General features: G+C 41.6%; 8 non-coding genes across 8 annotated transcripts; all 8 read right to left on the bottom strand.

Moving 5' to 3' along the window:
- Positions 1 to 58529: 58529 nt before the first annotated feature.
- On the bottom strand, positions 58530 to 58602 carry TRNAT-CGU (transfer RNA threonine (anticodon CGU)). The gene has a single exon. It is a non-coding gene; the product is annotated as a tRNA-Thr (tRNA).
- Positions 58603 to 60226: 1624 nt separating this feature from the next.
- On the bottom strand, positions 60227 to 60299 carry TRNAT-CGU (transfer RNA threonine (anticodon CGU)). Its single transcript has one exon. It is a non-coding gene; the product is annotated as a tRNA-Thr (tRNA).
- A 1624-nt stretch (positions 60300 to 61923) lies between these two features.
- Positions 61924 to 61996, bottom strand: TRNAT-CGU (transfer RNA threonine (anticodon CGU)). Its single transcript has one exon. It is a non-coding gene; the product is annotated as a tRNA-Thr (tRNA).
- Positions 61997 to 63620: 1624 nt separating this feature from the next.
- TRNAT-CGU (transfer RNA threonine (anticodon CGU)) lies at positions 63621 to 63693 on the bottom strand. Its single transcript has one exon. It is a non-coding gene; the product is annotated as a tRNA-Thr (tRNA).
- A 1624-nt stretch (positions 63694 to 65317) lies between these two features.
- On the bottom strand, positions 65318 to 65390 carry TRNAT-CGU (transfer RNA threonine (anticodon CGU)). The gene has a single exon. It is a non-coding gene; the product is annotated as a tRNA-Thr (tRNA).
- Positions 65391 to 67014: 1624 nt separating this feature from the next.
- TRNAT-CGU (transfer RNA threonine (anticodon CGU)) lies at positions 67015 to 67087 on the bottom strand. The gene has a single exon. It is a non-coding gene; the product is annotated as a tRNA-Thr (tRNA).
- Positions 67088 to 68711: 1624 nt separating this feature from the next.
- TRNAT-CGU (transfer RNA threonine (anticodon CGU)) lies at positions 68712 to 68784 on the bottom strand. The gene has a single exon. It is a non-coding gene; the product is annotated as a tRNA-Thr (tRNA).
- Positions 68785 to 70408: 1624 nt separating this feature from the next.
- On the bottom strand, positions 70409 to 70481 carry TRNAT-CGU (transfer RNA threonine (anticodon CGU)). Its single transcript has one exon. It is a non-coding gene; the product is annotated as a tRNA-Thr (tRNA).
- Positions 70482 to 71934: the final 1453 nt, after the last annotated feature.

Here is a 71934-nt window from a genome sequence, read left to right as displayed (position 1 = left end):
TTCTGGTAGATTTTCACTTTGCAACAAAAATACTTAACATTGGCGATGCATTATGACTTTTGCAAAAGATTTCCTTTTGTTTCATAGCTTAAGCCTTTTTCAACTACACAGTTTTGCACAAAAGTGTCAAGGGACTCAACAAGCCATGTGTCCTGTCAGTCATTAGGGCTCCCATGTTCTTTCTAATCGGAAACAGTTTAGAACTGAATTGGAAAGTTCAGAGTTAGTGACAAAATCTCTTGAGAAAAGGAGGATGGCACTTGTGAGCAAAAAACTCATGATCTTCAAATTATTCAACTGACGTGCCAAAAACCTTGACCATGTAGCGTGTTTTAGCTCTTGTAATGTTTATGTTTTGTATTCAAAGCAAAACACTCTTTTTTTTTTTTTTTTTTTTTTACACCTGTCTTGCTGTTTACTGTACTGCTTACACCATGTGGAGAAAGACTTAGTTAGTATTCCTGGTTGACTGGTTCAATTCCTGCTATGGGAGAGACTTTTTTTTGGGACTAGTGTCCACATTCCAAAGCCGACACGTGCCTTGCAGACAGAATCAGTTTAGGTTGGAACTGCTCTTTGCTGCCAAAAATGCAGACCACCAGATTTTTTGGATATTTATTTGCACAAAAGCTTATTTGATGTCATATCTCAAACCATTCATATCTCTCACTTTTAATTCCTGGGTGTTAAGGGACTCAACAAGCCTTTATCCCTGTCTGTCATTGGAGCTCCCCTTCCATCAATTGGTGATGTTTTGTTACTGAATGGAAAAGAGCTGTGACTCTCTAGCCAAGATAGTGGCAAAATCAGTTACGGAAACAAGGTACCAGTGCCCCATGTGAGAATCGAACTCACGACCTTCAGATTACGAGACTGACGCGCTACCTGCTGCGCTAACGAGGCAAGATGCATGCAATAATCTGCGGAAGTTGCTTGTGCAAAGCAGTACACCTCTTTTTTTTCATATTGTAAGTGAGCTGGCAGTACATCTTCTCCCGTATGGTCTAGCGCTTAGGATTCCTGGTTTTCACCCAGGTGGCCTGGGTTCGACTCCCGGTATGGAAACGCATCCTTTTCTACACCGTTGCCAACATTCAAAGACTGACGTGTGTTTTTAAAACAAACGTATTTCAGGTAGGATTTGTTTTTTTCAGGCAAAAATGCTGAACGCCCGCGTTTTGGCACTTCATTCTGACCCTTCACGCAAGATTCAATTTGGATTCGTAGCTCAACTCATTCTCAACCACCCCTTTTTACACCAAAGTGTCAAGAGACTCAACAACTCATGGGTCCTGTAAGTTATTTGGATTCCCATTTCCTTTCTAATGGAAAACGTTGTAGAATTGAATGGAAAAGTTCTAAGTTGGTGACAAAATCTCTCGAGAAAAGGAGGGAACAGTGCCCCGTGTGAGGCTCAAACTCACAACCTTCAGATTACGAGACTGACGCACTACCTACTGCGCTAACGAAGCAAGTTGCACCTGCAGATCTGCAGAAGTTTATTGTGCATAGCAGAAAACTTATTTTTTTCATAATGTCACTGAGACATTAGCGCATCTTTTCCCATATGGTTTAGCGGTTAGGATTCCTGGTTCTCACCCAGGTGGCCCGGGTTCGACTCCCGGTATGGGAATGCACCTTTATCTTAGCTACTGCCACCATTCAAAGACTGACGCGTGTTTTTCAATCAAAAATGTTTCTGGTAGATTTTCACTTTGCAACAAAAATACTTAACATTGGCGATGCATTATGACTTTTGCAAAAGATTTCCTTTTGTTTCATAGCTTAAGCCTTTTTCAACTACACAGTTTTGCACAAAAGTGTCAAGGGACTCAACAAGCCATGTGTCCTGTCAGTCATTAGGGCTCCCATGTTCTTTCTAATCGGAAACAGTTTAGAACTGAATTGGAAAGTTCAGAGTTAGTGACAAAATCTCTTGAGAAAAGGAGGATGGCACTTGTGAGCAAAAAACTCATGATCTTCAAATTATTCAACTGACGTGCCAAAAACCTTGACCATGTAGCGTGTTTTAGCTCTTGTAATGTTTATGTTTTGTATTCAAAGCAAAACACTCTTTTTTTTTTTTTTTTTTTTTACACCTGTCTTGCTGTTTACTGTACTGCTTACACCATGTGGAGAAAGACTTAGTTAGTATTCCTGGTTGACTGGTTCAATTCCTGCTATGGGAGAGACTTTTTTTTGGGACTAGTGTCCACATTCCAAAGCCGACACGTGCCTTGCAGACAGAATCAGTTTAGGTTGGAACTGCTCTTTGCTGCCAAAAATGCAGACCACCAGATTTTTTGGATATTTATTTGCACAAAAGCTTATTTGATGTCATATCTCAAACCATTCATATCTCTCACTTTTAATTCCTGGGTGTTAAGGGACTCAACAAGCCTTTATCCCTGTCTGTCATTGGAGCTCCCCTTCCATCAATTGGTGATGTTTTGTTACTGAATGGAAAAGAGCTGTGACTCTCTAGCCAAGATAGTGGCAAAATCAGTTACGGAAACAAGGTACCAGTGCCCCATGTGAGAATCGAACTCACGACCTTCAGATTACGAGACTGACGCGCTACCTGCTGCGCTAACGAGGCAAGATGCATGCAATAATCTGCGGAAGTTGCTTGTGCAAAGCAGTACACCTCTTTTTTTTCATATTGTAAGTGAGCTGGCAGTACATCTTCTCCCGTATGGTCTAGCGCTTAGGATTCCTGGTTTTCACCCAGGTGGCCTGGGTTCGACTCCCGGTATGGAAACGCATCCTTTTCTACACCGTTGCCAACATTCAAAGACTGACGTGTGTTTTTAAAACAAACGTATTTCAGGTAGGATTTGTTTTTTTCAGGCAAAAATGCTGAACGCCCGCGTTTTGGCACTTCATTCTGACCCTTCACGCAAGATTCAATTTGGATTCGTAGCTCAACTCATTCTCAACCACCCCTTTTTACACCAAAGTGTCAAGAGACTCAACAACTCATGGGTCCTGTAAGTTATTTGGATTCCCATTTCCTTTCTAATGGAAAACGTTGTAGAATTGAATGGAAAAGTTCTAAGTTGGTGACAAAATCTCTCGAGAAAAGGAGGGAACAGTGCCCCGTGTGAGGCTCAAACTCACAACCTTCAGATTACGAGACTGACGCACTACCTACTGCGCTAACGAAGCAAGTTGCACCTGCAGATCTGCAGAAGTTTATTGTGCATAGCAGAAAACTTATTTTTTTCATAATGTCACTGAGACATTAGCGCATCTTTTCCCATATGGTTTAGCGGTTAGGATTCCTGGTTCTCACCCAGGTGGCCCGGGTTCGACTCCCGGTATGGGAATGCACCTTTATCTTAGCTACTGCCACCATTCAAAGACTGACGCGTGTTTTTCAATCAAAAATGTTTCTGGTAGATTTTCACTTTGCAACAAAAATACTTAACATTGGCGATGCATTATGACTTTTGCAAAAGATTTCCTTTTGTTTCATAGCTTAAGCCTTTTTCAACTACACAGTTTTGCACAAAAGTGTCAAGGGACTCAACAAGCCATGTGTCCTGTCAGTCATTAGGGCTCCCATGTTCTTTCTAATCGGAAACAGTTTAGAACTGAATTGGAAAGTTCAGAGTTAGTGACAAAATCTCTTGAGAAAAGGAGGATGGCACTTGTGAGCAAAAAACTCATGATCTTCAAATTATTCAACTGACGTGCCAAAAACCTTGACCATGTAGCGTGTTTTAGCTCTTGTAATGTTTATGTTTTGTATTCAAAGCAAAACACTCTTTTTTTTTTTTTTTTTTTTTTTTACACCTGTCTTGCTGTTTACTGTACTGCTTACACCATGTGGAGAAAGACTTAGTTAGTATTCCTGGTTGACTGGTTCAATTCCTGCTATGGGAGAGACTTTTTTTTGGGACTAGTGTCCACATTCCAAAGCCGACACGTGCCTTGCAGACAGAATCAGTTTAGGTTGGAACTGCTCTTTGCTGCCAAAAATGCAGACCACCAGATTTTTTGGATATTTATTTGCACAAAAGCTTATTTGATGTCATATCTCAAACCATTCATATCTCTCACTTTTAATTCCTGGGTGTTAAGGGACTCAACAAGCCTTTATCCCTGTCTGTCATTGGAGCTCCCCTTCCATCAATTGGTGATGTTTTGTTACTGAATGGAAAAGAGCTGTGACTCTCTAGCCAAGATAGTGGCAAAATCAGTTACGGAAACAAGGTACCAGTGCCCCATGTGAGAATCGAACTCACGACCTTCAGATTACGAGACTGACGCGCTACCTGCTGCGCTAACGAGGCAAGATGCATGCAATAATCTGCGGAAGTTGCTTGTGCAAAGCAGTACACCTCTTTTTTTTCATATTGTAAGTGAGCTGGCAGTACATCTTCTCCCGTATGGTCTAGCGCTTAGGATTCCTGGTTTTCACCCAGGTGGCCTGGGTTCGACTCCCGGTATGGAAACGCATCCTTTTCTACACCGTTGCCAACATTCAAAGACTGACGTGTGTTTTTAAAACAAACGTATTTCAGGTAGGATTTGTTTTTTTCAGGCAAAAATGCTGAACGCCCGCGTTTTGGCACTTCATTCTGACCCTTCACGCAAGATTCAATTTGGATTCGTAGCTCAACTCATTCTCAACCACCCCTTTTTACACCAAAGTGTCAAGAGACTCAACAACTCATGGGTCCTGTAAGTTATTTGGATTCCCATTTCCTTTCTAATGGAAAACGTTGTAGAATTGAATGGAAAAGTTCTAAGTTGGTGACAAAATCTCTCGAGAAAAGGAGGGAACAGTGCCCCGTGTGAGGCTCAAACTCACAACCTTCAGATTACGAGACTGACGCACTACCTACTGCGCTAACGAAGCAAGTTGCACCTGCAGATCTGCAGAAGTTTATTGTGCATAGCAGAAAACTTATTTTTTTCATAATGTCACTGAGACATTAGCGCATCTTTTCCCATATGGTTTAGCGGTTAGGATTCCTGGTTCTCACCCAGGTGGCCCGGGTTCGACTCCCGGTATGGGAGTGCACCTTTATCTTAGCTACTGCCACCATTCAAAGACTGACGCGTGTTTTTCAATCAAAAATGTTTCTGGTAGATTTTCACTTTGCAACAAAAATACTTAACATTGGCGATGCATTATGACTTTTGCAAAAGATTTCCTTTTGTTTCATAGCTTAAGCCTTTTTCAACTACACAGTTTTGCACAAAAGTGTCAAGGGACTCAACAAGCCATGTGTCCTGTCAGTCATTAGGGCTCCCATGTTCTTTCTAATCGGAAACAGTTTAGAACTGAATTGGAAAGTTCAGAGTTAGTGACAAAATCTCTTGAGAAAAGGAGGATGGCACTTGTGAGCAAAAAACTCATGATCTTCAAATTATTCAACTGACGTGCCAAAAACCTTGACCATGTAGCGTGTTTTAGCTCTTGTAATGTTTATGTTTTGTATTCAAAGCAAAACACTCTTTTTTTTTTTTTTTTTTTTTTACACCTGTCTTGCTGTTTACTGTACTGCTTACACCATGTGGAGAAAGACTTAGTTAGTATTCCTGGTTGACTGGTTCAATTCCTGCTATGGGAGAGACTTTTTTTTGGGACTAGTGTCCACATTCCAAAGCCGACACGTGCCTTGCAGACAGAATCAGTTTAGGTTGGAACTGCTCTTTGCTGCCAAAAATGCAGACCACCAGATTTTTTGGATATTTATTTGCACAAAAGCTTATTTGATGTCATATCTCAAACCATTCATATCTCTCACTTTTAATTCCTGGGTGTTAAGGGACTCAACAAGCCTTTATCCCTGTCTGTCATTGGAGCTCCCCTTCCATCAATTGGTGATGTTTTGTTACTGAATGGAAAAGAGCTGTGACTCTCTAGCCAAGATAGTGGCAAAATCAGTTACGGAAACAAGGTACCAGTGCCCCATGTGAGAATCGAACTCACGACCTTCAGATTACGAGACTGACGCGCTACCTGCTGCGCTAACGAGGCAAGATGCATGCAATAATCTGCGGAAGTTGCTTGTGCAAAGCAGTACACCTCTTTTTTTTCATATTGTAAGTGAGCTGGCAGTACATCTTCTCCCGTATGGTCTAGCGCTTAGGATTCCTGGTTTTCACCCAGGTGGCCTGGGTTCGACTCCCGGTATGGAAACGCATCCTTTTCTACACCGTTGCCAACATTCAAAGACTGACGTGTGTTTTTAAAACAAACGTATTTCAGGTAGGATTTGTTTTTTTCAGGCAAAAATGCTGAACGCCCGCGTTTTGGCACTTCATTCTGACCCTTCACGCAAGATTCAATTTGGATTCGTAGCTCAACTCATTCTCAACCACCCCTTTTTACACCAAAGTGTCAAGAGACTCAACAACTCATGGGTCCTGTAAGTTATTTGGATTCCCATTTCCTTTCTAATGGAAAACATTGTAGAATTGAATGGAAAAGTTCTAAGTTGGTGACAAAATCTCTCGAGAAAAGGAGGGAACAGTGCCCCGTGTGAGGCTCAAACTCACAACCTTCAGATTACGAGACTGACGCACTACCTACTGCGCTAACGAAGCAAGTTGCACCTGCAGATCTGCAGAAGTTTATTGTGCATAGCAGAAAACTTATTTTTTTCATAATGTCACTGAGACGTTAGCGCATCTTTTCCCATATGGTTTAGCGGTTAGGATTCCTGGTTCTCACCCAGGTGGCCCGGGTTCGACTCCCGGTATGGGAATGCACCTTTATCTTAGCTACTGCCACCATTCAAAGACTGACGCGTGTTTTTCAATCAAAAATGTTTCTGGTAGATTTTCACTTTGCAACAAAAATACTTAACATTGGCGATGCATTATGACTTTTGCAAAAGATTTCCTTTTGTTTCATAGCTTAAGCCTTTTTCAACTACACAGTTTTGCACAAAAGTGTCAAGGGACTCAACAAGCCATGTGTCCTGTCAGTCATTAGGGCTCCCATGTTCTTTCTAATCGGAAACAGTTTAGAACTGAATTGGAAAGTTCAGAGTTAGTGACAAAATCTCTTGAGAAAAGGAGGATGGCACTTGTGAGCAAAAAACTCATGATCTTCAAATTATTCAACTGACGTGCCAAAAACCTTGACCATGTAGCGTGTTTTAGCTCTTGTAATGTTTATGTTTTGTATTCAAAGCAAAACACTCTTTTTTTTTTTTTTTTTTTTTTACACCTGTCTTGCTGTTTACTGTACTGCTTACACCATGTGGAGAAAGACTTAGTTAGTATTCCTGGTTGACTGGTTCAATTCCTGCTATGGGAGAGACTTTTCTTTGGGACTAGTGTCCACATTCCAAAGCCGACACGTGCCTTGCAGACAGAATCAGTTTAGGTTGGAACTGCTCTTTGCTGCCAAAAATGCAGACCACCAGATTTTTTGGATATTTATTTGCACAAAAGCTTATTTGATGTCATATCTCAAACCATTCATATCTCTCACTTTTAATTCCTGGGTGTTAAGGGACTCAACAAGCCTTTATCCCTGTCTGTCATTGGAGCTCCCCTTCCATCAATTGGTGATGTTTTGTTACTGAATGGAAAAGAGCTGTGACTCTCTAGCCAAGATAGTGGCAAAATCAGTTACGGAAACAAGGTACCAGTGCCCCATGTGAGAATCGAACTCACGACCTTCAGATTACGAGACTGACGCGCTACCTGCTGCGCTAACGAGGCAAGATGCATGCAATAATCTGCGGAAGTTGCTTGTGCAAAGCAGTACACCTCTTTTTTTTCATATTGTAAGTGAGCTGGCAGTACATCTTCTCCCGTATGGTCTAGCGCTTAGGATTCCTGGTTTTCACCCAGGTGGCCTGGGTTCGACTCCCGGTATGGAAACGCATCCTTTTCTACACCGTTGCCAACATTCAAAGACTGACGTGTGTTTTTAAAACAAACGTATTTCAGGTAGGATTTGTTTTTTTCAGGCAAAAATGCTGAACGCCCGCGTTTTGGCACTTCATTCTGACCCTTCACGCAAGATTCAATTTGGATTCGTAGCTCAACTCATTCTCAACCACCCCTTTTTACACCAAAGTGTCAAGAGACTCAACAACTCATGGGTCCTGTAAGTTATTTGGATTCCCATTTCCTTTCTAATGGAAAACATTGTAGAATTGAATGGAAAAGTTCTAAGTTGGTGACAAAATCTCTCGAGAAAAGGAGGGAACAGTGCCCCGTGTGAGGCTCAAACTCACAACCTTCAGATTACGAGACTGACGCACTACCTACTGCGCTAACGAAGCAAGTTGCACCTGCAGATCTGCAGAAGTTTATTGTGCATAGCAGAAAACTTATTTTTTTCATAATGTCACTGAGACGTTAGCGCATCTTTTCCCATATGGTTTAGCGGTTAGGATTCCTGGTTCTCACCCAGGTGGCCCGGGTTCGACTCCCGGTATGGGAATGCACCTTTATCTTAGCTACTGCCACCATTCAAAGACTGACGCGTGTTTTTCAATCAAAAATGTTTCTGGTAGATTTTCACTTTGCAACAAAAATACTTAACATTGGCGATGCATTATGACTTTTGCAAAAGATTTCCTTTTGTTTCATAGCTTAAGCCTTTTTCAACTACACAGTTTTGCACAAAAGTGTCAAGGGACTCAACAAGCCATGTGTCCTGTCAGTCATTAGGGCTCCCATGTTCTTTCTAATCGGAAACAGTTTAGAACTGAATTGGAAAGTTCAGAGTTAGTGACAAAATCTCTTGAGAAAAGGAGGATGGCACTTGTGAGCAAAAAACTCATGATCTTCAAATTATTCAACTGACGTGCCAAAAACCTTGACCATGTAGCGTGTTTTAGCTCTTGTAATGTTTATGTTTTGTATTCAAAGCAAAACACTCTTTTTTTTTTTTTTTTTTTTTTACACCTGTCTTGCTGTTTACTGTACTGCTTACACCATGTGGAGAAAGACTTAGTTAGTATTCCTGGTTGACTGGTTCAATTCCTGCTATGGGAGAGACTTTTTTTTGGGACTAGTGTCCACATTCCAAAGCCGACACGTGCCTTGCAGACAGAATCAGTTTAGGTTGGAACTGCTCTTTGCTGCCAAAAATGCAGACCACCAGATTTTTTGGATATTTATTTGCACAAAAGCTTATTTGATGTCATATCTCAAACCATTCATATCTCTCACTTTTAATTCCTGGGTGTTAAGGGACTCAACAAGCCTTTATCCCTGTCTGTCATTGGAGCTCCCCTTCCATCAATTGGTGATGTTTTGTTACTGAATGGAAAAGAGCTGTGACTCTCTAGCCAAGATAGTGGCAAAATCAGTTACGGAAACAAGGTACCAGTGCCCCATGTGAGAATCGAACTCACGACCTTCAGATTACGAGACTGACGCGCTACCTGCTGCGCTAACGAGGCAAGATGCATGCAATAATCTGCGGAAGTTGCTTGTGCAAAGCAGTACACCTCTTTTTTTTCATATTGTAAGTGAGCTGGCAGTACATCTTCTCCCGTATGGTCTAGCGCTTAGGATTCCTGGTTTTCACCCAGGTGGCCTGGGTTCGACTCCCGGTATGGAAACGCATCCTTTTCTACACCGTTGCCAACATTCAAAGACTGACGTGTGTTTTTAAAACAAACGTATTTCAGGTAGGATTTGTTTTTTTCAGGCAAAAATGCTGAACGCCCGCGTTTTGGCACTTCATTCTGACCCTTCACGCAAGATTCAATTTGGATTCGTAGCTCAACTCATTCTCAACCACCCCTTTTTACACCAAAGTGTCAAGAGACTCAACAACTCATGGGTCCTGTAAGTTATTTGGATTCCCATTTCCTTTCTAATGGAAAACATTGTAGAATTGAATGGAAAAGTTCTAAGTTGGTGACAAAATCTCTCGAGAAAAGGAGGGAACAGTGCCCCGTGTGAGGCTCAAACTCACAACCTTCAGATTACGAGACTGACGCACTACCTACTGCGCTAACGAAGCAAGTTGCACCTGCAGATCTGCAGAAGTTTATTGTGCATAGCAGAAAACTTATTTTTTTCATAATGTCACTGAGACGTTAGCGCATCTTTTCCCATATGGTTTAGCGGTTAGGATTCCTGGTTCTCACCCAGGTGGCCCGGGTTCGACTCCCGGTATGGGAATGCACCTTTATCTTAGCTACTGCCACCATTCAAAGACTGACGCGTGTTTTTCAATCAAAAATGTTTCTGGTAGATTTTCACTTTGCAACAAAAATACTTAACATTGGCGATGCATTATGACTTTTGCAAAAGATTTCCTTTTGTTTCATAGCTTAAGCCTTTTTCAACTACACAGTTTTGCACAAAAGTGTCAAGGGACTCAACAAGCCATGTGTCCTGTCAGTCATTAGGGCTCCCATGTTCTTTCTAATCGGAAACAGTTTAGAACTGAATTGGAAAGTTCAGAGTTAGTGACAAAATCTCTTGAGAAAAGGAGGATGGCACTTGTGAGCAAAAAACTCATGATCTTCAAATTATTCAACTGACGTGCCAAAAACCTTGACCATGTAGCGTGTTTTAGCTCTTGTAATGTTTATGTTTTGTATTCAAAGCAAAACACTCTTTTTTTTTTTTTTTTTTTTTTACACCTGTCTTGCTGTTTACTGTACTGCTTACACCATGTGGAGAAAGACTTAGTTAGTATTCCTGGTTGACTGGTTCAATTCCTGCTATGGGAGAGACTTTTCTTTGGGACTAGTGTCCACATTCCAAAGCCGACACGTGCCTTGCAGACAGAATCAGTTTAGGTTGGAACTGCTCTTTGCTGCCAAAAATGCAGACCACCAGATTTTTTGGATATTTATTTGCACAAAAGCTTATTTGATGTCATATCTCAAACCATTCATATCTCTCACTTTTAATTCCTGGGTGTTAAGGGACTCAACAAGCCTTTATCCCTGTCTGTCATTGGAGCTCCCCTTCCATCAATTGGTGATGTTTTGTTACTGAATGGAAAAGAGCTGTGACTCTCTAGCCAAGATAGTGGCAAAATCAGTTACGGAAACAAGGTACCAGTGCCCCATGTGAGAATCGAACTCACGACCTTCAGATTACGAGACTGACGCGCTACCTGCTGCGCTAACGAGGCAAGATGCATGCAATAATCTGCGGAAGTTGCTTGTGCAAAGCAGTACACCTCTTTTTTTTCATATTGTAAGTGAGCTGGCAGTACATCTTCTCCCGTATGGTCTAGCGCTTAGGATTCCTGGTTTTCACCCAGGTGGCCTGGGTTCGACTCCCGGTATGGAAACGCATCCTTTTCTACACCGTTGCCAACATTCAAAGACTGACGTGTGTTTTTAAAACAAACGTATTTCAGGTAGGATTTGTTTTTTTCAGGCAAAAATGCTGAACGCCCGCGTTTTGGCACTTCATTCTGACCCTTCACGCAAGATTCAATTTGGATTCGTAGCTCAACTCATTCTCAACCACCCCTTTTTACACCAAAGTGTCAAGAGACTCAACAACTCATGGGTCCTGTAAGTTATTTGGATTCCCATTTCCTTTCTAATGGAAAACGTTGTAGAATTGAATGGAAAAGTTCTAAGTTGGTGACAAAATCTCTCGAGAAAAGGAGGGAACAGTGCCCCGTGTGAGGCTCAAACTCACAACCTTCAGATTACGAGACTGACGCACTACCTACTGCGCTAACGAAGCAAGTTGCACCTGCAGATCTGCAGAAGTTTATTGTGCATAGCAGAAAACTTATTTTTTTCATAATGTCACTGAGACGTTAGCGCATCTTTTCCCATATGGTTTAGCGGTTAGGATTCCTGGTTCTCACCCAGGTGGCCCGGGTTCGACTCCCGGTATGGGAATGCACCTTTATCTTAGCTACTGCCACCATTCAAAGACTGACGCGTGTTTTTCAATCAAAAATGTTTCTGGTAGATTTTCACTTTGCAACAAAAATACTTAACATTGGCGATGCATTATGACTTTTGCAAAAGATTTCCTTTTGTTTCATAGCTTAAGCCTTTTTCAACTACACAGTTTTGCACAAAAGTGTCAAGGGACTCAACAAGCCATGTGTCCTGTCAGTCATTAGGGCTCCCATGTTCTTTCTAATCGGAAACAGTTTAGAACTGAATTGGAAAGTTCAGAGTTAGTGACAAAATCTCTTGAGAAAAGGAGGATGGCACTTGTGAGCAAAAAACTCATGATCTTCAAATTATTCAACTGACGTGCCAAAAACCTTGACCATGTAGCGTGTTTTAGCTCTTGTAATGTTTATGTTTTGTATTCAAAGCAAAACACTCTTTTTTTTTTTTTTTTTTTTTTTACACCTGTCTTGCTGTTTACTGTACTGCTTACACCATGTGGAGAAAGACTTAGTTAGTATTCCTGGTTGACTGGTTCAATTCCTGCTATGGGAGAGACTTTTTTTTGGGACTAGTGTCCACATTCCAAAGCCGACACGTGCCTTGCAGACAGAATCAGTTTAGGTTGGAACTGCTCTTTGCTGCCAAAAATGCAGACCACCAGATTTTTTGGATATTTATTTGCACAAAAGCTTATTTGATGTCATATCTCAAACCATTCATATCTCTCACTTTTAATTCCTGGGTGTTAAGGGACTCAACAAGCCTTTATCCCTGTCTGTCATTGGAGCTCCCCTTCCATCAATTGGTGATGTTTTGTTACTGAATGGAAAAGAGCTGTGACTCTCTAGCCAAGATAGTGGCAAAATCAGTTACGGAAACAAGGTACCAGTGCCCCATGTGAGAATCGAACTCACGACCTTCAGATTACGAGACTGACGCGCTACCTGCTGCGCTAACGAGGCAAGATGCATGCAATAATCTGCGGAAGTTGCTTGTGCAAAGCAGTACACCTCTTTTTTTTCATATTGTAAGTGAGCTGGCAGTACATCTTCTCCCGTATGGTCTAGCGCTTAGGATTCCTGGTTTTCACCCAGGTGGCCTGGGTTCGACTCCCGGTATGGAAACGCATCCTTTTCTACACCGTTGCCAACATTCAAAGACTGACGTGTGTTTTTAAAACAAACGTATTTCAGGTAGGATTTGCTTTTTTCAGGCAAAAATGCTGAACGCCCGCGTTTTGGCACTTCATTCTGACCCTTCACGCAAGATTCAATTTGGATTCGTAGCTCAACTCATTCTCAACCACCCCTTTTTACACCAAAGTGTCAAGAGACTCAACAACTCATGGGTCCTGTAAGTTATTTGGATTCCCATTTCCTTTCTAATGGAAAACATTGTAGAATTGAATGGAAAAGTTCTAAGTTGGTGACAAAATCTCTCGAGAAAAGGAGGGAACAGTGCCCCGTGTGAGGCTCAAACTCACAACCTTCAGATTACGAGACTGACGCACTACCTACTGCGCTAACGAAGCAAGTTGCACCTGCAGATCTGCAGAAGTTTATTGTGCATAGCAGAAAACTTATTTTTTTCATAATGTCACTGAGACGTTAGCGCATCTTTTCCCATATGGTTTAGCGGTTAGGATTCCTGGTTCTCACCCAGGTGGCCCGGGTTCGACTCCCGGTATGGGAATGCACCTTTATCTTAGCTACTGCCACCATTCAAAGACTGACGCGTGTTTTTCAATCAAAAATGTTTCTGGTAGATTTTCACTTTGCAACAAAAATACTTAACATTGGCGATGCATTATGACTTTTGCAAAAGATTTCCTTTTGTTTCATAGCTTAAGCCTTTTTCAACTACACAGTTTTGCACAAAAGTGTCAAGGGACTCAACAAGCCATGTGTCCTGTCAGTCATTAGGGCTCCCATGTTCTTTCTAATCGGAAACAGTTTAGAACTGAATTGGAAAGTTCAGAGTTAGTGACAAAATCTCTTGAGAAAAGGAGGATGGCACTTGTGAGCAAAAAACTCATGATCTTCAAATTATTCAACTGACGTGCCAAAAACCTTGACCATGTAGCGTGTTTTAGCTCTTGTAATGTTTATGTTTTGTATTCAAAGCAAAACACTCTTTTTTTTTTTTTTTTTTTTTTACACCTGTCTTGCTGTTTACTGTACTGCTTACACCATGTGGAGAAAGACTTAGTTAGTATTCCTGGTTGACTGGTTCAATTCCTGCTATGGGAGAGACTTTTTTTTGGGACTAGTGTCCACATTCCAAAGCCGACACGTGCCTTGCAGACAGAATCAGTTTAGGTTGGAACTGCTCTTTGCTGCCAAAAATGCAGACCACCAGATTTTTTGGATATTTATTTGCACAAAAGCTTATTTGATGTCATATCTCAAACCATTCATATCTCTCACTTTTAATTCCTGGGTGTTAAGGGACTCAACAAGCCTTTATCCCTGTCTGTCATTGGAGCTCCCCTTCCATCAATTGGTGATGTTTTGTTACTGAATGGAAAAGAGCTGTGACTCTCTAGCCAAGATAGTGGCAAAATCAGTTACGGAAACAAGGTACCAGTGCCCCATGTGAGAATCGAACTCACGACCTTCAGATTACGAGACTGACGCGCTACCTGCTGCGCTAACGAGGCAAGATGCATGCAATAATCTGCGGAAGTTGCTTGTGCAAAGCAGTACACCTCTTTTTTTTCATATTGTAAGTGAGCTGGCAGTACATCTTCTCCCGTATGGTCTAGCGCTTAGGATTCCTGGTTTTCACCCAGGTGGCCTGGGTTCGACTCCCGGTATGGAAACGCATCCTTTTCTACACCGTTGCCAACATTCAAAGACTGACGTGTGTTTTTAAAACAAACGTATTTCAGGTAGGATTTGCTTTTTTCAGGCAAAAATGCTGAACGCCCGCGTTTTGGCACTTCATTCTGACCCTTCACGCAAGATTCAATTTGGATTCGTAGCTCAACTCATTCTCAACCACCCCTTTTTACACCAAAGTGTCAAGAGACTCAACAACTCATGGGTCCTGTAAGTTATTTGGATTCCCATTTCCTTTCTAATGGAAAACATTGTAGAATTGAATGGAAAAGTTCTAAGTTGGTGACAAAATCTCTCGAGAAAAGGAGGGAACAGTGCCCCGTGTGAGGCTCAAACTCACAACCTTCAGATTACGAGACTGACGCACTACCTACTGCGCTAACGAAGCAAGTTGCACCTGCAGATCTGCAGAAGTTTATTGTGCATAGCAGAAAACTTATTTTTTTCATAATGTCACTGAGACGTTAGCGCATCTTTTCCCATATGGTTTAGCGGTTAGGATTCCTGGTTCTCACCCAGGTGGCCCGGGTTCGACTCCCGGTATGGGAATGCACCTTTATCTTAGCTACTGCCACCATTCAAAGACTGACGCGTGTTTTTCAATCAAAAATGTTTCTGGTAGATTTTCACTTTGCAACAAAAATACTTAACATTGGCGATGCATTATGACTTTTGCAAAAGATTTCCTTTTGTTTCATAGCTTAAGCCTTTTTCAACTACACAGTTTTGCACAAAAGTGTCAAGGGACTCAACAAGCCATGTGTCCTGTCAGTCATTAGGGCTCCCATGTTCTTTCTAATCGGAAACAGTTTAGAACTGAATTGGAAAGTTCAGAGTTAGTGACAAAATCTCTTGAGAAAAGGAGGATGGCACTTGTGAGCAAAAAACTCATGATCTTCAAATTATTCAACTGACGTGCCAAAAACCTTGACCATGTAGCGTGTTTTAGCTCTTGTAATGTTTATGTTTTGTATTCAAAGCAAAACACTCTTTTTTTTTTTTTTTTTTTTTTACACCTGTCTTGCTGTTTACTGTACTGCTTACACCATGTGGAGAAAGACTTAGTTAGTATTCCTGGTTGACTGGTTCAATTCCTGCTATGGGAGAGACTTTTTTTTGGGACTAGTGTCCACATTCCAAAGCCGACACGTGCCTTGCAGACAGAATCAGTTTAGGTTGGAACTGCTCTTTGCTGCCAAAAATGCAGACCACCAGATTTTTTGGATATTTATTTGCACAAAAGCTTATTTGATGTCATATCTCAAACCATTCATATCTCTCACTTTTAATTCCTGGGTGTTAAGGGACTCAACAAGCCTTTATCCCTGTCTGTCATTGGAGCTCCCCTTCCATCAATTGGTGATGTTTTGTTACTGAATGGAAAAGAGCTGTGACTCTCTAGCCAAGATAGTGGCAAAATCAGTTACGGAAACAAGGTACCAGTGCCCCATGTGAGAATCGAACTCACGACCTTCAGATTACGAGACTGACGCGCTACCTGCTGCGCTAACGAGGCAAGATGCATGCAATAATCTGCAGAAGTTGCTTGTGCAAAGCAGTACACCTCTTTTTTTTCATATTGTAAGTGAGCTGGCAGTACATCTTCTCCCGTATGGTCTAGCGCTTAGGATTCCTGGTTTTCACCCAGGTGGCCTGGGTTCGACTCCCGGTATGGAAACGCATCCTTTTCTACACCGTTGCCAACATTCAAAGACTGACGTGTGTTTTTAAAACAAACGTATTTCAGGTAGGATTTGTTTTTTTCAGGCAAAAATGCTGAACGCCCGCGTTTTGGCACTTCATTCTGACCCTTCACGCAAGATTCAATTTGGATTCGTAGCTCAACTCATTCTCAACCACCCCTTTTTACACCAAAGTGTCAAGAGACTCAACAACTCATGGGTCCTGTAAGTTATTTGGATTCCCATTTCCTTTCTAATGGAAAACGTTGTAGAATTGAATGGAAAAGTTCTAAGTTGGTGACAAAATCTCTCGAGAAAAGGAGGGAACAGTGCCCCGTGTGAGGCTCAAACTCACAACCTTCAGATTACGAGACTGACGCACTACCTACTGCGCTAACAAAGCAAGTTGCACCTGCAGATCTGCAGAAGTTTATTGTGCATAGCAGAAAACTTATTTTTTTCATAATGTCACTGAGACGTTAGCGCATCTTTTCCCATATGGTTTAGCGGTTAGGATTCCTGGTTCTCACCCAGGTGGCCCGGGTTCGACTCCCGGTATGGGAATGCACCTTTATCTTAGCTACTGCCACCATTCAAAGACTGACGCGTGTTTTTCAATCAAAAATGTTTCTGGTAGATTTTCACTTTGCAACAAAAATACTTAACATTGGCGATGCATTATGACTTTTGCAAAAGATTTCCTTTTGTTTCATAGCTTAAGCCTTTTTCAACTACACAGTTTTGCACAAAAGTGTCAAGGGACTCAACAAGCCATGTGTCCTGTCAGTCATTAGGGCTCCCATGTTCTTTCTAATCGGAAACAGTTTAGAACTGAATTGGAAAGTTCAGAGTTAGTGACAAAATCTCTTGAGAAAAGGAGGATGGCACTTGTGAGCAAAAAACTCATGATCTTCAAATTATTCAACTGACGTGCCAAAAACCTTGACCATGTAGCGTGTTTTAGCTCTTGTAATGTTTATGTTTTGTATTCAAAGCAAAACACTCTTTTTTTTTTTTTTTTTTTTTTACACCTGTCTTGCTGTTTACTGTACTGCTTACACCATGTGGAGAAAGACTTAGTTAGTATTCCTGGTTGACTGGTTCAATTCCTGCTATGGGAGAGACTTTTTTTTGGGACTAGTGTCCACATTCCAAAGCCGACACGTGCCTTGCAGACAGAATCAGTTTAGGTTGGAACTGCTCTTTGCTGCCAAAAATGCAGACCACCAGATTTTTTGGATATTTATTTGCACAAAAGCTTATTTGATGTCATATCTCAAACCATTCATATCTCTCACTTTTAATTCCTGGGTGTTAAGGGACTCAACAAGCCTTTATCCCTGTCTGTCATTGGAGCTCCCCTTCCATCAATTGGTGATGTTTTGTTACTGAATGGAAAAGAGCTGTGACTCTCTAGCCAAGATAGTGGCAAAATCAGTTACGGAAACAAGGTACCAGTGCCCCATGTGAGAATCGAACTCACGACCTTCAGATTACGAGACTGACGCGCTACCTGCTGCGCTAACGAGGCAAGATGCATGCAATAATCTGCGGAAGTTGCTTGTGCAAAGCAGTACACCTCTTTTTTTTCATATTGTAAGTGAGCTGGCAGTACATCTTCTCCCGTATGGTCTAGCGCTTAGGATTCCTGGTTTTCACCCAGGTGGCCTGGGTTCGACTCCCGGTATGGAAACGCATCCTTTTCTACACCGTTGCCAACATTCAAAGACTGACGTGTGTTTTTAAAACAAACGTATTTCAGGTAGGATTTGTTTTTTTCAGGCAAAAATGCTGAACGCCCGCGTTTTGGCACTTCATTCTGACCCTTCACGCAAGATTCAATTTGGATTCGTAGCTCAACTCATTCTCAACCACCCCTTTTTACACCAAAGTGTCAAGAGACTCAACAACTCATGGGTCCTGTAAGTTATTTGGATTCCCATTTCCTTTCTAATGGAAAACGTTGTAGAATTGAATGGAAAAGTTCTAAGTTGGTGACAAAATCTCTCGAGAAAAGGAGGGAACAGTGCCCCGTGTGAGGCTCAAACTCACAACCTTCAGATTACGAGACTGACGCACTACCTACTGCGCTAACGAAGCAAGTTGCACCTGCAGATCTGCAGAAGTTTATTGTGCATAGCAGAAAACTTATTTTTTTCATAATGTCACTGAGACGTTAGCGCATCTTTTCCCATATGGTTTAGCGGTTAGGATTCCTGGTTCTCACCCAGGTGGCCCGGGTTCGACTCCCGGTATGGGAATGCACCTTTATCTTAGCTACTGCCACCATTCAAAGACTGACGCGTGTTTTTCAATCAAAAATGTTTCTGGTAGATTTTCACTTTGCAACAAAAATACTTAACATTGGCGATGCATTATGACTTTTGCAAAAGATTTCCTTTTGTTTCATAGCTTAAGCCTTTTTCAACTACACAGTTTTGCACAAAAGTGTCAAGGGACTCAACAAGCCATGTGTCCTGTCAGTCATTAGGGCTCCCATGTTCTTTCTAATCGGAAACAGTTTAGAACTGAATTGGAAAGTTCAGAGTTAGTGACAAAATCTCTTGAGAAAAGGAGGATGGCACTTGTGAGCAAAAAACTCATGATCTTCAAATTATTCAACTGACGTGCCAAAAACCTTGACCATGTAGCGTGTTTTAGCTCTTGTAATGTTTATGTTTTGTATTCAAAGCAAAACACTCTTTTTTTTTTTTTTTTTTTTTTTACACCTGTCTTGCTGTTTACTGTACTGCTTACACCATGTGGAGAAAGACTTAGTTAGTATTCCTGGTTGACTGGTTCAATTCCTGCTATGGGAGAGACTTTTTTTTGGGACTAGTGTCCACATTCCAAAGCCGACACGTGCCTTGCAGACAGAATCAGTTTAGGTTGGAACTGCTCTTTGCTGCCAAAAATGCAGACCACCAGATTTTTTGGATATTTATTTGCACAAAAGCTTATTTGATGTCATATCTCAAACCATTCATATCTCTCACTTTTAATTCCTGGGTGTTAAGGGACTCAACAAGCCTTTATCCCTGTCTGTCATTGGAGCTCCCCTTCCATCAATTGGTGATGTTTTGTTACTGAATGGAAAAGAGCTGTGACTCTCTAGCCAAGATAGTGGCAAAATCAGTTACGGAAACAAGGTACCAGTGCCCCATGTGAGAATCGAACTCACGACCTTCAGATTACGAGACTGACGCGCTACCTGCTGCGCTAACGAGGCAAGATGCATGCAATAATCTGCGGAAGTTGCTTGTGCAAAGCAGTACACCTCTTTTTTTTCATATTGTAAGTGAGCTGGCAGTACATCTTCTCCCGTATGGTCTAGCGCTTAGGATTCCTGGTTTTCACCCAGGTGGCCTGGGTTCGACTCCCGGTATGGAAACGCATCCTTTTCTACACCGTTGCCAACATTCAAAGACTGACGTGTGTTTTTAAAACAAACGTATTTCAGGTAGGATTTGCTTTTTTCAGGCAAAAATGCTGAACGCCCGCGTTTTGGCACTTCATTCTGACCCTTCACGCAAGATTCAATTTGGATTCGTAGCTCAACTCATTCTCAACCACCCCTTTTTACACCAAAGTGTCAAGAGACTCAACAACTCATGGGTCCTGTAAGTTATTTGGATTCCCATTTCCTTTCTAATGGAAAACATTGTAGAATTGAATGGAAAAGTTCTAAGTTGGTGACAAAATCTCTCGAGAAAAGGAGGGAACAGTGCCCCGTGTGAGGCTCAAACTCACAACCTTCAGATTACGAGACTGACGCACTACCTACTGCGCTAACGAAGCAAGTTGCACCTGCAGATCTGCAGAAGTTTATTGTGCATAGCAGAAAACTTATTTTTTTCATAATGTCACTGAGACGTTAGCGCATCTTTTCCCATATGGTTTAGCGGTTAGGATTCCTGGTTCTCACCCAGGTGGCCCGGGTTCGACTCCCGGTATGGGAATGCACCTTTATCTTAGCTACTGCCACCATTCAAAGACTGACGCGTGTTTTTCAATCAAAAATGTTTCTGGTAGATTTTCACTTTGCAACAAAAATACTTAACATTGGCGATGCATTATGACTTTTGCAAAAGATTTCCTTTTGTTTCATAGCTTAAGCCTTTTTCAACTACACAGTTTTGCACAAAAGTGTCAAGGGACTCAACAAGCCATGTGTCCTGTCAGTCATTAGGGCTCCCATGTTCTTTCTAATCGGAAACAGTTTAGAACTGAATTGGAAAGTTCAGAGTTAGTGACAAAATCTCTTGAGAAAAGGAGGATGGCACTTGTGAGCAAAAAACTCATGATCTTCAAATTATTCAACTGACGTGCCAAAAACCTTGACCATGTAGCGTGTTTTAGCTCTTGTAATGTTTATGTTTTGTATTCAAAGCAAAACACTCTTTTTTTTTTTTTTTTTTTTTTACACCTGTCTTGCTGTTTACTGTACTGCTTACACCATGTGGAGAAAGACTTAGTTAGTATTCCTGGTTGACTGGTTCAATTCCTGCTATGGGAGAGACTTTTTTTTGGGACTAGTGTCCACATTCCAAAGCCGACACGTGCCTTGCAGACAGAATCAGTTTAGGTTGGAACTGCTCTTTGCTGCCAAAAATGCAGACCACCAGATTTTTTGGATATTTATTTGCACAAAAGCTTATTTGATGTCATATCTCAAACCATTCATATCTCTCACTTTTAATTCCTGGGTGTTAAGGGACTCAACAAGCCTTTATCCCTGTCTGTCATTGGAGCTCCCCTTCCATCAATTGGTGATGTTTTGTTACTGAATGGAAAAGAGCTGTGACTCTCTAGCCAAGATAGTGGCAAAATCAGTTACGGAAACAAGGTACCAGTGCCCCATGTGAGAATCGAACTCACGACCTTCAGATTACGAGACTGACGCGCTACCTGCTGCGCTAACGAGGCAAGATGCATGCAATAATCTGCAGAAGTTGCTTGTGCAAAGCAGTACACCTCTTTTTTTTCATATTGTAAGTGAGCTGGCAGTACATCTTCTCCCGTATGGTCTAGCGCTTAGGATTCCTGGTTTTCACCCAGGTGGCCTGGGTTCGACTCCCGGTATGGAAACGCATCCTTTTCTACACCGTTGCCAACATTCAAAGACTGACGTGTGTTTTTAAAACAAACGTATTTCAGGTAGGATTTGTTTTTTTCAGGCAAAAATGCTGAACGCCCGCGTTTTGGCACTTCATTCTGACCCTTCACGCAAGATTCAATTTGGATTCGTAGCTCAACTCATTCTCAACCACCCCTTTTTACACCAAAGTGTCAAGAGACTCAACAACTCATGGGTCCTGTAAGTTATTTGGATTCCCATTTCCTTTCTAATGGAAAACGTTGTAGAATTGAATGGAAAAGTTCTAAGTTGGTGACAAAATCTCTCGAGAAAAGGAGGGAACAGTGCCCCGTGTGAGGCTCAAACTCACAACCTTCAGATTACGAGACTGACGCACTACCTACTGCGCTAACAAAGCAAGTTGCACCTGCAGATCTGCAGAAGTTTATTGTGCATAGCAGAAAACTTATTTTTTTCATAATGTCACTGAGACGTTAGCGCATCTTTTCCCATATGGTTTAGCGGTTAGGATTCCTGGTTCTCACCCAGGTGGCCCGGGTTCGACTCCCGGTATGGGAATGCACCTTTATCTTAGCTACTGCCACCATTCAAAGACTGACGCGTGTTTTTCAATCAAAAATGTTTCTGGTAGATTTTCACTTTGCAACAAAAATACTTAACATTGGCGATGCATTATGACTTTTGCAAAAGATTTCCTTTTGTTTCATAGCTTAAGCCTTTTTCAACTACACAGTTTTGCACAAAAGTGTCAAGGGACTCAACAAGCCATGTGTCCTGTCAGTCATTAGGGCTCCCATGTTCTTTCTAATCGGAAACAGTTTAGAACTGAATTGGAAAGTTCAGAGTTAGTGACAAAATCTCTTGAGAAAAGGAGGATGGCACTTGTGAGCAAAAAACTCATGATCTTCAAATTATTCAACTGACGTGCCAAAAACCTTGACCATGTAGCGTGTTTTAGCTCTTGTAATGTTTATGTTTTGTATTCAAAGCAAAACACTCTTTTTTTTTTTTTTTTTTTTTTACACCTGTCTTGCTGTTTACTGTACTGCTTACACCATGTGGAGAAAGACTTAGTTAGTATTCCTGGTTGACTGGTTCAATTCCTGCTATGGGAGAGACTTTTTTTTGGGACTAGTGTCCACATTCCAAAGCCGACACGTGCCTTGCAGACAGAATCAGTTTAGGTTGGAACTGCTCTTTGCTGCCAAAAATGCAGACCACCAGATTTTTTGGATATTTATTTGCACAAAAGCTTATTTGATGTCATATCTCAAACCATTCATATCTCTCACTTTTAATTCCTGGGTGTTAAGGGACTCAACAAGCCTTTATCCCTGTCTGTCATTGGAGCTCCCCTTCCATCAATTGGTGATGTTTTGTTACTGAATGGAAAAGAGCTGTGACTCTCTAGCCAAGATAGTGGCAAAATCAGTTACGGAAACAAGGTACCAGTGCCCCATGTGAGAATCGAACTCACGACCTTCAGATTACGAGACTGACGCGCTACCTGCTGCGCTAACGAGGCAAGATGCATGCAATAATCTGCAGAAGTTGCTTGTGCAAAGCAGTACACCTCTTTTTTTTCATATTGTAAGTGAGCTGGCAGTACATCTTCTCCCGTATGGTCTAGCGCTTAGGATTCCTGGTTTTCACCCAGGTGGCCTGGGTTCGACTCCCGGTATGGAAACGCATCCTTTTCTACACCGTTGCCAACATTCAAAGACTGACGTGTGTTTTTAAAACAAACGTATTTCAGGTAGGATTTGTTTTTTTCAGGCAAAAATGCTGAACGCCCGCGTTTTGGCACTTCATTCTGACCCTTCACGCAAGATTCAATTTGGATTCGTAGCTCAACTCATTCTCAACCACCCCTTTTTACACCAAAGTGTCAAGAGACTCAACAACTCATGGGTCCTGTAAGTTATTTGGATTCCCATTTCCTTTCTAATGGAAAACGTTGTAGAATTGAATGGAAAAGTTCTAAGTTGGTGACAAAATCTCTCGAGAAAAGGAGGGAACAGTGCCCCGTGTGAGGCTCAAACTCACAACCTTCAGATTACGAGACTGACGCACTACCTACTGCGCTAACAAAGCAAGTTGCACCTGCAGATCTGCAGAAGTTTATTGTGCATAGCAGAAAACTTATTTTTTTCATAATGTCACTGAGACGTTAGCGCATCTTTTCCCATATGGTTTAGCGGTTAGGATTCCTGGTTCTCACCCAGGTGGCCCGGGTTCGACTCCCGGTATGGGAATGCACCTTTATCTTAGCTACTGCCACCATTCAAAGACTGACGCGTGTTTTTCAATCAAAAATGTTTCTGGTAGATTTTCACTTTGCAACAAAAATACTTAACATTGGCGATGCATTATGACTTTTGCAAAAGATTTCCTTTTGTTTCATAGCTTAAGCCTTTTTCAACTACACAGTTTTGCACAAAAGTGTCAAGGGACTCAACAAGCCATGTGTCCTGTCAGTCATTAGGGCTCCCATGTTCTTTCTAATCGGAAACAGTTTAGAACTGAATTGGAAAGTTCAGAGTTAGTGACAAAATCTCTTGAGAAAAGGAGGATGGCACTTGTGAGCAAAAAACTCATGATCTTCAAATTATTCAACTGACGTGCCAAAAACCTTGACCATGTAGCGTGTTTTAGCTCTTGTAATGTTTATGTTTTGTATTCAAAGCAAAACACTCTTTTTTTTTTTTTTTTTTTTTTACACCTGTCTTGCTGTTTACTGTACTGCTTACACCATGTGGAGAAAGACTTAGTTAGTATTCCTGGTTGACTGGTTCAATTCCTGCTATGGGAGAGACTTTTTTTTGGGACTAGTGTCCACATTCCAAAGCCGACACGTGCCTTGCAGACAGAATCAGTTTAGGTTGGAACTGCTCTTTGCTGCCAAAAATGCAGACCACCAGATTTTTTGGATATTTATTTGCACAAAAGCTTATTTGATGTCATATCTCAAACCATTCATATCTCTCACTTTTAATTCCTGGGTGTTAAGGGACTCAACAAGCCTTTATCCCTGTCTGTCATTGGAGCTCCCCTTCCATCAATTGGTGATGTTTTGTTACTGAATGGAAAAGAGCTGTGACTCTCTAGCCAAGATAGTGGCAAAATCAGTTACGGAAACAAGGTACCAGTGCCCCATGTGAGAATCGAACTCACGACCTTCAGATTACGAGACTGACGCGCTACCTGCTGCGCTAACGAGGCAAGATGCATGCAATAATCTGCGGAAGTTGCTTGTGCAAAGCAGTACACCTCTTTTTTTTCATATTGTAAGTGAGCTGGCAGTACATCTTCTCCCGTATGGTCTAGCGCTTAGGATTCCTGGTTTTCACCCAGGTGGCCTGGGTTCGACTCCCGGTATGGAAACGCATCCTTTTCTACACCGTTGCCAACATTCAAAGACTGACGTGTGTTTTTAAAACAAACGTATTTCAGGTAGGATTTGCTTTTTTCAGGCAAAAATGCTGAACGCCCGCGTTTTGGCACTTCATTCTGACCCTTCACGCAAGATTCAATTTGGATTCGTAGCTCAACTCATTCTCAACCACCCCTTTTTACACCAAAGTGTCAAGAGACTCAACAACTCATGGGTCCTGTAAGTTATTTGGATTCCCATTTCCTTTCTAATGGAAAACGTTGTAGAATTGAATGGAAAAGTTCTAAGTTGGTGACAAAATCTCTCGAGAAAAGGAGGGAACAGTGCCCCGTGTGAGGCTCAAACTCACAACCTTCAGATTACGAGACTGACGCACTACCTACTGCGCTAATGAAGCAAGTTGCACCTGCAGATCTGCAGAAGTTTATTGTGCATAGCAGAAAACTTATTTTTTTCATAATGTCACTGAGACGTTAGCGCATCTTTTCCCATATGGTTTAGCGGTTAGGATTCCTGGTTCTCACCCAGGTGGCCCGGGTTCGACTCCCGGTATGGGAATGCACCTTTATCTTAGCTACTGCCACCATTCAAAGACTGACGCGTGTTTTTCAATCAAAAATGTTTCTGGTAGATTTTCACTTTGCAACAAAAATACTTAACATTGGCGATGCATTATGACTTTTGCAAAAGATTTCCTTTTGTTTCATAGCTTAAGCCTTTTTCAACTACACAGTTTTGCACAAAAGTGTCAAGGGACTCAACAAGCCATGTGTCCTGTCAGTCATTAGGGCTCCCATGTTCTTTCTAATCGGAAACAGTTTAGAACTGAATTGGAAAGTTCAGAGTTAGTGACAAAATCTCTTGAGAAAAGGAGGATGGCACTTGTGAGCAAAAAACTCATGATCTTCAAATTATTCAACTGACGTGCCAAAAACCTTGACCATGTAGCGTGTTTTAGCTCTTGTAATGTTTATGTTTTGTATTCAAAGCAAAACACTCTTTTTTTTTTTTTTTTTTTTTTACACCTGTCTTGCTGTTTACTGTACTGCTTACACCATGTGGAGAAAGACTTAGTTAGTATTCCTGGTTGACTGGTTCAATTCCTGCTATGGGAGAGACTTTTTTTTGGGACTAGTGTCCACATTCCAAAGCCGACACGTGCCTTGCAGACAGAATCAGTTTAGGTTGGAACTGCTCTTTGCTGCCAAAAATGCAGACCACCAGATTTTTTGGATATTTATTTGCACAAAAGCTTATTTGATGTCATATCTCAAACCATTCATATCTCTCACTTTTAATTCCTGGGTGTTAAGGGACTCAACAAGCCTTTATCCCTGTCTGTCATTGGAGCTCCCCTTCCATCAATTGGTGATGTTTTGTTACTGAATGGAAAAGAGCTGTGACTCTCTAGCCAAGATAGTGGCAAAATCAGTTACGGAAACAAGGTACCAGTGCCCCATGTGAGAATCGAACTCACGACCTTCAGATTACGAGACTGACGCGCTACCTGCTGCGCTAACGAGGCAAGATGCATGCAATAATCTGCGGAAGTTGCTTGTGCAAAGCAGTACACCTCTTTTTTTTCATATTGTAAGTGAGCTGGCAGTACATCTTCTCCCGTATGGTCTAGCGCTTAGGATTCCTGGTTTTTACCCAGGTGGCCTGGGTTCGACTCCCGGTATGGAAACGCATCCTTTTCTACACCGTTGCCAACATTCAAAGACTGACGTGTGTTTTTAAAACAAACGTATTTCAGGTAGGATTTGTTTTTTTCAGGCAAAAATGCTGAACGCCCGCGTTTTGGCACTTCATTCTGACCCTTCACGCAAGATTCAATTTGGATTCGTAGCTCAACTCATTCTCAACCACCCCTTTTTACACCAAAGTGTCAAGAGACTCAACAACTCATGGGTCCTGTAAGTTATTTGGATTCCCATTTCCTTTCTAATGGAAAACGTTGTAGAATTGAATGGAAAAGTTCTAAGTTGGTGACAAAATCTCTCGAGAAAAGGAGGGAACAGTGCCCCGTGTGAGGCTCAAACTCACAACCTTCAGATTACGAGACTGACGCACTACCTACTGCGCTAACGAAGCAAGTTGCACCTGCAGATCTGCAGAAGTTTATTGTGCATAGCAGAAAACTTATTTTTTTCATAATGTCACTGAGACGTTAGCGCATCTTTTCCCATATGGTTTAGCGGTTAGGATTCCTGGTTCTCACCCAGGTGGCCCGGGTTCGACTCCCGGTATGGGAATGCACCTTTATCTTAGCTACTGCCACCATTCAAAGACTGACGCGTGTTTTTCAATCAAAAATGTTTCTGGTAGATTTTCACTTTGCAACAAAAATACTTAACATTGGCGATGCATTATGACTTTTGCAAAAGATTTCCTTTTGTTTCATAGCTTAAGCCTTTTTCAACTACACAGTTTTGCACAAAAGTGTCAAGGGACTCAACAAGCCATGTGTCCTGTCAGTCATTAGGGCTCCCATGTTCTTTCTAATCGGAAACAGTTTAGAACTGAATTGGAAAGTTCAGAGTTAGTGACAAAATCTCTTGAGAAAAGGAGGATGGCACTTGTGAGCAAAAAACTCATGATCTTCAAATTATTCAACTGACGTGCCAAAAACCTTGACCATGTAGCGTGTTTTAGCTCTTGTAATGTTTATGTTTTGTATTCAAAGCAAAACACTCTTTTTTTTTTTTTTTTTTTTTTACACCTGTCTTGCTGTTTACTGTACTGCTTACACCATGTGGAGAAAGACTTAGTTAGTATTCCTGGTTGACTGGTTCAATTCCTGCTATGGGAGAGACTTTTTTTTGGGACTAGTGTCCACATTCCAAAGCCGACACGTGCCTTGCAGACAGAATCAGTTTAGGTTGGAACTGCTCTTTGCTGCCAAAAATGCAGACCACCAGATTTTTTGGATATTTATTTGCACAAAAGCTTATTTGATGTCATATCTCAAACCATTCATATCTCTCACTTTTAATTCCTGGGTGTTAAGGGACTCAACAAGCCTTTATCCCTGTCTGTCATTGGAGCTCCCCTTCCATCAATTGGTGATGTTTTGTTACTGAATGGAAAAGAGCTGTGACTCTCTAGCCAAGATAGTGGCAAAATCAGTTACGGAAACAAGGTACCAGTGCCCCATGTGAGAATCGAACTCACGACCTTCAGATTACGAGACTGACGCGCTACCTGCTGCGCTAACGAGGCAAGATGCATGCAATAATCTGCGGAAGTTGCTTGTGCAAAGCAGTACACCTCTTTTTTTTCATATTGTAAGTGAGCTGGCAGTACATCTTCTCCCGTATGGTCTAGCGCTTAGGATTCCTGGTTTTTACCCAGGTGGCCTGGGTTCGACTCCCGGTATGGAAACGCATCCTTTTCTACACCGTTGCCAACATTCAAAGACTGACGTGTGTTTTTAAAACAAACGTATTTCAGGTAGGATTTGTTTTTTTCAGGCAAAAATGCTGAACGCCCGCGTTTTGGCACTTCATTCTGACCCTTCACGCAAGATTCAATTTGGATTCGTAGCTCAACTCATTCTCAACCACCCCTTTTTACACCAAAGTGTCAAGAGACTCAACAACTCATGGGTCCTGTAAGTTATTTGGATTCCCATTTCCTTTCTAATGGAAAACGTTGTAGAATTGAATGGAAAAGTTCTAAGTTGGTGACAAAATCTCTCGAGAAAAGGAGGGAACAGTGCCCCGTGTGAGGCTCAAACTCACAACCTTCAGATTACGAGACTGACGCACTACCTACTGCGCTAACGAAGCAAGTTGCACCTGCAGATCTGCAGAAGTTTATTGTGCATAGCAGAAAACTTATTTTTTTCATAATGTCACTGAGACGTTAGCGCATCTTTTCCCATATGGTTTAGCGGTTAGGATTCCTGGTTCTCACCCAGGTGGCCCGGGTTCGACTCCCGGTATGGGAATGCACCTTTATCTTAGCTACTGCCACCATTCAAAGACTGACGCGTGTTTTTCAATCAAAAATGTTTCTGGTAGATTTTCACTTTGCAACAAAAATACTTAACATTGGCGATGCATTATGACTTTTGCAAAAGATTTCCTTTTGTTTCATAGCTTAAGCCTTTTTCAACTACACAGTTTTGCACAAAAGTGTCAAGGGACTCAACAAGCCATGTGTCCTGTCAGTCATTAGGGCTCCCATGTTCTTTCTAATCGGAAACAGTTTAGAACTGAATTGGAAAGTTCAGAGTTAGTGACAAAATCTCTTGAGAAAAGGAGGATGGCACTTGTGAGCAAAAAACTCATGATCTTCAAATTATTCAACTGACGTGCCAAAAACCTTGACCATGTAGCGTGTTTTAGCTCTTGTAATGTTTATGTTTTGTATTCAAAGCAAAACACTCTTTTTTTTTTTTTTTTTTTTTACACCTGTCTTGCTGTTTACTGTACTGCTTACACCATGTGGAGAAAGACTTAGTTAGTATTCCTGGTTGACTGGTTCAATTCCTGCTATGGGAGAGACTTTTTTTTGGGACTAGTGTCCACATTCCAAAGCCGACACGTGCCTTGCAGACAGAATCAGTTTAGGTTGGAACTGCTCTTTGCTGCCAAAAATGCAGACCACCAGATGTTTTGGATATTTATTTGCACAAAAGCTTATTTGATGTCATATCTCAAACCATTCATATCTCTCACTTTTAATTCCTGGGTGTTAAGGGACTCAACAAGCCTTTATCCCTGTCTGTCATTGGAGCTCCCCTTCCATCAATTGGTGATGTTTTGTTACTGAATGGAAAAGAGCTGTGACTCTCTAGCCAAGATAGTGGCAAAATCAGTTACGGAAACAAGGTACCAGTGCCCCATGTGAGAATCGAACTCACGACCTTCAGATTACGAGACTGACGCGCTACCTGCTGCGCTAACGAGGCAAGATGCATGCAATAATCTGCGGAAGTTGCTTGTGCAAAGCAGTACACCTCTTTTTTTTCATATTGTAAGTGAGCTGGCAGTACATCTTCTCCCGTATGGTCTAGCGCTTAGGATTCCTGGTTTTCACCCAGGTGGCCTGGGTTCGACTCCCGGTATGGAAACGCATCCTTTTCTACACCGTTGCCAACATTCAAAGACTGACGTGTGTTTTTAAAACAAACGTATTTCAGGTAGGATTTGCTTTTTTCAGGCAAAAATGCTGAACGCCCGCGTTTTGGCACTTCATTCTGACCCTTCACGCAAGATTCAATTTGGATTCGTAGCTCAACTCATTCTCAACCACCCCTTTTTACACCAAAGTGTCAAGAGACTCAACAACTCATGGGTCCTGTAAGTTATTTGGATTCCCATTTCCTTTCTAATGGAAAACATTGTAGAATTGAATGGAAAAGTTCTAAGTTGGTGACAAAATCTCTCGAGAAAAGGAGGGAACAGTGCCCCGTGTGAGGCTCAAACTCACAACCTTCAGATTACGAGACTGACGCACTACCTACTGCGCTAACGAAGCAAGTTGCACCTGCAGATCTGCAGAAGTTTATTGTGCATAGCAGAAAACTTATTTTTTTCATAATGTCACTGAGACGTTAGCGCATCTTTTCCCATATGGTTTAGCGGTTAGGATTCCTGGTTCTCACCCAGGTGGCCCGGGTTCGACTCCCGGTATGGGAATGCACCTTTATCTTAGCTACTGCCACCATTCAAAGACTGACGCGTGTTTTTCAATCAAAAATGTTTCTGGTAGATTTTCACTTTGCAACAAAAATACTTAACATTGGCGATGCATTATGACTTTTGCAAAAGATTTCCTTTTGTTTCATAGCTTAAGCCTTTTTCAACTACACAGTTTTGCACAAAAGTGTCAAGGGACTCAACAAGCCATGTGTCCTGTCAGTCATTAGGGCTCCCATGTTCTTTCTAATCGGAAACAGTTTAGAACTGAATTGGAAAGTTCAGAGTTAGTGACAAAATCTCTTGAGAAAAGGAGGATGGCACTTGTGAGCAAAAAACTCATGATCTTCAAATTATTCAACTGACGTGCCAAAAACCTTGACCATGTAGCGTGTTTTAGCTCTTGTAATGTTTATGTTTTGTATTCAAAGCAAAACACTCTTTTTTTTTTTTTTTTTTTTTACACCTGTCTTGCTGTTTACTGTACTGCTTACACCATGTGGAGAAAGACTTAGTTAGTATTCCTGGTTGACTGGTTCAATTCCTGCTATGGGAGAGACTTTTTTTTGGGACTAGTGTCCACATTCCAAAGCCGACACGTGCCTTGCAGACAGAATCAGTTTAGGTTGGAACTGCTCTTTGCTGCCAAAAATGCAGACCACCAGATTTTTTGGATATTTATTTGCACAAAAGCTTATTTGATGTCATATCTCAAACCATTCATATCTCTCACTTTTAATTCCTGGGTGTTAAGGGACTCAACAAGCCTTTATCCCTGTCTGTCATTGGAGCTCCCCTTCCATCAATTGGTGATGTTTTGTTACTGAATGGAAAAGAGCTGTGACTCTCTAGCCAAGATAGTGGCAAAATCAGTTACGGAAACAAGGTACCAGTGCCCCATGTGAGAATCGAACTCACGACCTTCAGATTACGAGACTGACGCGCTACCTGCTGCGCTAACGAGGCAAGATGCATGCAATAATCTGCGGAAGTTGCTTGTGCAAAGCAGTACACCTCTTTTTTTTCATATTGTAAGTGAGCTGGCAGTACATCTTCTCCCGTATGGTCTAGCGCTTAGGATTCCTGGTTTTCACCCAGGTGGCCTGGGTTCGACTCCCGGTATGGAAACGCATCCTTTTCTACACCGTTGCCAACATTCAAAGACTGACGTGTGTTTTTAAAACAAACGTATTTCAGGTAGGATTTGTTTTTTTCAGGCAAAAATGCTGAACGCCCGCGTTTTGGCACTTCATTCTGACCCTTCACGCAAGATTCAATTTGGATTCGTAGCTCAACTCATTCTCAACCACCCCTTTTTACACCAAAGTGTCAAGAGACTCAACAACTCATGGGTCCTGTAAGTTATTTGGATTCCCATTTCCTTTCTAATGGAAAACGTTGTAGAATTGAATGGAAAAGTTCTAAGTTGGTGACAAAATCTCTCGAGAAAAGGAGGGAACAGTGCCCCGTGTGAGGCTCAAACTCACAACCTTCAGATTACGAGACTGACGCACTACCTACTGCGCTAACAAAGCAAGTTGCACCTGCAGATCTGCAGAAGTTTATTGTGCATAGCAGAAAACTTATTTTTTTCATAATGTCACTGAGACGTTAGCGCATCTTTTCCCATATGGTTTAGCGGTTAGGATTCCTGGTTCTCACCCAGGTGGCCCGGGTTCGACTCCCGGTATGGGAATGCACCTTTATCTTAGCTACTGCCACCATTCAAAGACTGACGCGTGTTTTTCAATCAAAAATGTTTCTGGTAGATTTTCACTTTGCAACAAAAATACTTAACATTGGCGATGCATTATGACTTTTGCAAAAGATTTCCTTTTGTTTCATAGCTTAAGCCTTTTTCAACTACACAGTTTTGCACAAAAGTGTCAAGGGACTCAACAAGCCATGTGTCCTGTCAGTCATTAGGGCTCCCATGTTCTTTCTAATCGGAAACAGTTTAGAACTGAATTGGAAAGTTCAGAGTTAGTGACAAAATCTCTTGAGAAAAGGAGGATGGCACTTGTGAGCAAAAAACTCATGATCTTCAAATTATTCAACTGACGTGCCAAAAACCTTGACCATGTAGCGTGTTTTAGCTCTTGTAATGTTTATGTTTTGTATTCAAAGCAAAACACTCTTTTTTTTTTTTTTTTTTTTTTACACCTGTCTTGCTGTTTACTGTACTGCTTACACCATGTGGAGAAAGACTTAGTTAGTATTCCTGGTTGACTGGTTCAATTCCTGCTATGGGAGAGACTTTTTTTTGGGACTAGTGTCCACATTCCAAAGCCGACACGTGCCTTGCAGACAGAATCAGTTTAGGTTGGAACTGCTCTTTGCTGCCAAAAATGCAGACCACCAGATTTTTTGGATATTTATTTGCACAAAAGCTTATTTGATGTCATATCTCAAACCATTCATATCTCTCACTTTTAATTCCTGGGTGTTAAGGGACTCAACAAGCCTTTATCCCTGTCTGTCATTGGAGCTCCCCTTCCATCAATTGGTGATGTTTTGTTACTGAATGGAAAAGAGCTGTGACTCTCTAGCCAAGATAGTGGCAAAATCAGTTACGGAAACAAGGTACCAGTGCCCCATGTGAGAATCGAACTCACGACCTTCAGATTACGAGACTGACGCGCTACCTGCTGCGCTAACGAGGCAAGATGCATGCAATAATCTGCGGAAGTTGCTTGTGCAAAGCAGTACACCTCTTTTTTTTCATATTGTAAGTGAGCTGGCAGTACATCTTCTCCCGTATGGTCTAGCGCTTAGGATTCCTGGTTTTCACCCAGGTGGCCTGGGTTCGACTCCCGGTATGGAAACGCATCCTTTTCTACACCGTTGCCAACATTCAAAGACTGACGTGTGTTTTTAAAACAAACGTATTTCAGGTAGGATTTGTTTTTTTCAGGCAAAAATGCTGAACGCCCGCGTTTTGGCACTTCATTCTGACCCTTCACGCAAGATTCAATTTGGATTCGTAGCTCAACTCATTCTCAACCACCCCTTTTTACACCAAAGTGTCAAGAGACTCAACAACTCATGGGTCCTGTAAGTTATTTGGATTCCCATTTCCTTTCTAATGGAAAACGTTGTAGAATTGAATGGAAAAGTTCTAAGTTGGTGACAAAATCTCTCGAGAAAAGGAGGGAACAGTGCCCCGTGTGAGGCTCAAACTCACAACCTTCAGATTACGAGACTGACGCACTACCTACTGCGCTAACGAAGCAAGTTGCACCTGCAGATCTGCAGAAGTTTATTGTGCATAGCAGAAAACTTATTTTTTTCATAATGTCACTGAGACGTTAGCGCATCTTTTCCCATATGGTTTAGCGGTTAGGATTCCTGGTTCTCACCCAGGTGGCCCGGGTTCGACTCCCGGTATGGGAATGCACCTTTATCTTAGCTACTGCCACCATTCAAAGACTGACGCGTGTTTTTCAATCAAAAATGTTTCTGGTAGATTTTCACTTTGCAACAAAAATACTTAACATTGGCGATGCATTATGACTTTTGCAAAAGATTTCCTTTTGTTTCATAGCTTAAGCCTTTTTCAACTACACAGTTTTGCACAAAAGTGTCAAGGGACTCAACAAGCCATGTGTCCTGTCAGTCATTAGGGCTCCCATGTTCTTTCTAATCGGAAACAGTTTAGAACTGAATTGGAAAGTTCAGAGTTAGTGACAAAATCTCTTGAGAAAAGGAGGATGGCACTTGTGAGCAAAAAACTCATGATCTTCAAATTATTCAACTGACGTGCCAAAAACCTTGACCATGTAGCGTGTTTTAGCTCTTGTAATGTTTATGTTTTGTATTCAAAGCAAAACACTCTTTTTTTTTTTTTTTTTTTTTTACACCTGTCTTGCTGTTTACTGTACTGCTTACACCATGTGGAGAAAGACTTAGTTAGTATTCCTGGTTGACTGGTTCAATTCCTGCTATGGGAGAGACTTTTTTTTGGGACTAGTGTCCACATTCCAAAGCCGACACGTGCCTTGCAGACAGAATCAGTTTAGGTTGGAACTGCTCTTTGCTGCCAAAAATGCAGACCACCAGATTTTTTGGATATTTATTTGCACAAAAGCTTATTTGATGTCATATCTCAAACCATTCATATCTCTCACTTTTAATTCCTGGGTGTTAAGGGACTCAACAAGCCTTTATCCCTGTCTGTCATTGGAGCTCCCCTTCCATCAATTGGTGATGTTTTGTTACTGAATGGAAAAGAGCTGTGACTCTCTAGCCAAGATAGTGGCAAAATCAGTTACGGAAACAAGGTACCAGTGCCCCATGTGAGAATCGAACTCACGACCTTCAGATTACGAGACTGACGCGCTACCTGCTGCGCTAACGAGGCAAGATGCATGCAATAATCTGCGGAAGTTGCTTGTGCAAAGCAGTACACCTCTTTTTTTTCATATTGTAAGTGAGCTGGCAGTACATCTTCTCCCGTATGGTCTAGCGCTTAGGATTCCTGGTTTTCACCCAGGTGGCCTGGGTTCGACTCCCGGTATGGAAACGCATCCTTTTCTACACCGTTGCCAACATTCAAAGACTGACGTGTGTTTTTAAAACAAACGTATTTCAGGTAGGATTTGTTTTTTTCAGGCAAAAATGCTGAACGCCCGCGTTTTGGCACTTCATTCTGACCCTTCACGCAAGATTCAATTTGGATTCGTAGCTCAACTCATTCTCAACCACCCCTTTTTACACCAAAGTGTCAAGAGACTCAACAACTCATGGGTCCTGTAAGTTATTTGGATTCCCATTTCCTTTCTAATGGAAAACGTTGTAGAATTGAATGGAAAAGTTCTAAGTTGGTGACAAAATCTCTCGAGAAAAGGAGGGAACAGTGCCCCGTGTGAGGCTCAAACTCACAACCTTCAGATTACGAGACTGACGCACTACCTACTGCGCTAACGAAGCAAGTTGCACCTGCAGATCTGCAGAAGTTTATTGTGCATAGCAGAAAACTTATTTTTTTCATAATGTCACTGAGACGTTAGCGCATCTTTTCCCATATGGTTTAGCGGTTAGGATTCCTGGTTCTCACCCAGGTGGCCCGGGTTCGACTCCCGGTATGGGAATGCACCTTTATCTTAGCTACTGCCACCATTCAAAGACTGACGCGTGTTTTTCAATCAAAAATGTTTCTGGTAGATTTTCACTTTGCAACAAAAATACTTAACATTGGCGATGCATTATGACTTTTGCAAAAGATTTCCTTTTGTTTCATAGCTTAAGCCTTTTTCAACTACACAGTTTTGCACAAAAGTGTCAAGGGACTCAACAAGCCATGTGTCCTGTCAGTCATTAGGGCTCCCATGTTCTTTCTAATCGGAAACAGTTTAGAACTGAATTGGAAAGTTCAGAGTTAGTGACAAAATCTCTTGAGAAAAGGAGGATGGCACTTGTGAGCAAAAAACTCATGATCTTCAAATTATTCAACTGACGTGCCAAAAACCTTGACCATGTAGCGTGTTTTAGCTCTTGTAATGTTTATGTTTTGTATTCAAAGCAAAACACTCTTTTTTTTTTTTTTTTTTTTTTACACCTGTCTTGCTGTTTACTGTACTGCTTACACCATGTGGAGAAAGACTTAGTTAGTATTCCTGGTTGACTGGTTCAATTCCTGCTATGGGAGAGACTTTTTTTTGGGACTAGTGTCCACATTCCAAAGCCGACACGTGCCTTGCAGACAGAATCAGTTTAGGTTGGAACTGCTCTTTGCTGCCAAAAATGCAGACCACCAGATTTTTTGGATATTTATTTGCACAAAAGCTTATTTGATGTCATATCTCAAACCATTCATATCTCTCACTTTTAATTCCTGGGTGTTAAGGGACTCAACAAGCCTTTATCCCTGTCTGTCATTGGAGCTCCCCTTCCATCAATTGGTGATGTTTTGTTACTGAATGGAAAAGAGCTGTGACTCTCTAGCCAAGATAGTGGCAAAATCAGTTACGGAAACAAGGTACCAGTGCCCCATGTGAGAATCGAACTCACGACCTTCAGATTACGAGACTGACGCGCTACCTGCTGCGCTAACGAGGCAAGATGCATGCAATAATCTGCGGAAGTTGCTTGTGCAAAGCAGTACACCTCTTTTTTTTCATATTGTAAGTGAGCTGGCAGTACATCTTCTCCCGTATGGTCTAGCGCTTAGGATTCCTGGTTTTCACCCAGGTGGCCTGGGTTCGACTCCCGGTATGGAAACGCATCCTTTTCTACACCGTTGCCAACATTCAAAGACTGACGTGTGTTTTTAAAACAAACGTATTTCAGGTAGGATTTGTTTTTTTCAGGCAAAAATGCTGAACGCCCGCGTTTTGGCACTTCATTCTGACCCTTCACGCAAGATTCAATTTGGATTCGTAGCTCAACTCATTCTCAACCACCCCTTTTTACACCAAAGTGTCAAGAGACTCAACAACTCATGGGTCCTGTAAGTTATTTGGATTCCCATTTCCTTTCTAATGGAAAACGTTGTAGAATTGAATGGAAAAGTTCTAAGTTGGTGACAAAATCTCTCGAGAAAAGGAGGGAACAGTGCCCCGTGTGAGGCTCAAACTCACAACCTTCAGATTACGAGACTGACGCACTACCTACTGCGCTAACGAAGCAAGTTGCACCTGCAGATCTGCAGAAGTTTATTGTGCATAGCAGAAAACTTATTTTTTTCATAATGTCACTGAGACGTTAGCGCATCTTTTCCCATATGGTTTAGCGGTTAGGATTCCTGGTTCTCACCCAGGTGGCCCGGGTTCGACTCCCGGTATGGGAATGCACCTTTATCTTAGCTACTGCCACCATTCAAAGACTGACGCGTGTTTTTCAATCAAAAATGTTTCTGGTAGATTTTCACTTTGCAACAAAAATACTTAACATTGGCGATGCATTATGACTTTTGCAAAAGATTTCCTTTTGTTTCATAGCTTAAGCCTTTTTCAACTACACAGTTTTGCACAAAAGTGTCAAGGGACTCAACAAGCCATGTGTCCTGTCAGTCATTAGGGCTCCCATGTTCTTTCTAATCGGAAACAGTTTAGAACTGAATTGGAAAGTTCAGAGTTAGTGACAAAATCTCTTGAGAAAAGGAGGATGGCACTTGTGAGCAAAAAACTCATGATCTTCAAATTATTCAACTGACGTGCCAAAAACCTTGACCATGTAGCGTGTTTTAGCTCTTGTAATGTTTATGTTTTGTATTCAAAGCAAAACACTCTTTTTTTTTTTTTTTTTTTTTTACACCTGTCTTGCTGTTTACTGTACTGCTTACACCATGTGGAGAAAGACTTAGTTAGTATTCCTGGTTGACTGGTTCAATTCCTGCTATGGGAGAGACTTTTTTTTGGGACTAGTGTCCACATTCCAAAGCCGACACGTGCCTTGCAGACAGAATCAGTTTAGGTTGGAACTGCTCTTTGCTGCCAAAAATGCAGACCACCAGATTTTTTGGATATTTATTTGCACAAAAGCTTATTTGATGTCATATCTCAAACCATTCATATCTCTCACTTTTAATTCCTGGGTGTTAAGGGACTCAACAAGCCTTTATCCCTGTCTGTCATTGGAGCTCCCCTTCCATCAATTGGTGATGTTTTGTTACTGAATGGAAAAGAGCTGTGACTCTCTAGCCAAGATAGTGGCAAAATCAGTTACGGAAACAAGGTACCAGTGCCCCATGTGAGAATCGAACTCACGACCTTCAGATTACGAGACTGACGCGCTACCTGCTGCGCTAACGAGGCAAGATGCATGCAATAATCTGCGGAAGTTGCTTGTGCAAAGCAGTACACCTCTTTTTTTTCATATTGTAAGTGAGCTGGCAGTACATCTTCTCCCGTATGGTCTAGCGCTTAGGATTCCTGGTTTTCACCCAGGTGGCCTGGGTTCGACTCCCGGTATGGAAACGCATCCTTTTCTACACCGTTGCCAACATTCAAAGACTGACGTGTGTTTTTAAAACAAACGTATTTCAGGTAGGATTTGTTTTTTTCAGGCAAAAATGCTGAACGCCCGCGTTTTGGCACTTCATTCTGACCCTTCACGCAAGATTCAATTTGGATTCGTAGCTCAACTCATTCTCAACCACCCCTTTTTACACCAAAGTGTCAAGAGACTCAACAACTCATGGGTCCTGTAAGTTATTTGGATTCCCATTTCCTTTCTAATGGAAAACGTTGTAGAATTGAATGGAAAAGTTCTAAGTTGGTGACAAAATCTCTCGAGAAAAGGAGGGAACAGTGCCCCGTGTGAGGCTCAAACTCACAACCTTCAGATTACGAGACTGACGCACTACCTACTGCGCTAACGAAGCAAGTTGCACCTGCAGATCTGCAGAAGTTTATTGTGCATAGCAGAAAACTTATTTTTTTCATAATGTCACTGAGACGTTAGCGCATCTTTTCCCATATGGTTTAGCGGTTAGGATTCCTGGTTCTCACCCAGGTGGCCCGGGTTCGACTCCCGGTATGGGAATGCACCTTTATCTTAGCTACTGCCACCATTCAAAGACTGACGCGTGTTTTTCAATCAAAAATGTTTCTGGTAGATTTTCACTTTGCAACAAAAATACTTAACATTGGCGATGCATTATGACTTTTGCAAAAGATTTCCTTTTGTTTCATAGCTTAAGCCTTTTTCAACTACACAGTTTTGCACAAAAGTGTCAAGGGACTCAACAAGCCATGTGTCCTGTCAGTCATTAGGGCTCCCATGTTCTTTCTAATCGGAAACAGTTTAGAACTGAATTGGAAAGTTCAGAGTTAGTGACAAAATCTCTTGAGAAAAGGAGGATGGCACTTGTGAGCAAAAAACTCATGATCTTCAAATTATTCAACTGACGTGCCAAAAACCTTGACCATGTAGCGTGTTTTAGCTCTTGTAATGTTTATGTTTTGTATTCAAAGCAAAACACTCTTTTTTTTTTTTTTTTTTTTTTACACCTGTCTTGCTGTTTACTGTACTGCTTACACCATGTGGAGAAAGACTTAGTTAGTATTCCTGGTTGACTGGTTCAATTCCTGCTATGGGAGAGACTTTTTTTTGGGACTAGTGTCCACATTCCAAAGCCGACACGTGCCTTGCAGACAGAATCAGTTTAGGTTGGAACTGCTCTTTGCTGCCAAAAATGCAGACCACCAGATTTTTTGGATATTTATTTGCACAAAAGCTTATTTGATGTCATATCTCAAACCATTCATATCTCTCACTTTTAATTCCTGGGTGTTAAGGGACTCAACAAGCCTTTATCCCTGTCTGTCATTGGAGCTCCCCTTCCATCAATTGGTGATGTTTTGTTACTGAATGGAAAAGAGCTGTGACTCTCTAGCCAAGATAGTGGCAAAATCAGTTACGGAAACAAGGTACCAGTGCCCCATGTGAGAATCGAACTCACGACCTTCAGATTACGAGACTGACGCGCTACCTGCTGCGCTAACGAGGCAAGATGCATGCAATAATCTGCGGAAGTTGCTTGTGCAAAGCAGTACACCTCTTTTTTTTCATATTGTAAGTGAGCTGGCAGTACATCTTCTCCCGTATGGTCTAGCGCTTAGGATTCCTGGTTTTCACCCAGGTGGCCTGGGTTCGACTCCCGGTATGGAAACGCATCCTTTTCTACACCGTTGCCAACATTCAAAGACTGACGTGTGTTTTTAAAACAAACGTATTTCAGGTAGGATTTGTTTTTTTCAGGCAAAAATGCTGAACGCCCGCGTTTTGGCACTTCATTCTGACCCTTCACGCAAGATTCAATTTGGATTCGTAGCTCAACTCATTCTCAACCACCCCTTTTTACACCAAAGTGTCAAGAGACTCAACAACTCATGGGTCCTGTAAGTTATTTGGATTCCCATTTCCTTTCTAATGGAAAACGTTGTAGAATTGAATGGAAAAGTTCTAAGTTGGTGACAAAATCTCTCGAGAAAAGGAGGGAACAGTGCCCCGTGTGAGGCTCAAACTCACAACCTTCAGATTACGAGACTGACGCACTACCTACTGCGCTAACGAAGCAAGTTGCACCTGCAGATCTGCAGAAGTTTATTGTGCATAGCAGAAAACTTATTTTTTTCATAATGTCACTGAGACGTTAGCGCATCTTTTCCCATATGGTTTAGCGGTTAGGATTCCTGGTTCTCACCCAGGTGGCCCGGGTTCGACTCCCGGTATGGGAATGCACCTTTATCTTAGCTACTGCCACCATTCAAAGACTGACGCGTGTTTTTCAATCAAAAATGTTTCTGGTAGATTTTCACTTTGCAACAAAAATACTTAACATTGGCGATGCATTATGACTTTTGCAAAAGATTTCCTTTTGTTTCATAGCTTAAGCCTTTTTCAACTACACAGTTTTGCACAAAAGTGTCAAGGGACTCAACAAGCCATGTGTCCTGTCAGTCATTAGGGCTCCCATGTTCTTTCTAATCGGAAACAGTTTAGAACTGAATTGGAAAGTTCAGAGTTAGTGACAAAATCTCTTGAGAAAAGGAGGATGGCACTTGTGAGCAAAAAACTCATGATCTTCAAATTATTCAACTGACGTGCCAAAAACCTTGACCATGTAGCGTGTTTTAGCTCTTGTAATGTTTATGTTTTGTATTCAAAGCAAAACACTCTTTTTTTTTTTTTTTTTTTTTACACCTGTCTTGCTGTTTACTGTACTGCTTACACCATGTGGAGAAAGACTTAGTTAGTATTCCTGGTTGACTGGTTCAATTCCTGCTATGGGAGAGACTTTTTTTTGGGACTAGTGTCCACATTCCAAAGCCGACACGTGCCTTGCAGACAGAATCAGTTTAGGTTGGAACTGCTCTTTGCTGCCAAAAATGCAGACCACCAGATTTTTTGGATATTTATTTGCACAAAAGCTTATTTGATGTCATATCTCAAACCATTCATATCTCTCACTTTTAATTCCTGGGTGTTAAGGGACTCAACAAGCCTTTATCCCTGTCTGTCATTGGAGCTCCCCCTTCCATCAATTGGTGATGTTTTGTTACTGAATGGAAAAGAGCTGTGACTCTCTAGCCAAGATAGTGGCAAAATCAGTTACGGAAACAAGGTACCAGTGCCCCATGTGAGAATCGAACTCACGACCTTCAGATTACGAGACTGACGCGCTACCTGCTGCGCTAACGAGGCAAGATGCATGCAATAATCTGCGGAAGTTGCTTGTGCAAAGCAGTACACCTCTTTTTTTTCATATTGTAAGTGAGCTGGCAGTACATCTTCTCCCGTATGGTCTAGCGCTTAGGATTCCTGGTTTTCACCCAGGTGGCCTGGGTTCGACTCCCGGTATGGAAACGCATCCTTTTCTACACCGTTGCCAACATTCAAAGACTGACGTGTGTTTTTAAAACAAACGTATTTCAGGTAGGATTTGTTTTTTTCAGGCAAAAATGCTGAACGCCCGCGTTTTGGCACTTCATTCTGACCCTTCACGCAAGATTCAATTTGGATTCGTAGCTCAACTCATTCTCAACCACCCCTTTTTACACCAAAGTGTCAAGAGACTCAACAACTCATGGGTCCTGTAAGTTATTTGGATTCCCATTTCCTTTCTAATGGAAAACGTTGTAGAATTGAATGGAAAAGTTCTAAGTTGGTGACAAAATCTCTCGAGAAAAGGAGGGAACAGTGCCCCGTGTGAGGCTCAAACTCACAACCTTCAGATTACGAGACTGACGCACTACCTACTGCGCTAACGAAGCAAGTTGCACCTGCAGATCTGCAGAAGTTTATTGTGCATAGCAGAAAACTTATTTTTTTCATAATGTCACTGAGACGTTAGCGCATCTTTTCCCATATGGTTTAGCGGTTAGGATTCCTGGTTCTCACCCAGGTGGCCCGGGTTCGACTCCCGGTATGGGAATGCACCTTTATCTTAGCTACTGCCACCATTCAAAGACTGACGCGTGTTTTTCAATCAAAAATGTTTCTGGTAGATTTTCACTTTGCAACAAAAATACTTAACATTGGCGATGCATTATGACTTTTGCAAAAGATTTCCTTTTGTTTCATAGCTTAAGCCTTTTTCAACTACACAGTTTTGCACAAAAGTGTCAAGGGACTCAACAAGCCATGTGTCCTGTCAGTCATTAGGGCTCCCATGTTCTTTCTAATCGGAAACAGTTTAGAACTGAATTGGAAAGTTCAGAGTTAGTGACAAAATCTCTTGAGAAAAGGAGGATGGCACTTGTGAGCAAAAAACTCATGATCTTCAAATTATTCAACTGACGTGCCAAAAACCTTGACCATGTAGCGTGTTTTAGCTCTTGTAATGTTTATGTTTTGTATTCAAAGCAAAACACTCTTTTTTTTTTTTTTTTTTTTTTACACCTGTCTTGCTGTTTACTGTACTGCTTACACCATGTGGAGAAAGACTTAGTTAGTATTCCTGGTTGACTGGTTCAATTCCTGCTATGGGAGAGACTTTTTTTTGGGACTAGTGTCCACATTCCAAAGCCGACACGTGCCTTGCAGACAGAATCAGTTTAGGTTGGAACTGCTCTTTGCTGCCAAAAATGCAGACCACCAGATTTTTTGGATATTTATTTGCACAAAAGCTTATTTGATGTCATATCTCAAACCATTCATATCTCTCACTTTTAATTCCTGGGTGTTAAGGGACTCAACAAGCCTTTATCCCTGTCTGTCATTGGAGCTCCCCTTCCATCAATTGGTGATGTTTTGTTACTGAATGGAAAAGAGCTGTGACTCTCTAGCCAAGATAGTGGCAAAATCAGTTACGGAAACAAGGTACCAGTGCCCCATGTGAGAATCGAACTCACGACCTTCAGATTACGAGACTGACGCGCTACCTGCTGCGCTAACGAGGCAAGATGCATGCAATAATCTGCGGAAGTTGCTTGTGCAAAGCAGTACACCTCTTTTTTTTCATATTGTAAGTGAGCTGGCAGTACATCTTCTCCCGTATGGTCTAGCGCTTAGGATTCCTGGTTTTCACCCAGGTGGCCTGGGTTCGACTCCCGGTATGGAAACGCATCCTTTTCTACACCGTTGCCAACATTCAAAGACTGACGTGTGTTTTTAAAACAAACGTATTTCAGGTAGGATTTGTTTTTTTCAGGCAAAAATGCTGAACGCCCGCGTTTTGGCACTTCATTCTGACCCTTCACGCAAGATTCAATTTGGATTCGTAGCTCAACTCATTCTCAACCACCCCTTTTTACACCAAAGTGTCAAGAGACTCAACAACTCATGGGTCCTGTAAGTTATTTGGATTCCCATTTCCTTTCTAATGGAAAACGTTGTAGAATTGAATGGAAAAGTTCTAAGTTGGTGACAAAATCTCTCGAGAAAAGGAGGGAACAGTGCCCCGTGTGAGGCTCAAACTCACAACCTTCAGATTACGAGACTGACGCACTACCTACTGCGCTAACGAAGCAAGTTGCACCTGCAGATCTGCAGAAGTTTATTGTGCATAGCAGAAAACTTATTTTTTTCATAATGTCACTGAGACGTTAGCGCATCTTTTCCCATATGGTTTAGCGGTTAGGATTCCTGGTTCTCACCCAGGTGGCCCGGGTTCGACTCCCGGTATGGGAATGCACCTTTATCTTAGCTACTGCCACCATTCAAAGACTGACGCGTGTTTTTCAATCAAAAATGTTTCTGGTAGATTTTCACTTTGCAACAAAAATACTTAACATTGGCGATGCATTATGACTTTTGCAAAAGATTTCCTTTTGTTTCATAGCTTAAGCCTTTTTCAACTACACAGTTTTGCACAAAAGTGTCAAGGGACTCAACAAGCCATGTGTCCTGTCAGTCATTAGGGCTCCCATGTTCTTTCTAATCGGAAACAGTTTAGAACTGAATTGGAAAGTTCAGAGTTAGTGACAAAATCTCTTGAGAAAAGGAGGATGGCACTTGTGAGCAAAAAACTCATGATCTTCAAATTATTCAACTGACGTGCCAAAAACCTTGACCATGTAGCGTGTTTTAGCTCTTGTAATGTTTATGTTTTGTATTCAAAGCAAAACACTCTTTTTTTTTTTTTTTTTTTTTTACACCTGTCTTGCTGTTTACTGTACTGCTTACACCATGTGGAGAAAGACTTAGTTAGTATTCCTGGTTGACTGGTTCAATTCCTGCTATGGGAGAGACTTTTTTTTGGGACTAGTGTCCACATTCCAAAGCCGACACGTGCCTTGCAGACAGAATCAGTTTAGGTTGGAACTGCTCTTTGCTGCCAAAAATGCAGACCACCAGATTTTTTGGATATTTATTTGCACAAAAGCTTATTTGATGTCATATCTCAAACCATTCATATCTCTCACTTTTAATTCCTGGGTGTTAAGGGACTCAACAAGCCTTTATCCCTGTCTGTCATTGGAGCTCCCCTTCCATCAATTGGTGATGTTTTGTTACTGAATGGAAAAGAGCTGTGACTCTCTAGCCAAGATAGTGGCAAAATCAGTTACGGAAACAAGGTACCAGTGCCCCATGTGAGAATCGAACTCACGACCTTCAGATTACGAGACTGACGCGCTACCTGCTGCGCTAACGAGGCAAGATGCATGCAATAATCTGCGGAAGTTGCTTGTGCAAAGCAGTACACCTCTTTTTTTTCATATTGTAAGTGAGCTGGCAGTACATCTTCTCCCGTATGGTCTAGCGCTTAGGATTCCTGGTTTTCACCCAGGTGGCCTGGGTTCGACTCCCGGTATGGAAACGCATCCTTTTCTACACCGTTGCCAACATTCAAAGACTGACGTGTGTTTTTAAAACAAACGTATTTCAGGTAGGATTTGTTTTTTTCAGGCAAAAATGCTGAACGCCCGCGTTTTGGCACTTCATTCTGACCCTTCACGCAAGATTCAATTTGGATTCGTAGCTCAACTCATTCTCAACCACCCCTTTTTACACCAAAGTGTCAAGAGACTCAACAACTCATGGGTCCTGTAAGTTATTTGGATTCCCATTTCCTTTCTAATGGAAAACGTTGTAGAATTGAATGGAAAAGTTCTAAGTTGGTGACAAAATCTCTCGAGAAAAGGAGGGAACAGTGCCCCGTGTGAGGCTCAAACTCACAACCTTCAGATTACGAGACTGACGCACTACCTACTGCGCTAACGAAGCAAGTTGCACCTGCAGATCTGCAGAAGTTTATTGTGCATAGCAGAAAACTTATTTTTTTCATAATGTCACTGAGACGTTAGCGCATCTTTTCCCATATGGTTTAGCGGTTAGGATTCCTGGTTCTCACCCAGGTGGCCCGGGTTCGACTCCCGGTATGGGAATGCACCTTTATCTTAGCTACTGCCACCATTCAAAGACTGACGCGTGTTTTTCAATCAAAAATGTTTCTGGTAGATTTTCACTTTGCAACAAAAATACTTAACATTGGCGATGCATTATGACTTTTGCAAAAGATTTCCTTTTGTTTCATAGCTTAAGCCTTTTTCAACTACACAGTTTTGCACAAAAGTGTCAAGGGACTCAACAAGCCATGTGTCCTGTCAGTCATTAGGGCTCCCATGTTCTTTCTAATCGGAAACAGTTTAGAACTGAATTGGAAAGTTCAGAGTTAGTGACAAAATCTCTTGAGAAAAGGAGGATGGCACTTGTGAGCAAAAAACTCATGATCTTCAAATTATTCAACTGACGTGCCAAAAACCTTGACCATGTAGCGTGTTTTAGCTCTTGTAATGTTTATGTTTTGTATTCAAAGCAAAACACTCTTTTTTTTTTTTTTTTTTTTTTACACCTGTCTTGCTGTTTACTGTACTGCTTACACCATGTGGAGAAAGACTTAGTTAGTATTCCTGGTTGACTGGTTCAATTCCTGCTATGGGAGAGACTTTTTTTTGGGACTAGTGTCCACATTCCAAAGCCGACACGTGCCTTGCAGACAGAATCAGTTTAGGTTGGAACTGCTCTTTGCTGCCAAAAATGCAGACCACCAGATTTTTTGGATATTTATTTGCACAAAAGCTTATTTGATGTCATATCTCAAACCATTCATATCTCTCACTTTTAATTCCTGGGTGTTAAGGGACTCAACAAGCCTTTATCCCTGTCTGTCATTGGAGCTCCCCTTCCATCAATTGGTGATGTTTTGTTACTGAATGGAAAAGAGCTGTGACTCTCTAGCCAAGATAGTGGCAAAATCAGTTACGGAAACAAGGTACCAGTGCCCCATGTGAGAATCGAACTCACGACCTTCAGATTACGAGACTGACGCGCTACCTGCTGCGCTAACGAGGCAAGATGCATGCAATAATCTGCGGAAGTTGCTTGTGCAAAGCAGTACACCTCTTTTTTTTCATATTGTAAGTGAGCTGGCAGTACATCTTCTCCCGTATGGTCTAGCGCTTAGGATTCCTGGTTTTCACCCAGGTGGCCTGGGTTCGACTCCCGGTATGGAAACGCATCCTTTTCTACACCGTTGCCAACATTCAAAGACTGACGTGTGTTTTTAAAACAAACGTATTTCAGGTAGGATTTGTTTTTTTCAGGCAAAAATGCTGAACGCCCGCGTTTTGGCACTTCATTCTGACCCTTCACGCAAGATTCAATTTGGATTCGTAGCTCAACTCATTCTCAACCACCCCTTTTTACACCAAAGTGTCAAGAGACTCAACAACTCATGGGTCCTGTAAGTTATTTGGATTCCCATTTCCTTTCTAATGGAAAACGTTGTAGAATTGAATGGAAAAGTTCTAAGTTGGTGACAAAATCTCTCGAGAAAAGGAGGGAACAGTGCCCCGTGTGAGGCTCAAACTCACAACCTTCAGATTACGAGACTGACGCACTACCTACTGCGCTAACAAAGCAAGTTGCACCTGCAGATCTGCAGAAGTTTATTGTGCATAGCAGAAAACTTATTTTTTTCATAATGTCACTGAGACGTTAGCGCATCTTTTCCCATATGGTTTAGCGGTTAGGATTCCTGGTTCTCACCCAGGTGGCCCGGGTTCGACTCCCGGTATGGGAATGCACCTTTATCTTAGCTACTGCCACCATTCAAAGACTGACGCGTGTTTTTCAATCAAAAATGTTTCTGGTAGATTTTCACTTTGCAACAAAAATACTTAACATTGGCGATGCATTATGACTTTTGCAAAAGATTTCCTTTTGTTTCATAGCTTAAGCCTTTTTCAACTACACAGTTTTGCACAAAAGTGTCAAGGGACTCAACAAGCCATGTGTCCTGTCAGTCATTAGGGCTCCCATGTTCTTTCTAATCGGAAACAGTTTAGAACTGAATTGGAAAGTTCAGAGTTAGTGACAAAATCTCTTGAGAAAAGGAGGATGGCACTTGTGAGCAAAAAACTCATGATCTTCAAATTATTCAACTGACGTGCCAAAAACCTTGACCATGTAGCGTGTTTTAGCTCTTGTAATGTTTATGTTTTGTATTCAAAGCAAAACACTCTTTTTTTTTTTTTTTTTTTTTTACACCTGTCTTGCTGTTTACTGTACTGCTTACACCATGTGGAGAAAGACTTAGTTAGTATTCCTGGTTGACTGGTTCAATTCCTGCTATGGGAGAGACTTTTTTTTGGGACTAGTGTCCACATTCCAAAGCCGACACGTGCCTTGCAGACAGAATCAGTTTAGGTTGGAACTGCTCTTTGCTGCCAAAAATGCAGACCACCAGATTTTTTGGATATTTATTTGCACAAAAGCTTATTTGATGTCATATCTCAAACCATTCATATCTCTCACTTTTAATTCCTGGGTGTTAAGGGACTCAACAAGCCTTTATCCCTGTCTGTCATTGGAGCTCCCCTTCCATCAATTGGTGATGTTTTGTTACTGAATGGAAAAGAGCTGTGACTCTCTAGCCAAGATAGTGGCAAAATCAGTTACGGAAACAAGGTACCAGTGCCCCATGTGAGAATCGAACTCACGACCTTCAGATTACGAGACTGACGCGCTACCTGCTGCGCTAACGAGGCAAGATGCATGCAATAATCTGCGGAAGTTGCTTGTGCAAAGCAGTACACCTCTTTTTTTTCATATTGTAAGTGAGCTGGCAGTACATCTTCTCCCGTATGGTCTAGCGCTTAGGATTCCTGGTTTTCACCCAGGTGGCCTGGGTTCGACTCCCGGTATGGAAACGCATCCTTTTCTACACCGTTGCCAACATTCAAAGACTGACGTGTGTTTTTAAAACAAACGTATTTCAGGTAGGATTTGTTTTTTTCAGGCAAAAATGCTGAACGCCCGCGTTTTGGCACTTCATTCTGACCCTTCACGCAAGATTCAATTTGGATTCGTAGCTCAACTCATTCTCAACCACCCCTTTTTACACCAAAGTGTCAAGAGACTCAACAACTCATGGGTCCTGTAAGTTATTTGGATTCCCATTTCCTTTCTAATGGAAAACGTTGTAGAATTGAATGGAAAAGTTCTAAGTTGGTGACAAAATCTCTCGAGAAAAGGAGGGAACAGTGCCCCGTGTGAGGCTCAAACTCACAACCTTCAGATTACGAGACTGACGCACTACCTACTGCGCTAACAAAGCAAGTTGCACCTGCAGATCTGCAGAAGTTTATTGTGCATAGCAGAAAACTTATTTTTTTCATAATGTCACTGAGACGTTAGCGCATCTTTTCCCATATGGTTTAGCGGTTAGGATTCCTGGTTCTCACCCAGGTGGCCCGGGTTCGACTCCCGGTATGGGAATGCACCTTTATCTTAGCTACTGCCACCATTCAAAGACTGACGCGTGTTTTTCAATCAAAAATGTTTCTGGTAGATTTTCACTTTGCAACAAAAATACTTAACATTGGCGATGCATTATGACTTTTGCAAAAGATTTCCTTTTGTTTCATAGCTTAAGCCTTTTTCAACTACACAGTTTTGCACAAAAGTGTCAAGGGACTCAACAAGCCATGTGTCCTGTCAGTCATTAGGGCTCCCATGTTCTTTCTAATCGGAAACAGTTTAGAACTGAATTGGAAAGTTCAGAGTTAGTGACAAAATCTCTTGAGAAAAGGAGGATGGCACTTGTGAGCAAAAAACTCATGATCTTCAAATTATTCAACTGACGTGCCAAAAACCTTGACCATGTAGCGTGTTTTAGCTCTTGTAATGTTTATGTTTTGTATTCAAAGCAAAACACTCTTTTTTTTTTTTTTTTTTTTTTACACCTGTCTTGCTGTTTACTGTACTGCTTACACCATGTGGAGAAAGACTTAGTTAGTATTCCTGGTTGACTGGTTCAATTCCTGCTATGGGAGAGACTTTTTTTTGGGACTAGTGTCCACATTCCAAAGCCGACACGTGCCTTGCAGACAGAATCAGTTTAGGTTGGAACTGCTCTTTGCTGCCAAAAATGCAGACCACCAGATTTTTTGGATATTTATTTGCACAAAAGCTTATTTGATGTCATATCTCAAACCATTCATATCTCTCACTTTTAATTCCTGGGTGTTAAGGGACTCAACAAGCCTTTATCCCTGTCTGTCATTGGAGCTCCCCTTCCATCAATTGGTGATGTTTTGTTACTGAATGGAAAAGAGCTGTGACTCTCTAGCCAAGATAGTGGCAAAATCAGTTACGGAAACAAGGTACCAGTGCCCCATGTGAGAATCGAACTCACGACCTTCAGATTACGAGACTGACGCGCTACCTGCTGCGCTAACGAGGCAAGATGCATGCAATAATCTGCGGAAGTTGCTTGTGCAAAGCAGTACACCTCTTTTTTTTCATATTGTAAGTGAGCTGGCAGTACATCTTCTCCCGTATGGTCTAGCGCTTAGGATTCCTGGTTTTCACCCAGGTGGCCTGGGTTCGACTCCCGGTATGGAAACGCATCCTTTTCTACACCGTTGCCAACATTCAAAGACTGACGTGTGTTTTTAAAACAAACGTATTTCAGGTAGGATTTGTTTTTTTCAGGCAAAAATGCTGAACGCCCGCGTTTTGGCACTTCATTCTGACCCTTCACGCAAGATTCAATTTGGATTCGTAGCTCAACTCATTCTCAACCACCCCTTTTTACACCAAAGTGTCAAGAGACTCAACAACTCATGGGTCCTGTAAGTTATTTGGATTCCCATTTCCTTTCTAATGGAAAACGTTGTAGAATTGAATGGAAAAGTTCTAAGTTGGTGACAAAATCTCTCGAGAAAAGGAGGGAACAGTGCCCCGTGTGAGGCTCAAACTCACAACCTTCAGATTACGAGACTGACGCACTACCTACTGCGCTAACAAAGCAAGTTGCACCTGCAGATCTGCAGAAGTTTATTGTGCATAGCAGAAAACTTATTTTTTTCATAATGTCACTGAGACGTTAGCGCATCTTTTCCCATATGGTTTAGCGGTTAGGATTCCTGGTTCTCACCCAGGTGGCCCGGGTTCGACTCCCGGTATGGGAATGCACCTTTATCTTAGCTACTGCCACCATTCAAAGACTGACGCGTGTTTTTCAATCAAAAATGTTTCTGGTAGATTTTCACTTTGCAACAAAAATACTTAACATTGGCGATGCATTATGACTTTTGCAAAAGATTTCCTTTTGTTTCATAGCTTAAGCCTTTTTCAACTACACAGTTTTGCACAAAAGTGTCAAGGGACTCAACAAGCCATGTGTCCTGTCAGTCATTAGGGCTCCCATGTTCTTTCTAATCGGAAACAGTTTAGAACTGAATTGGAAAGTTCAGAGTTAGTGACAAAATCTCTTGAGAAAAGGAGGATGGCACTTGTGAGCAAAAAACTCATGATCTTCAAATTATTCAACTGACGTGCCAAAAACCTTGACCATGTAGCGTGTTTTAGCTCTTGTAATGTTTATGTTTTGTATTCAAAGCAAAACACTCTTTTTTTTTTTTTTTTTTTTTTACACCTGTCTTGCTGTTTACTGTACTGCTTACACCATGTGGAGAAAGACTTAGTTAGTATTCCTGGTTGACTGGTTCAATTCCTGCTATGGGAGAGACTTTTTTTTGGGACTAGTGTCCACATTCCAAAGCCGACACGTGCCTTGCAGACAGAATCAGTTTAGGTTGGAACTGCTCTTTGCTGCCAAAAATGCAGACCACCAGATTTTTTGGATATTTATTTGCACAAAAGCTTATTTGATGTCATATCTCAAACCATTCATATCTCTCACTTTTAATTCCTGGGTGTTAAGGGACTCAACAAGCCTTTATCCCTGTCTGTCATTGGAGCTCCCCTTCCATCAATTGGTGATGTTTTGTTACTGAATGGAAAAGAGCTGTGACTCTCTAGCCAAGATAGTGGCAAAATCAGTTACGGAAACAAGGTACCAGTGCCCCATGTGAGAATCGAACTCACGACCTTCAGATTACGAGACTGACGCGCTACCTGCTGCGCTAACGAGGCAAGATGCATGCAATAATCTGCGGAAGTTGCTTGTGCAAAGCAGTACACCTCTTTTTTTTCATATTGTAAGTGAGCTGGCAGTACATCTTCTCCCGTATGGTCTAGCGCTTAGGATTCCTGGTTTTCACCCAGGTGGCCTGGGTTCGACTCCCGGTATGGAAACGCATCCTTTTCTACACCGTTGCCAACATTCAAAGACTGACGTGTGTTTTTAAAACAAACGTATTTCAGGTAGGATTTGTTTTTTTCAGGCAAAAATGCTGAACGCCCGCGTTTTGGCACTTCATTCTGACCCTTCACGCAAGATTCAATTTGGATTCGTAGCTCAACTCATTCTCAACCACCCCTTTTTACACCAAAGTGTCAAGAGACTCAACAACTCATGGGTCCTGTAAGTTATTTGGATTCCCATTTCCTTTCTAATGGAAAACGTTGTAGAATTGAATGGAAAAGTTCTAAGTTGGTGACAAAATCTCTCGAGAAAAGGAGGGAACAGTGCCCCGTGTGAGGCTCAAACTCACAACCTTCAGATTACGAGACTGACGCACTACCTACTGCGCTAACAAAGCAAGTTGCACCTGCAGATCTGCAGAAGTTTATTGTGCATAGCAGAAAACTTATTTTTTTCATAATGTCACTGAGACGTTAGCGCATCTTTTCCCATATGGTTTAGCGGTTAGGATTCCTGGTTCTCACCCAGGTGGCCCGGGTTCGACTCCCGGTATGGGAATGCACCTTTATCTTAGCTACTGCCACCATTCAAAGACTGACGCGTGTTTTTCAATCAAAAATGTTTCTGGTAGATTTTCACTTTGCAACAAAAATACTTAACATTGGCGATGCATTATGACTTTTGCAAAAGATTTCCTTTTGTTTCATAGCTTAAGCCTTTTTCAACTACACAGTTTTGCACAAAAGTGTCAAGGGACTCAACAAGCCATGTGTCCTGTCAGTCATTAGGGCTCCCATGTTCTTTCTAATCGGAAACAGTTTAGAACTGAATTGGAAAGTTCAGAGTTAGTGACAAAATCTCTTGAGAAAAGGAGGATGGCACTTGTGAGCAAAAAACTCATGATCTTCAAATTATTCAACTGACGTGCCAAAAACCTTGACCATGTAGCGTGTTTTAGCTCTTGTAATGTTTATGTTTTGTATTCAAAGCAAAACACTCTTTTTTTTTTTTTTTTTTTTTTACACCTGTCTTGCTGTTTACTGTACTGCTTACACCATGTGGAGAAAGACTTAGTTAGTATTCCTGGTTGACTGGTTCAATTCCTGCTATGGGAGAGACTTTTTTTTGGGACTAGTGTCCACATTCCAAAGCCGACACGTGCCTTGCAGACAGAATCAGTTTAGGTTGGAACTGCTCTTTGCTGCCAAAAATGCAGACCACCAGATTTTTTGGATATTTATTTGCACAAAAGCTTATTTGATGTCATATCTCAAACCATTCATATCTCTCACTTTTAATTCCTGGGTGTTAAGGGACTCAACAAGCCTTTATCCCTGTCTGTCATTGGAGCTCCCCTTCCATCAATTGGTGATGTTTTGTTACTGAATGGAAAAGAGCTGTGACTCTCTAGCCAAGATAGTGGCAAAATCAGTTACGGAAACAAGGTACCAGTGCCCCATGTGAGAATCGAACTCACGACCTTCAGATTACGAGACTGACGCGCTACCTGCTGCGCTAACGAGGCAAGATGCATGCAATAATCTGCGGAAGTTGCTTGTGCAAAGCAGTACACCTCTTTTTTTTCATATTGTAAGTGAGCTGGCAGTACATCTTCTCCCGTATGGTCTAGCGCTTAGGATTCCTGGTTTTCACCCAGGTGGCCTGGGTTCGACTCCCGGTATGGAAACGCATCCTTTTCTACACCGTTGCCAACATTCAAAGACTGACGTGTGTTTTTAAAACAAACGTATTTCAGGTAGGATTTGTTTTTTTCAGGCAAAAATGCTGAACGCCCGCGTTTTGGCACTTCATTCTGACCCTTCACGCAAGATTCAATTTGGATTCGTAGCTCAACTCATTCTCAACCACCCCTTTTTACACCAAAGTGTCAAGAGACTCAACAACTCATGGGTCCTGTAAGTTATTTGGATTCCCATTTCCTTTCTAATGGAAAACGTTGTAGAATTGAATGGAAAAGTTCTAAGTTGGTGACAAAATCTCTCGAGAAAAGGAGGGAACAGTGCCCCGTGTGAGGCTCAAACTCACAACCTTCAGATTACGAGACTGACGCACTACCTACTGCGCTAACAAAGCAAGTTGCACCTGCAGATCTGCAGAAGTTTATTGTGCATAGCAGAAAACTTATTTTTTTCATAATGTCACTGAGACGTTAGCGCATCTTTTCCCATATGGTTTAGCGGTTAGGATTCCTGGTTCTCACCCAGGTGGCCCGGGTTCGACTCCCGGTATGGGAATGCACCTTTATCTTAGCTACTGCCACCATTCAAAGACTGACGCGTGTTTTTCAATCAAAAATGTTTCTGGTAGATTTTCACTTTGCAACAAAAATACTTAACATTGGCGATGCATTATGACTTTTGCAAAAGATTTCCTTTTGTTTCATAGCTTAAGCCTTTTTCAACTACACAGTTTTGCACAAAAGTGTCAAGGGACTCAACAAGCCATGTGTCCTGTCAGTCATTAGGGCTCCCATGTTCTTTCTAATCGGAAACAGTTTAGAACTGAATTGGAAAGTTCAGAGTTAGTGACAAAATCTCTTGAGAAAAGGAGGATGGCACTTGTGAGCAAAAAACTCATGATCTTCAAATTATTCAACTGACGTGCCAAAAACCTTGACCATGTAGCGTGTTTTAGCTCTTGTAATGTTTATGTTTTGTATTCAAAGCAAAACACTCTTTTTTTTTTTTTTTTTTTTTTACACCTGTCTTGCTGTTTACTGTACTGCTTACACCATGTGGAGAAAGACTTAGTTAGTATTCCTGGTTGACTGGTTCAATTCCTGCTATGGGAGAGACTTTTTTTTGGGACTAGTGTCCACATTCCAAAGCCGACACGTGCCTTGCAGACAGAATCAGTTTAGGTTGGAACTGCTCTTTGCTGCCAAAAATGCAGACCACCAGATTTTTTGGATATTTATTTGCACAAAAGCTTATTTGATGTCATATCTCAAACCATTCATATCTCTCACTTTTAATTCCTGGGTGTTAAGGGACTCAACAAGCCTTTATCCCTGTCTGTCATTGGAGCTCCCCTTCCATCAATTGGTGATGTTTTGTTACTGAATGGAAAAGAGCTGTGACTCTCTAGCCAAGATAGTGGCAAAATCAGTTACGGAAACAAGGTACCAGTGCCCCATGTGAGAATCGAACTCACGACCTTCAGATTACGAGACTGACGCGCTACCTGCTGCGCTAACGAGGCAAGATGCATGCAATAATCTGCGGAAGTTGCTTGTGCAAAGCAGTACACCTCTTTTTTTTCATATTGTAAGTGAGCTGGCAGTACATCTTCTCCCGTATGGTCTAGCGCTTAGGATTCCTGGTTTTCACCCAGGTGGCCTGGGTTCGACTCCCGGTATGGAAACGCATCCTTTTCTACACCGTTGCCAACATTCAAAGACTGACGTGTGTTTTTAAAACAAACGTATTTCAGGTAGGATTTGTTTTTTTCAGGCAAAAATGCTGAACGCCCGCGTTTTGGCACTTCATTCTGACCCTTCACGCAAGATTCAATTTGGATTCGTAGCTCAACTCATTCTCAACCACCCCTTTTTACACCAAAGTGTCAAGAGACTCAACAACTCATGGGTCCTGTAAGTTATTTGGATTCCCATTTCCTTTCTAATGGAAAACGTTGTAGAATTGAATGGAAAAGTTCTAAGTTGGTGACAAAATCTCTCGAGAAAAGGAGGGAACAGTGCCCCGTGTGAGGCTCAAACTCACAACCTTCAGATTACGAGACTGACGCACTACCTACTGCGCTAACAAAGCAAGTTGCACCTGCAGATCTGCAGAAGTTTATTGTGCATAGCAGAAAACTTATTTTTTTCATAATGTCACTGAGACGTTAGCGCATCTTTTCCCATATGGTTTAGCGGTTAGGATTCCTGGTTCTCACCCAGGTGGCCCGGGTTCGACTCCCGGTATGGGAATGCACCTTTATCTTAGCTACTGCCACCATTCAAAGACTGACGCGTGTTTTTCAATCAAAAATGTTTCTGGTAGATTTTCACTTTGCAACAAAAATACTTAACATTGGCGATGCATTATGACTTTTGCAAAAGATTTCCTTTTGTTTCATAGCTTAAGCCTTTTTCAACTACACAGTTTTGCACAAAAGTGTCAAGGGACTCAACAAGCCATGTGTCCTGTCAGTCATTAGGGCTCCCATGTTCTTTCTAATCGGAAACAGTTTAGAACTGAATTGGAAAGTTCAGAGTTAGTGACAAAATCTCTTGAGAAAAGGAGGATGGCACTTGTGAGCAAAAAACTCATGATCTTCAAATTATTCAACTGACGTGCCAAAAACCTTGACCATGTAGCGTGTTTTAGCTCTTGTAATGTTTATGTTTTGTATTCAAAGCAAAACACTCTTTTTTTTTTTTTTTTTTTTTTACACCTGTCTTGCTGTTTACTGTACTGCTTACACCATGTGGAGAAAGACTTAGTTAGTATTCCTGGTTGACTGGTTCAATTCCTGCTATGGGAGAGACTTTTTTTTGGGACTAGTGTCCACATTCCAAAGCCGACACGTGCCTTGCAGACAGAATCAGTTTAGGTTGGAACTGCTCTTTGCTGCCAAAAATGCAGACCACCAGATTTTTTGGATATTTATTTGCACAAAAGCTTATTTGATGTCATATCTCAAACCATTCATATCTCTCACTTTTAATTCCTGGGTGTTAAGGGACTCAACAAGCCTTTATCCCTGTCTGTCATTGGAGCTCCCCTTCCATCAATTGGTGATGTTTTGTTACTGAATGGAAAAGAGCTGTGACTCTCTAGCCAAGATAGTGGCAAAATCAGTTACGGAAACAAGGTACCAGTGCCCCATGTGAGAATCGAACTCACGACCTTCAGATTACGAGACTGACGCGCTACCTGCTGCGCTAACGAGGCAAGATGCATGCAATAATCTGCGGAAGTTGCTTGTGCAAAGCAGTACACCTCTTTTTTTTCATATTGTAAGTGAGCTGGCAGTACATCTTCTCCCGTATGGTCTAGCGCTTAGGATTCCTGGTTTTCACCCAGGTGGCCTGGGTTCGACTCCCGGTATGGAAACGCATCCTTTTCTACACCGTTGCCAACATTCAAAGACTGACGTGTGTTTTTAAAACAAACGTATTTCAGGTAGGATTTGTTTTTTTCAGGCAAAAATGCTGAACGCCCGCGTTTTGGCACTTCATTCTGACCCTTCACGCAAGATTCAATTTGGATTCGTAGCTCAACTCATTCTCAACCACCCCTTTTTACACCAAAGTGTCAAGAGACTCAACAACTCATGGGTCCTGTAAGTTATTTGGATTCCCATTTCCTTTCTAATGGAAAACGTTGTAGAATTGAATGGAAAAGTTCTAAGTTGGTGACAAAATCTCTCGAGAAAAGGAGGGAACAGTGCCCCGTGTGAGGCTCAAACTCACAACCTTCAGATTACGAGACTGACGCACTACCTACTGCGCTAACAAAGCAAGTTGCACCTGCAGATCTGCAGAAGTTTATTGTGCATAGCAGAAAACTTATTTTTTTCATAATGTCACTGAGACGTTAGCGCATCTTTTCCCATATGGTTTAGCGGTTAGGATTCCTGGTTCTCACCCAGGTGGCCCGGGTTCGACTCCCGGTATGGGAATGCACCTTTATCTTAGCTACTGCCACCATTCAAAGACTGACGCGTGTTTTTCAATCAAAAATGTTTCTGGTAGATTTTCACTTTGCAACAAAAATACTTAACATTGGCGATGCATTATGACTTTTGCAAAAGATTTCCTTTTGTTTCATAGCTTAAGCCTTTTTCAACTACACAGTTTTGCACAAAAGTGTCAAGGGACTCAACAAGCCATGTGTCCTGTCAGTCATTAGGGCTCCCATGTTCTTTCTAATCGGAAACAGTTTAGAACTGAATTGGAAAGTTCAGAGTTAGTGACAAAATCTCTTGAGAAAAGGAGGATGGCACTTGTGAGCAAAAAACTCATGATCTTCAAATTATTCAACTGACGTGCCAAAAACCTTGACCATGTAGCGTGTTTTAGCTCTTGTAATGTTTATGTTTTGTATTCAAAGCAAAACACTCTTTTTTTTTTTTTTTTTTTTTTACACCTGTCTTGCTGTTTACTGTACTGCTTACACCATGTGGAGAAAGACTTAGTTAGTATTCCTGGTTGACTGGTTCAATTCCTGCTATGGGAGAGACTTTTTTTTGGGACTAGTGTCCACATTCCAAAGCCGACACGTGCCTTGCAGACAGAATCAGTTTAGGTTGGAACTGCTCTTTGCTGCCAAAAATGCAGACCACCAGATTTTTTGGATATTTATTTGCACAAAAGCTTATTTGATGTCATATCTCAAACCATTCATATCTCTCACTTTTAATTCCTGGGTGTTAAGGGACTCAACAAGCCTTTATCCCTGTCTGTCATTGGAGCTCCCCTTCCATCAATTGGTGATGTTTTGTTACTGAATGGAAAAGAGCTGTGACTCTCTAGCCAAGATAGTGGCAAAATCAGTTACGGAAACAAGGTACCAGTGCCCCATGTGAGAATCGAACTCACGACCTTCAGATTACGAGACTGACGCGCTACCTGCTGCGCTAACGAGGCAAGATGCATGCAATAATCTGCGGAAGTTGCTTGTGCAAAGCAGTACACCTCTTTTTTTTCATATTGTAAGTGAGCTGGCAGTACATCTTCTCCCGTATGGTCTAGCGCTTAGGATTCCTGGTTTTCACCCAGGTGGCCTGGGTTCGACTCCCGGTATGGAAACGCATCCTTTTCTACACCGTTGCCAACATTCAAAGACTGACGTGTGTTTTTAAAACAAACGTATTTCAGGTAGGATTTGTTTTTTTCAGGCAAAAATGCTGAACGCCCGCGTTTTGGCACTTCATTCTGACCCTTCACGCAAGATTCAATTTGGATTCGTAGCTCAACTCATTCTCAACCACCCCTTTTTACACCAAAGTGTCAAGAGACTCAACAACTCATGGGTCCTGTAAGTTATTTGGATTCCCATTTCCTTTCTAATGGAAAACGTTGTAGAATTGAATGGAAAAGTTCTAAGTTGGTGACAAAATCTCTCGAGAAAAGGAGGGAACAGTGCCCCGTGTGAGGCTCAAACTCACAACCTTCAGATTACGAGACTGACGCACTACCTACTGCGCTAACAAAGCAAGTTGCACCTGCAGATCTGCAGAAGTTTATTGTGCATAGCAGAAAACTTATTTTTTTCATAATGTCACTGAGACGTTAGCGCATCTTTTCCCATATGGTTTAGCGGTTAGGATTCCTGGTTCTCACCCAGGTGGCCCGGGTTCGACTCCCGGTATGGGAATGCACCTTTATCTTAGCTACTGCCACCATTCAAAGACTGACGCGTGTTTTTCAATCAAAAATGTTTCTGGTAGATTTTCACTTTGCAACAAAAATACTTAACATTGGCGATGCATTATGACTTTTGCAAAAGATTTCCTTTTGTTTCATAGCTTAAGCCTTTTTCAACTACACAGTTTTGCACAAAAGTGTCAAGGGACTCAACAAGCCATGTGTCCTGTCAGTCATTAGGGCTCCCATGTTCTTTCTAATCGGAAACAGTTTAGAACTGAATTGGAAAGTTCAGAGTTAGTGACAAAATCTCTTGAGAAAAGGAGGATGGCACTTGTGAGCAAAAAACTCATGATCTTCAAATTATTCAACTGACGTGCCAAAAACCTTGACCATGTAGCGTGTTTTAGCTCTTGTAATGTTTATGTTTTGTATTCAAAGCAAAACACTCTTTTTTTTTTTTTTTTTTTTTTACACCTGTCTTGCTGTTTACTGTACTGCTTACACCATGTGGAGAAAGACTTAGTTAGTATTCCTGGTTGACTGGTTCAATTCCTGCTATGGGAGAGACTTTTTTTTGGGACTAGTGTCCACATTCCAAAGCCGACACGTGCCTTGCAGACAGAATCAGTTTAGGTTGGAACTGCTCTTTGCTGCCAAAAATGCAGACCACCAGATTTTTTGGATATTTATTTGCACAAAAGCTTATTTGATGTCATATCTCAAACCATTCATATCTCTCACTTTTAATTCCTGGGTGTTAAGGGACTCAACAAGCCTTTATCCCTGTCTGTCATTGGAGCTCCCCTTCCATCAATTGGTGATGTTTTGTTACTGAATGGAAAAGAGCTGTGACTCTCTAGCCAAGATAGTGGCAAAATCAGTTACGGAAACAAGGTACCAGTGCCCCATGTGAGAATCGAACTCACGACCTTCAGATTACGAGACTGACGCGCTACCTGCTGCGCTAACGAGGCAAGATGCATGCAATAATCTGCGGAAGTTGCTTGTGCAAAGCAGTACACCTCTTTTTTTTCATATTGTAAGTGAGCTGGCAGTACATCTTCTCCCGTATGGTCTAGCGCTTAGGATTCCTGGTTTTCACCCAGGTGGCCTGGGTTCGACTCCCGGTATGGAAACGCATCCTTTTCTACACCGTTGCCAACATTCAAAGACTGACGTGTGTTTTTAAAACAAACGTATTTCAGGTAGGATTTGTTTTTTTCAGGCAAAAATGCTGAACGCCCGCGTTTTGGCACTTCATTCTGACCCTTCACGCAAGATTCAATTTGGATTCGTAGCTCAACTCATTCTCAACCACCCCTTTTTACACCAAAGTGTCAAGAGACTCAACAACTCATGGGTCCTGTAAGTTATTTGGATTCCCATTTCCTTTCTAATGGAAAACGTTGTAGAATTGAATGGAAAAGTTCTAAGTTGGTGACAAAATCTCTCGAGAAAAGGAGGGAACAGTGCCCCGTGTGAGGCTCAAACTCACAACCTTCAGATTACGAGACTGACGCACTACCTACTGCGCTAACAAAGCAAGTTGCACCTGCAGATCTGCAGAAGTTTATTGTGCATAGCAGAAAACTTATTTTTTTCATAATGTCACTGAGACGTTAGCGCATCTTTTCCCATATGGTTTAGCGGTTAGGATTCCTGGTTCTCACCCAGGTGGCCCGGGTTCGACTCCCGGTATGGGAATGCACCTTTATCTTAGCTACTGCCACCATTCAAAGACTGACGCGTGTTTTTCAATCAAAAATGTTTCTGGTAGATTTTCACTTTGCAACAAAAATACTTAACATTGGCGATGCATTATGACTTTTGCAAAAGATTTCCTTTTGTTTCATAGCTTAAGCCTTTTTCAACTACACAGTTTTGCACAAAAGTGTCAAGGGACTCAACAAGCCATGTGTCCTGTCAGTCATTAGGGCTCCCATGTTCTTTCTAATCGGAAACAGTTTAGAACTGAATTGGAAAGTTCAGAGTTAGTGACAAAATCTCTTGAGAAAAGGAGGATGGCACTTGTGAGCAAAAAACTCATGATCTTCAAATTATTCAACTGACGTGCCAAAAACCTTGACCATGTAGCGTGTTTTAGCTCTTGTAATGTTTATGTTTTGTATTCAAAGCAAAACACTCTTTTTTTTTTTTTTTTTTTTTTACACCTGTCTTGCTGTTTACTGTACTGCTTACACCATGTGGAGAAAGACTTAGTTAGTATTCCTGGTTGACTGGTTCAATTCCTGCTATGGGAGAGACTTTTTTTTGGGACTAGTGTCCACATTCCAAAGCCGACACGTGCCTTGCAGACAGAATCAGTTTAGGTTGGAACTGCTCTTTGCTGCCAAAAATGCAGACCACCAGATTTTTTGGATATTTATTTGCACAAAAGCTTATTTGATGTCATATCTCAAACCATTCATATCTCTCACTTTTAATTCCTGGGTGTTAAGGGACTCAACAAGCCTTTATCCCTGTCTGTCATTGGAGCTCCCCTTCCATCAATTGGTGATGTTTTGTTACTGAATGGAAAAGAGCTGTGACTCTCTAGCCAAGATAGTGGCAAAATCAGTTACGGAAACAAGGTACCAGTGCCCCATGTGAGAATCGAACTCACGACCTTCAGATTACGAGACTGACGCGCTACCTGCTGCGCTAACGAGGCAAGATGCATGCAATAATCTGCGGAAGTTGCTTGTGCAAAGCAGTACACCTCTTTTTTTTCATATTGTAAGTGAGCTGGCAGTACATCTTCTCCCGTATGGTCTAGCGCTTAGGATTCCTGGTTTTCACCCAGGTGGCCTGGGTTCGACTCCCGGTATGGAAACGCATCCTTTTCTACACCGTTGCCAACATTCAAAGACTGACGTGTGTTTTTAAAACAAACGTATTTCAGGTAGGATTTGTTTTTTTCAGGCAAAAATGCTGAACGCCCGCGTTTTGGCACTTCATTCTGACCCTTCACGCAAGATTCAATTTGGATTCGTAGCTCAACTCATTCTCAACCACCCCTTTTTACACCAAAGTGTCAAGAGACTCAACAACTCATGGGTCCTGTAAGTTATTTGGATTCCCATTTCCTTTCTAATGGAAAACGTTGTAGAATTGAATGGAAAAGTTCTAAGTTGGTGACAAAATCTCTCGAGAAAAGGAGGGAACAGTGCCCCGTGTGAGGCTCAAACTCACAACCTTCAGATTACGAGACTGACGCACTACCTACTGCGCTAACAAAGCAAGTTGCACCTGCAGATCTGCAGAAGTTTATTGTGCATAGCAGAAAACTTATTTTTTTCATAATGTCACTGAGACGTTAGCGCATCTTTTCCCATATGGTTTAGCGGTTAGGATTCCTGGTTCTCACCCAGGTGGCCCGGGTTCGACTCCCGGTATGGGAATGCACCTTTATCTTAGCTACTGCCACCATTCAAAGACTGACGCGTGTTTTTCAATCAAAAATGTTTCTGGTAGATTTTCACTTTGCAACAAAAATACTTAACATTGGCGATGCATTATGACTTTTGCAAAAGATTTCCTTTTGTTTCATAGCTTAAGCCTTTTTCAACTACACAGTTTTGCACAAAAGTGTCAAGGGACTCAACAAGCCATGTGTCCTGTCAGTCATTAGGGCTCCCATGTTCTTTCTAATCGGAAACAGTTTAGAACTGAATTGGAAAGTTCAGAGTTAGTGACAAAATCTCTTGAGAAAAGGAGGATGGCACTTGTGAGCAAAAAACTCATGATCTTCAAATTATTCAACTGACGTGCCAAAAACCTTGACCATGTAGCGTGTTTTAGCTCTTGTAATGTTTATGTTTTGTATTCAAAGCAAAACACTCTTTTTTTTTTTTTTTTTTTTTTACACCTGTCTTGCTGTTTACTGTACTGCTTACACCATGTGGAGAAAGACTTAGTTAGTATTCCTGGTTGACTGGTTCAATTCCTGCTATGGGAGAGACTTTTTTTTGGGACTAGTGTCCACATTCCAAAGCCGACACGTGCCTTGCAGACAGAATCAGTTTAGGTTGGAACTGCTCTTTGCTGCCAAAAATGCAGACCACCAGATTTTTTGGATATTTATTTGCACAAAAGCTTATTTGATGTCATATCTCAAACCATTCATATCTCTCACTTTTAATTCCTGGGTGTTAAGGGACTCAACAAGCCTTTATCCCTGTCTGTCATTGGAGCTCCCCTTCCATCAATTGGTGATGTTTTGTTACTGAATGGAAAAGAGCTGTGACTCTCTAGCCAAGATAGTGGCAAAATCAGTTACGGAAACAAGGTACCAGTGCCCCATGTGAGAATCGAACTCACGACCTTCAGATTACGAGACTGACGCGCTACCTGCTGCGCTAACGAGGCAAGATGCATGCAATAATCTGCGGAAGTTGCTTGTGCAAAGCAGTACACCTCTTTTTTTTCATATTGTAAGTGAGCTGGCAGTACATCTTCTCCCGTATGGTCTAGCGCTTAGGATTCCTGGTTTTCACCCAGGTGGCCTGGGTTCGACTCCCGGTATGGAAACGCATCCTTTTCTACACCGTTGCCAACATTCAAAGACTGACGTGTGTTTTTAAAACAAACGTATTTCAGGTAGGATTTGTTTTTTTCAGGCAAAAATGCTGAACGCCCGCGTTTTGGCACTTCATTCTGACCCTTCACGCAAGATTCAATTTGGATTCGTAGCTCAACTCATTCTCAACCACCCCTTTTTACACCAAAGTGTCAAGAGACTCAACAACTCATGGGTCCTGTAAGTTATTTGGATTCCCATTTCCTTTCTAATGGAAAACGTTGTAGAATTGAATGGAAAAGTTCTAAGTTGGTGACAAAATCTCTCGAGAAAAGGAGGGAACAGTGCCCCGTGTGAGGCTCAAACTCACAACCTTCAGATTACGAGACTGACGCACTACCTACTGCGCTAACAAAGCAAGTTGCACCTGCAGATCTGCAGAAGTTTATTGTGCATAGCAGAAAACTTATTTTTTTCATAATGTCACTGAGACGTTAGCGCATCTTTTCCCATATGGTTTAGCGGTTAGGATTCCTGGTTCTCACCCAGGTGGCCCGGGTTCGACTCCCGGTATGGGAATGCACCTTTATCTTAGCTACTGCCACCATTCAAAGACTGACGCGTGTTTTTCAATCAAAAATGTTTCTGGTAGATTTTCACTTTGCAACAAAAATACTTAACATTGGCGATGCATTATGACTTTTGCAAAAGATTTCCTTTTGTTTCATAGCTTAAGCCTTTTTCAACTACACAGTTTTGCACAAAAGTGTCAAGGGACTCAACAAGCCATGTGTCCTGTCAGTCATTAGGGCTCCCATGTTCTTTCTAATCGGAAACAGTTTAGAACTGAATTGGAAAGTTCAGAGTTAGTGACAAAATCTCTTGAGAAAAGGAGGATGGCACTTGTGAGCAAAAAACTCATGATCTTCAAATTATTCAACTGACGTGCCAAAAACCTTGACCATGTAGCGTGTTTTAGCTCTTGTAATGTTTATGTTTTGTATTCAAAGCAAAACACTCTTTTTTTTTTTTTTTTTTTTTTACACCTGTCTTGCTGTTTACTGTACTGCTTACACCATGTGGAGAAAGACTTAGTTAGTATTCCTGGTTGACTGGTTCAATTCCTGCTATGGGAGAGACTTTTTTTTGGGACTAGTGTCCACATTCCAAAGCCGACACGTGCCTTGCAGACAGAATCAGTTTAGGTTGGAACTGCTCTTTGCTGCCAAAAATGCAGACCACCAGATTTTTTGGATATTTATTTGCACAAAAGCTTATTTGATGTCATATCTCAAACCATTCATATCTCTCACTTTTAATTCCTGGGTGTTAAGGGACTCAACAAGCCTTTATCCCTGTCTGTCATTGGAGCTCCCCTTCCATCAATTGGTGATGTTTTGTTACTGAATGGAAAAGAGCTGTGACTCTCTAGCCAAGATAGTGGCAAAATCAGTTACGGAAACAAGGTACCAGTGCCCCATGTGAGAATCGAACTCACGACCTTCAGATTACGAGACTGACGCGCTACCTGCTGCGCTAACGAGGCAAGATGCATGCAATAATCTGCGGAAGTTGCTTGTGCAAAGCAGTACACCTCTTTTTTTTCATATTGTAAGTGAGCTGGCAGTACATCTTCTCCCGTATGGTCTAGCGCTTAGGATTCCTGGTTTTCACCCAGGTGGCCTGGGTTCGACTCCCGGTATGGAAACGCATCCTTTTCTACACCGTTGCCAACATTCAAAGACTGACGTGTGTTTTTAAAACAAACGTATTTCAGGTAGGATTTGTTTTTTTCAGGCAAAAATGCTGAACGCCCGCGTTTTGGCACTTCATTCTGACCCTTCACGCAAGATTCAATTTGGATTCGTAGCTCAACTCATTCTCAACCACCCCTTTTTACACCAAAGTGTCAAGAGACTCAACAACTCATGGGTCCTGTAAGTTATTTGGATTCCCATTTCCTTTCTAATGGAAAACGTTGTAGAATTGAATGGAAAAGTTCTAAGTTGGTGACAAAATCTCTCGAGAAAAGGAGGGAACAGTGCCCCGTGTGAGGCTCAAACTCACAACCTTCAGATTACGAGACTGACGCACTACCTACTGCGCTAACAAAGCAAGTTGCACCTGCAGATCTGCAGAAGTTTATTGTGCATAGCAGAAAACTTATTTTTTTCATAATGTCACTGAGACGTTAGCGCATCTTTTCCCATATGGTTTAGCGGTTAGGATTCCTGGTTCTCACCCAGGTGGCCCGGGTTCGACTCCCGGTATGGGAATGCACCTTTATCTTAGCTACTGCCACCATTCAAAGACTGACGCGTGTTTTTCAATCAAAAATGTTTCTGGTAGATTTTCACTTTGCAACAAAAATACTTAACATTGGCGATGCATTATGACTTTTGCAAAAGATTTCCTTTTGTTTCATAGCTTAAGCCTTTTTCAACTACACAGTTTTGCACAAAAGTGTCAAGGGACTCAACAAGCCATGTGTCCTGTCAGTCATTAGGGCTCCCATGTTCTTTCTAATCGGAAACAGTTTAGAACTGAATTGGAAAGTTCAGAGTTAGTGACAAAATCTCTTGAGAAAAGGAGGATGGCACTTGTGAGCAAAAAACTCATGATCTTCAAATTATTCAACTGACGTGCCAAAAACCTTGACCATGTAGCGTGTTTTAGCTCTTGTAATGTTTATGTTTTGTATTCAAAGCAAAACACTCTTTTTTTTTTTTTTTTTTTTTTACACCTGTCTTGCTGTTTACTGTACTGCTTACACCATGTGGAGAAAGACTTAGTTAGTATTCCTGGTTGACTGGTTCAATTCCTGCTATGGGAGAGACTTTTTTTTGGGACTAGTGTCCACATTCCAAAGCCGACACGTGCCTTGCAGACAGAATCAGTTTAGGTTGGAACTGCTCTTTGCTGCCAAAAATGCAGACCACCAGATTTTTTGGATATTTATTTGCACAAAAGCTTATTTGATGTCATATCTCAAACCATTCATATCTCTCACTTTTAATTCCTGGGTGTTAAGGGACTCAACAAGCCTTTATCCCTGTCTGTCATTGGAGCTCCCCTTCCATCAATTGGTGATGTTTTGTTACTGAATGGAAAAGAGCTGTGACTCTCTAGCCAAGATAGTGGCAAAATCAGTTACGGAAACAAGGTACCAGTGCCCCATGTGAGAATCGAACTCACGACCTTCAGATTACGAGACTGACGCGCTACCTGCTGCGCTAACGAGGCAAGATGCATGCAATAATCTGCGGAAGTTGCTTGTGCAAAGCAGTACACCTCTTTTTTTTCATATTGTAAGTGAGCTGGCAGTACATCTTCTCCCGTATGGTCTAGCGCTTAGGATTCCTGGTTTTCACCCAGGTGGCCTGGGTTCGACTCCCGGTATGGAAACGCATCCTTTTCTACACCGTTGCCAACATTCAAAGACTGACGTGTGTTTTTAAAACAAACGTATTTCAGGTAGGATTTGTTTTTTTCAGGCAAAAATGCTGAACGCCCGCGTTTTGGCACTTCATTCTGACCCTTCACGCAAGATTCAATTTGGATTCGTAGCTCAACTCATTCTCAACCACCCCTTTTTACACCAAAGTGTCAAGAGACTCAACAACTCATGGGTCCTGTAAGTTATTTGGATTCCCATTTCCTTTCTAATGGAAAACGTTGTAGAATTGAATGGAAAAGTTCTAAGTTGGTGACAAAATCTCTCGAGAAAAGGAGGGAACAGTGCCCCGTGTGAGGCTCAAACTCACAACCTTCAGATTACGAGACTGACGCACTACCTACTGCGCTAACAAAGCAAGTTGCACCTGCAGATCTGCAGAAGTTTATTGTGCATAGCAGAAAACTTATTTTTTTCATAATGTCACTGAGACGTTAGCGCATCTTTTCCCATATGGTTTAGCGGTTAGGATTCCTGGTTCTCACCCAGGTGGCCCGGGTTCGACTCCCGGTATGGGAATGCACCTTTATCTTAGCTACTGCCACCATTCAAAGACTGACGCGTGTTTTTCAATCAAAAATGTTTCTGGTAGATTTTCACTTTGCAACAAAAATACTTAACATTGGCGATGCATTATGACTTTTGCAAAAGATTTCCTTTTGTTTCATAGCTTAAGCCTTTTTCAACTACACAGTTTTGCACAAAAGTGTCAAGGGACTCAACAAGCCATGTGTCCTGTCAGTCATTAGGGCTCCCATGTTCTTTCTAATCGGAAACAGTTTAGAACTGAATTGGAAAGTTCAGAGTTAGTGACAAAATCTCTTGAGAAAAGGAGGATGGCACTTGTGAGCAAAAAACTCATGATCTTCAAATTATTCAACTGACGTGCCAAAAACCTTGACCATGTAGCGTGTTTTAGCTCTTGTAATGTTTATGTTTTGTATTCAAAGCAAAACACTCTTTTTTTTTTTTTTTTTTTTTTACACCTGTCTTGCTGTTTACTGTACTGCTTACACCATGTGGAGAAAGACTTAGTTAGTATTCCTGGTTGACTGGTTCAATTCCTGCTATGGGAGAGACTTTTTTTTGGGACTAGTGTCCACATTCCAAAGCCGACACGTGCCTTGCAGACAGAATCAGTTTAGGTTGGAACTGCTCTTTGCTGCCAAAAATGCAGACCACCAGATTTTTTGGATATTTATTTGCACAAAAGCTTATTTGATGTCATATCTCAAACCATTCATATCTCTCACTTTTAATTCCTGGGTGTTAAGGGACTCAACAAGCCTTTATCCCTGTCTGTCATTGGAGCTCCCCTTCCATCAATTGGTGATGTTTTGTTACTGAATGGAAAAGAGCTGTGACTCTCTAGCCAAGATAGTGGCAAAATCAGTTACGGAAACAAGGTACCAGTGCCCCATGTGAGAATCGAACTCACGACCTTCAGATTACGAGACTGACGCGCTACCTGCTGCGCTAACGAGGCAAGATGCATGCAATAATCTGCGGAAGTTGCTTGTGCAAAGCAGTACACCTCTTTTTTTTCATATTGTAAGTGAGCTGGCAGTACATCTTCTCCCGTATGGTCTAGCGCTTAGGATTCCTGGTTTTCACCCAGGTGGCCTGGGTTCGACTCCCGGTATGGAAACGCATCCTTTTCTACACCGTTGCCAACATTCAAAGACTGACGTGTGTTTTTAAAACAAACGTATTTCAGGTAGGATTTGTTTTTTTCAGGCAAAAATGCTGAACGCCCGCGTTTTGGCACTTCATTCTGACCCTTCACGCAAGATTCAATTTGGATTCGTAGCTCAACTCATTCTCAACCACCCCTTTTTACACCAAAGTGTCAAGAGACTCAACAACTCATGGGTCCTGTAAGTTATTTGGATTCCCATTTCCTTTCTAATGGAAAACGTTGTAGAATTGAATGGAAAAGTTCTAAGTTGGTGACAAAATCTCTCGAGAAAAGGAGGGAACAGTGCCCCGTGTGAGGCTCAAACTCACAACCTTCAGATTACGAGACTGACGCACTACCTACTGCGCTAACAAAGCAAGTTGCACCTGCAGATCTGCAGAAGTTTATTGTGCATAGCAGAAAACTTATTTTTTTCATAATGTCACTGAGACGTTAGCGCATCTTTTCCCATATGGTTTAGCGGTTAGGATTCCTGGTTCTCACCCAGGTGGCCCGGGTTCGACTCCCGGTATGGGAATGCACCTTTATCTTAGCTACTGCCACCATTCAAAGACTGACGCGTGTTTTTCAATCAAAAATGTTTCTGGTAGATTTTCACTTTGCAACAAAAATACTTAACATTGGCGATGCATTATGACTTTTGCAAAAGATTTCCTTTTGTTTCATAGCTTAAGCCTTTTTCAACTACACAGTTTTGCACAAAAGTGTCAAGGGACTCAACAAGCCATGTGTCCTGTCAGTCATTAGGGCTCCCATGTTCTTTCTAATCGGAAACAGTTTAGAACTGAATTGGAAAGTTCAGAGTTAGTGACAAAATCTCTTGAGAAAAGGAGGATGGCACTTGTGAGCAAAAAACTCATGATCTTCAAATTATTCAACTGACGTGCCAAAAACCTTGACCATGTAGCGTGTTTTAGCTCTTGTAATGTTTATGTTTTGTATTCAAAGCAAAACACTCTTTTTTTTTTTTTTTTTTTTTTACACCTGTCTTGCTGTTTACTGTACTGCTTACACCATGTGGAGAAAGACTTAGTTAGTATTCCTGGTTGACTGGTTCAATTCCTGCTATGGGAGAGACTTTTTTTTGGGACTAGTGTCCACATTCCAAAGCCGACACGTGCCTTGCAGACAGAATCAGTTTAGGTTGGAACTGCTCTTTGCTGCCAAAAATGCAGACCACCAGATTTTTTGGATATTTATTTGCACAAAAGCTTATTTGATGTCATATCTCAAACCATTCATATCTCTCACTTTTAATTCCTGGGTGTTAAGGGACTCAACAAGCCTTTATCCCTGTCTGTCATTGGAGCTCCCCTTCCATCAATTGGTGATGTTTTGTTACTGAATGGAAAAGAGCTGTGACTCTCTAGCCAAGATAGTGGCAAAATCAGTTACGGAAACAAGGTACCAGTGCCCCATGTGAGAATCGAACTCACGACCTTCAGATTACGAGACTGACGCGCTACCTGCTGCGCTAACGAGGCAAGATGCATGCAATAATCTGCGGAAGTTGCTTGTGCAAAGCAGTACACCTCTTTTTTTTCATATTGTAAGTGAGCTGGCAGTACATCTTCTCCCGTATGGTCTAGCGCTTAGGATTCCTGGTTTTCACCCAGGTGGCCTGGGTTCGACTCCCGGTATGGAAACGCATCCTTTTCTACACCGTTGCCAACATTCAAAGACTGACGTGTGTTTTTAAAACAAACGTATTTCAGGTAGGATTTGTTTTTTTCAGGCAAAAATGCTGAACGCCCGCGTTTTGGCACTTCATTCTGACCCTTCACGCAAGATTCAATTTGGATTCGTAGCTCAACTCATTCTCAACCACCCCTTTTTACACCAAAGTGTCAAGAGACTCAACAACTCATGGGTCCTGTAAGTTATTTGGATTCCCATTTCCTTTCTAATGGAAAACGTTGTAGAATTGAATGGAAAAGTTCTAAGTTGGTGACAAAATCTCTCGAGAAAAGGAGGGAACAGTGCCCCGTGTGAGGCTCAAACTCACAACCTTCAGATTACGAGACTGACGCACTACCTACTGCGCTAACAAAGCAAGTTGCACCTGCAGATCTGCAGAAGTTTATTGTGCATAGCAGAAAACTTATTTTTTTCATAATGTCACTGAGACGTTAGCGCATCTTTTCCCATATGGTTTAGCGGTTAGGATTCCTGGTTCTCACCCAGGTGGCCCGGGTTCGACTCCCGGTATGGGAATGCACCTTTATCTTAGCTACTGCCACCATTCAAAGACTGACGCGTGTTTTTCAATCAAAAATGTTTCTGGTAGATTTTCACTTTGCAACAAAAATACTTAACATTGGCGATGCATTATGACTTTTGCAAAAGATTTCCTTTTGTTTCATAGCTTAAGCCTTTTTCAACTACACAGTTTTGCACAAAAGTGTCAAGGGACTCAACAAGCCATGTGTCCTGTCAGTCATTAGGGCTCCCATGTTCTTTCTAATCGGAAACAGTTTAGAACTGAATTGGAAAGTTCAGAGTTAGTGACAAAATCTCTTGAGAAAAGGAGGATGGCACTTGTGAGCAAAAAACTCATGATCTTCAAATTATTCAACTGACGTGCCAAAAACCTTGACCATGTAGCGTGTTTTAGCTCTTGTAATGTTTATGTTTTGTATTCAAAGCAAAACACTCTTTTTTTTTTTTTTTTTTTTTTACACCTGTCTTGCTGTTTACTGTACTGCTTACACCATGTGGAGAAAGACTTAGTTAGTATTCCTGGTTGACTGGTTCAATTCCTGCTATGGGAGAGACTTTTTTTTGGGACTAGTGTCCACATTCCAAAGCCGACACGTGCCTTGCAGACAGAATCAGTTTAGGTTGGAACTGCTCTTTGCTGCCAAAAATGCAGACCACCAGATTTTTTGGATATTTATTTGCACAAAAGCTTATTTGATGTCATATCTCAAACCATTC

This window comes from Phyllobates terribilis, unplaced genomic scaffold (assembly GCF_046119375.1).
Source record: "Phyllobates terribilis strain yellow unplaced genomic scaffold, ASM4611937v1 Scaffold_1042__1_contigs__length_457206, whole genome shotgun sequence".
NCBI lineage: Eukaryota > Metazoa > Chordata > Amphibia > Anura > Dendrobatidae > Phyllobates > Phyllobates terribilis.
Note: the sequence above shows the minus strand (reverse complement) of the source record. Positions and strands in the feature narration are given on the sequence as shown.